General features: G+C 40.3%; 1 long non-coding RNA gene across 1 annotated transcript; it reads left to right on the forward strand.

Annotated features, from left to right (window-relative positions):
- The first annotated feature begins 1,704 nt into the window (after positions 1 to 1,704).
- On the forward strand, positions 1,705 to 54,458 carry LOC143609034 (uncharacterized). Its single transcript, XR_013149409.1, has 2 exons — positions 1,705 to 1,755; positions 50,791 to 54,458. It is a non-coding gene; the product is annotated as an uncharacterized LOC143609034 (long non-coding RNA).
- Positions 54,459 to 72,089: the final 17,631 nt, after the last annotated feature.

Consider the following 72,089-nt stretch of genomic DNA (forward strand, 5'->3'; position numbering starts at 1 on the left):
ATTGCTGGCGAGAGAATGTGAATTATTGGGATTTTCAAATCTTCAGGAATCTTCAGAGATGAGGCTAAGTTCGCTAAGGCGACTGCCCCAGCGTTTCTTCCCTCGGTACCTGTGTAATACTAAATATTTCGGAGGATTTCGATAATTCCTTCACAACGTCTAAATATTTCATTAGTTTCTCACCTTTAACAACATACGAGCCGTTAAAGAGGTTAGTTATCAATAAAGAATCTACATAAACTTGAAGATACCTGATCCTCATGCTTTTGGCTAATTGCAAACCTACGATTAAAGCCTCGTACTCTCCTTCGTTGTTTGTTGCCTGGAACTCACAAGCTATGGACTGGGGTAATATGTCCAGTAGGATCCCCAATCTTGTTCCTCTTACGTTGGATGCTACATCTATGAAGAGTATCCAAGGATCCTTGGTCTTTTCCAGTTGTTGGACTTCCAAGTCAGTTTCTTTTTGTAGATCACTAGTGAAGTCAGCCACAATGTCCGCTAGCGCTTAAGACTTGATTGCTGTTCTCGGCTCGTATTGGATATCATATGCACTTAACTTTACAGCTCACTTAGCCATTCTACCTGACAATTATGGTTTCTAAGAACATTCTTTACAGGATAGTTAGTTCTCAAAATAATACGGTGAGTTTCAAAATAATGTCTCAGTTTAGTAGAAGTCATAATAAGTGCAAGAATTAGCTTTTCTAAATGAGAATACCTGGACTACGCATCTAGAAGACTTTTACTTATATAGTATACAGGATGTTGTTCACCTTCATGATCTTTTACCAAGACTGCACTAACTGCATTTCCTGAGACAGAAAGATATAGATACAAGAATTCTCCATCCATAGGCTTCATCAGAGCTGGAGCTGAGGACAAGTAATCCTTCAGGGCTCTAAGCGCAACTTCATGCTTTTTAGTCCACTCAAACTTCTTGTTCTTTCTAAGGATATCATAGAAGTCTTTGCACTTCTCAGAGGATCTTGAGATGAATCTATTCAGGGCCGCTATTCTTTCGGTGAGTCTCTGGACGTCTTTGGCATTTGCAGGAGACTTGAGATTGACAATGGCTTCGATCTGCTCCGGGCTTGCTTCAATTCCTCTCTTTGTGACCATATATCCAAGAAACTTTCCAGCCTTAACACCGACGTGGCATTTGGATGGATTTAGTTTCATGTTATAATGGTCAAGGATATTGAATGCTTCCTCAAGATCTCTGAGGTGATCCTCTGCTTTCTTTGATTTTACTACTATATCGTCTATGTATACCTCCATAGTCTTGCCCAATTGGTCCTTGAACATTATGTTGACTATTCTTTGGTACGTCGCTCCTGCATTTCTTAGTCCAAACGGCATAGCAGTATAACAATATATGCCGGTTGGAGTCATGAATGCTGTATCCTCTTGATCAGATGGTTCCATCTGAATATGTTGGAATCCAGGGGAAGCATCCATAAAGGTGAGCATTTCATGTCCATCCGTTGCATCCACCATGGCATCTATATGTGGCAATGGGAAAGGATCCTTGGGGCATGCCTTGTTTAAATCCGTGAAATCGACACACACCCTCCACTTTCCATTCTTTTTTGAAACAACGACCACATTAGCTAGCCATCGAGGATATTGAACCTCTCTGATCAAACCTGCCTTAAGAAGTTTTTCAACTTCTTCTTGTATGATCTTGTTTCTTCTCAGAAGCGAATTTTCTTCGCTTCTGATGGACGAGTTTAACAGATAAATCAAGGCCGAGTTTCTGAGTGATTACCTCTTTTGAAATACCTGTCATACCTGAGTGCTTGAAGGCAAAAGTAGATCTTCTTCGCGCTAAGAAGGATATTATATCCTCTTCGATTTTACTGGGAATACTGGATCCTAGGAACACCTTTATTTCTGGATCTTCGGGGTCCAATGATACTTCTTTGAGGTCTTTCTCCCAAGCTTTCAGCACGTCCCTAGGATGTGACTGTAGTTGTTATGCTATAGTTTGCTTGGCTGTTGGCTTCATTGATGAAGGGTAATAGTTCCTCGCCTCCGATTGGTCACCCATTATATTCACAACTCCCCAAGGAGTAGGTAGCTTGATGCATTGGTGATAAGTTGAAGCTACAGCCTTCATTCCATGGAGCCAAGGCCTACCTGTTTTGGACAAAAATCAACTAAGGATCAAGTATCCAAATTCGTAAATTTAAGGTAAGGTGCTAACACTATAACGACTAATGTATGAGCGTGATATCAGTGAACAAAATGATTTGATCACGAGGGAAAAAGCCCTTAACCAAGATAGTCTTACTTCGGTCAAAACTTATCGAGGAAATCGTTGGTAAAATAGCTCCGGTCAAGGATTAATAGTATAATCTTTGGTCGAAGTATCTTAGTCAATGATCAACAAGATAACCTTTGGTCGATTAGTATATGGTTATCGTGGTCTCCGGCATAAAAAAACCCTAGACGGTGAAAACTATCACCGTCAAGTTTATTAATGAAAAAAGGATGTTACAAACGTTTTTGGAGTATATGATCGAGGTTACAATGCAAGCTAGTGTATAGAGAGAATTGTTGAATCTGCTCTAGTGTGTGTGAGAATACAAGTGTGTTTCCTATTCGACCATTACTCGTTTAAATAACTTAAACAAAAATAACAACATTTCCTAATTAGACGGAAGTCTTCCACTAGCCGCTCCATGACTTTGACCACGTGCGTATAGTCGTTCAGCAGCGAGATAATCGGAAGAACAAGTCACACGGCCGTTGGTAATATTTAAACTTCAATCTTCTAGATAGTTCGTCCATCATCAGTTGTGTTGAATTAGGATCCTATATCCATGTTCCAGCCATAGGGTGTTCCGTGAGGATAATTGATTCTAATGCGTCTCAAAGTTGATATACCTGTCTAACACATCACCATACTAAATACAATTGTTAGAAAATAAACAATACCAAGGAACGTCGATCCTTTATATCCTGATATGTATTTCAAGGATAATCTATCTATAAGACAGTTAAGAATAAAGGATCCTCAGTATAAAAATCGTGGCCTAACAATTGCCCCCAAAATGGCGGATAACAGTGGAACACAACTGTCATTTTGAAATTTGAAAACACTGTGAAAACTGCACGATGGGACGGTTTTGCTAGAAATTTTACCATTTAGCCCCCAAGGTTAATTATAACCGTCTATAGATTCCGCCCTATATCTTTGGTTATAAACACCTTCATCCGACAATCAGGTATTCTCCTAACCCTTGTTTCTTATTTTCTTTATTCATGTCTACCGCTTCTTCTTCTTCTCCGGCCCCTTCTAAACCTTCCGAACAGTCATCCGGTGGTTCCGAACTGGTTGAAATGGAACAACAAGGCCTGCTTTCCAACCCATCCTCTGAAATCTGTAAGCTCACGGATCCTGAGGTCGATAGTTTTCACACATTATTTCCTCCAGAAACACTGTTCCGACCTTACGAATCCAACATTAGATGCGACACTTTTTCCAAAGTCTGGGTCTGTTTCCCAGCAAATCCCTTCCTCATCGGCTACAAATACCCCTTTCCGCCTTTTACCCAAATTTTTTTCGATTCGACCGGCATATCTTACATACAAGCCATGCCTCTCAGCACCATCGAAAGGATCATTCAGGAGGAAAAATTGGATTTTGGCCTTCCAGAGTTATCTTACCTGTATACCCTTACTACCTTTGGTTCTGCCCGTTTCTAATTTAAGTCCAAGCCCCGACAGCCCCACGCGATCTCAAAGCCATGTTAAACGATTCTGTGTGGAAGAATCAATTTTTCTTTGTTAAACGCGACTCGATACCAGGGGGACGATCTTCCTTCCACGTGGGTCACTAAGGGTAGGATCCTGGATCCTCAAGGAATAGCATGATCCTTTATTCTTCAACTTTAATCCTTACTGTTTCTTGTTATCTGCAGTTGAGAACTTCGCTTCACTGCGCAAGTTACCTAGAGTAGAAGAAAAAGCATAACGGTTCCTAGAGCTGGATACCGCGGTTAGGACCTTTCAAGCTCGTTTCGTTGAAGGTTAGGACCTTTCAAGTTCTCTCTTGACAACATCGATTGCATGGTTACTTCTCCTGCTGTCAAGAAGAAGACTCCAAAGGCTGGCACCAGCTCTGAGCCCAAGACCGCCACTACCAGGGCCAAATCTGCCGCTTCCAAGAGAAAGAAATCCTCTGATCCAGAAACTCACTGTGACATTGTAGGTTCCTAGCCGGATCTACACAGGAGTATCTCGTAATACGTATGTGCGGAATCCCTATGTAACACGATACGAGCGTAAGATGTGTAATACGTTAAAACGAACACGAACATACGTTACAATACTGATAAGACACGTTGTATTGAAACACTTCAACACCTGATATCAAATCACAATTACACGTTCTGGAATCGTTTTTAAAAACAAGCCGTAACCTAACCTTATAAAGGCTTCGACAACTTCGCCTAACAGACTAGGCGAAGTTGTCTTTAACTTCGCTTCTCCACAAGTTCGCTTACATTAGGCGAACTTGTGAGATTACATATCTAAAACCAAAACAAACAATCTAACACGATTACAGACACATACAAATCACTAGATACTGAACTACTGACATTATGCATCAACAGACTCCCCCTTGGCAGTAGCTTCATATCTCTATCTTCAATCTCGTGTCTTGTAATCCCAAAAATCTCGTGTCACACGTCTTCAAGCATGAACGCCTTCTCTGACACAAACAGAGACAACTCTCTGATATTTCTTGGCTTCATCTTTCCATGCAGGAATATAGAATATCTTTTTCTCGTTTAGCACCTGCAAGTAAGCTTGAGACAAATTTACCAAGTGCATGGGATCATACACTCTCAGAACTTCTTGTTCATCTTCATCCTCCATAATCGCTTCAGCTGTTTGACTATCAACATACCACCATTTAAGATTCATTAAGACATCCTTGGGCATTGGTTTCATCGGCATTTCTTTCAAACACCGGATCGGCTTATACTTCATTACAATCCAAGGTTTGCCATCAGCACGCATTCCTCTGTCTTTATCTTCAACAAGCTTCCCTTTCTGCGGCTTTAATAACTCGAACTTTTTCTCTTTTATACTTTCTTTCCACACCATCTTCCCAATGATTCTGGCCATATTATCATCACTTCTATTAATCAACCCCAACTTAGCCAAATCCTTCACCTCACATTCAGGCAAGGTATGCAAAGATCTCAACAACCTCTTAAAGTACTAAATCCCATCAAAACGTTTAATCACAAATAGTCTCAACTGCTCATCATACAACCAGCATATAATACCCTTTTTCGAGTCATCATACCCTTTGATATTGTAACTTTTCTTGAACATAGTCGGAACCGCTGGCTTTTTTGTCTTTACGAACCACTGAGCGTAGCCTTCTTTCCATCTCGGCTGCTCTTCCCATTCAGACTGATCAATTTCCATATCTTGACCCACATTTGCCTTATCAACTTCTGGGATATCATGTTCTACATTGTCCTCCACAATCTCTCCCTCTTCAATCTCACTATCAATCACAATCTCAGCTCCTATCTTCTCAATCTCATCAACCAGTAACACATCTTCATCACCCAGAATATCATCCAACATCTCCTCCTCATCTACAACCACAACATCGTCACCACCTGATCCACCTGTTGTACCAGTTGACTACCCCTGAGATGTGGAAGTTCCAAGAGTTTGGTCAGTTCTTGGCAACTCACCACCTGCACCTTTCGATGCATTGGGATCATCGTCTCTGTCATGACTTTTCTTAGTCCTCAACTCATCGCCCTTGCAGCTCGTCTCCCCCTGAGATGCTAAGAACTGTTTTAAAGCATCAAAAAGTTTACCGTGCTCAACCAGGAGGGACGATTGGATCTGATTTTCGGCAACAAGGCGTTGAATAGCTTGAGTCTAGATAAGATTGATTCTTGATTGTTCAGCCACCACCCTTTCAAGAGCCGCTATCCTTTCAGAATCAGATAAGGTAGCATCAAAATCAAACCGCATATGAGAAACGTCTTGCGCATACGGTGGAGGAATTCCCAGACTCGCTGGAATATCCGAAGCATGCAGAAAAGTAACCGCGGATTGTATTGCCACAGATAACCCTGCAGTAGCCACTAATGTCGACTCAACAAATCTTGCAATGACCTCCGATGGAGTAAGAATAGAAAGTGGCAAAGAAACTATCTCAGGAGCCGAAAATTGAAACGTGGTAGGTGGAGTGCAAAATGATGATGATGTAGTTATCACGGGAGCACTTGAGATGATTGTTCCTGTCACAGTCATCGATACAGGAACCATGGTCATACCAAATAACGCGGGTGGAGAGAAACGAACCACCCTTGAGCTTTCACCAGCTCCCGATCCCTCATCAGTTCTGACTCTTTTCGATCGACGTATCAACCGATCTAACTCCTCCTCAAAGTCAGATTCACTGTCATCCGAATCTTTCTTTCTTTTTCCATGAATTCTTTCTTGGGTGACCAGAATCTGTCGTGCTTCAGCAACATCATCAGCTGAGTAGTCAGAATCGGTTCTCTCAGAATCAGCTACAGACGTAGCTACTATCGACACATTTACACCAGAAACCTCTGCTACTGATACCTGAATCTCTTCAGCAGGATCAACTCGCTCCATATCAAAGAATCCTTGGCCACCAAAGGCAGCTTTAAGATCTATCTGTTCTTCCGGTGCCACAACAGGAGCAGCAGGAAAAGCTTGCCGTACCACAGGTGGTGGTTGAGAAACATCAGCTTGTTGCGTTGCCGGATCCCGAAGTTCATCTCCACGAGGAGCAACATACGCAGGGTTTATCAAATAACCAAATAGAGGAGTATGCCGTGGACGAAGCTCTGGTTTACTACGAGCACTCGACGACCTGCATTGCGCGAATATCCTCTTGCTTACACTCTCTACATATCGAATGGGACGGCGTTGAGGTAGCGTAGGAGCTACATGATTCAAGATCATCTGTAAGAATCTGGGATACATCAAAAACCTTTCACGAGCAACCGCGCGTCTCTAACGATCTATCTCATAAAACACCATCTGACTGAAGCTGTAGGGCTTGTTGTATGTCAGTGCTGTCATAGCTGATTGCATCGTTGCACCCATACCGTCAGTACCAGCTTTACGGCCCGGCATGCACACGATCATCACGTGCATCAGAAAACGCCATTGATCCAATAAAAATCCCTTTCGTCTCTGAGTGTCACCCAATGGACCTGAATAGCCCATTCGTAAAAATGCACCATCTCTGAATGGAGCCGAAAAGTCGGTTGGGTCATCTCTAGTTTCAGTCCCGAACTGCAATGCGACCCTGATCTGATCTGATGAGAACTGGACCTCCTGATTGTTTACTGTGGCGCGCATGACTGGAGGCTCAACTCTACAGTCATATTCTACCGTTCGCCAGAAATCTTCAATGTTCGGTAGAGATATGGGTAGAGTGGTAGTAATAGCGTGGAAAATACGCGAGCGAACAAAGAAGGAGATGATCTCGCGAAAATCATCGATACCATTGGCATCCGGATCCAATGTGATGTACATGTTGTGACCCGGAAAGAATTGCCTGTTGTTATCACCACCTTCGTCACCACCAACACCCCCAGATCCCGCTACAGAGCCGTATCTGCACAACAAACGGTCTAAGTTAGATCATCGACAAAGCAGATCATAACTTCGCCTGTTACCATGAGCGAAGTTATGATAACTTTTAAAATGCAGGCGAAGTTAGATAAATGGCGAAGTTGAGTACAACTTCGCCTAAAGATAACTACGCCCCTCAACAACTTAGCCCCTGATTAATTAAATAATTAAAGGAGCAGGCGAGGTTATGCCTAAGGCGAAGTTGAGAACAACTTTGCCTAAAGATAACTTCGCCTGAATATGAAACGGCATATACAGAAGTTGGATCTTGATTTGTTTAGTGAATTTGGTGATTGATGACAAAAACGGATGTTACATTATAGATCTAGACGATCAAATAAGTTACGAACACATTAGAAAGAATTTGGTTAGCGAGTGTTTAAGGTTTGCATGAACGATGTCACAAATCAAACCAAAACGACATGTGATTAACACCATTGACAAGAATTATAAGTTATACCGACCTTACACACCTTTAACACGGAACAAAATCAAATAATAACAAGGTATGATTCGAGAAGCAAGTTCGCTGAGGGTTAGGATATAAGGTACAAGTTCCCCGGGTTTGTGTGAATAAGCAAAGTGTTTGACCATATTGACCCTTATATATGTTTGTAAATGCTCAGGCAATGTTAAAGATAACTTTGCTTATCCATAACTTCGCCCCCAGACAACTTCGCTTGTGAATCTTCCCAGTAACTTCTTCTAATTTAATTTACAAAACAGTCTCTTATAATTTGATCGAAATGCAACAGTATTTTAAAATTCACCGACAAAGAGTTAAACGATATAATCACAGAACCAAGTAACCAAGCTTTGAATCATAAAAAGAAAGATGCAACGAAAACTTTAGAAATTAAATAAACGAGATCAAATTTCAGTCTTGACGGGGACCAACATGTTTTAGAAAAGATCCGAACAGGAATCATACTGATTAAGTGGCTGTCACATAGATCCATGTTCAGCGGTATTATAACATAAAGAAACAGGTTGTAAGCAGGTATACAACTTAGTATGGTTTTCATCGCTTCTGTGATACGGATTAGGTTCAATTAAGCTCAAAATTTAGATGGACATCACATCAGAGACTGTGATGCCTCCTATCTATTCTCCAAGCGTATTTGGCTTTCCCAAATCACCCCGAGTTGACCTCGACCCGTAGTGTCTGATTAAACAGTAGGTACATATCGATCATTAGAGTCTTCATCCCGTTCTCTTTCTTGCCTCTTGATTGATAAGTGTAACATTATAAGTTTAACACAGCACACATTTTTTTTTTTGATAAGTTTAACACAGCTTCAAACAGTAGACGACTGCAACTCCCGAATCTGGATCACTGCAGGTGCTTGACACACTATCTTCTCGGGAATCAGAACACTCACGGGCTCGTGTATGACTGGGTAATGACTTTTCTGCCTATCATTCGGAAAGATGTATATGGAGACATGCACAGCTTCTAAATGATTCTCCACTTTAAATCGAGAAGATTTAGTTAGTATCACTTTTACTTTTACGCACCATACAAAGCTACCATAACATACAATGGCTGTTCTAGAGTCTTTTGGGCTTAATAACTTCACCAGATAGGCACACAGAAATAGAATTTCTATCATTTTCCAAGGTTGGATCAATTTTCTTTTAAACATTGTATTGAAACTTCCTACGAAGTTATAGACTTGAAAAATTATATCATCTCCCCTAAAAAAAATTTTAAATTCTATCGCCCCGATCAAGTCGAAGTCTTCAGGTAAACGGCTATCCTGAAGATCCAATGGATCAGCTGGACCGACCACAAACGAGTATGTGTCCTAACTAAGTATGAACGACTATTTTTCAGCGAAAGAATAAAAACACATCTTAAACCGCCCCGGTCACTTTCAGTCATCTGGTTAATGGCTATCCTCATAATCTACTAATAGAAGTAAGGACCAAACGTATCCGAAGATATGTCCTTCAAACTGAAGCAACCGACATAATTCTAAGCGATAAAGATGTTTTTTTTTTTTAAAAAAAAAAAAGAACGAAAAACCAGGTTACTCGGGATTGATCATCCCATTAAGTTCAACAAGATTTTGAAAACGTTTTCGGTCAAACGCTTTAGTAAAAAGATCGGCGAAATTATCCAACGAATCAACCTTTCCTAGCACTATTAATTTCTTCTCAGCACAATCCCGTATAAAATGATGACGAATGTCAATGTGTTTAGTTTTGCTGTGTTTGACGGGATTGTTAGTTACTGAGATTGCAACAGTGTTATCAATACAAATAGGAGTTAGAGTGAAATTCAGACCGTAATTGCGCAATTGCTGTTGAATCCAAAGAACCTGGGAGCAGCAGTTTGATGCTGCCATGTACTCTGCTTCACAGGTGGAAATGGCTACTGAGGTCTGCTTCTGGCACTGCCATGACACCAATCTTCCTCCCAGAAACTGACATCCACCGGTTGTCGACTTCCTGTTCTGATTGCAACCTCCATGGTCAGAATCCATGTAGGCTACCAAATCCAGTTCTCCCCCTTTCGTGTACCATAACCCCAACTTAGGCTTGCCATTGAGATACCTCAGTATTCTCTTCACTCCCTTCATGTGGGATTCCTTTGGGCTTGCCTGAAAACGAGCACAAAGACAAACTGCAAACATAATATCAGGTCTAAATGCAGTTAAATACATTAAAGAACCTATGATTGCTCGATATTGGGTGGGGTCCACGTCTTCATCACAGTCCGAATCAGCACCCAGTTTGTGGTTGACGCAAACTGGAGTATCAAATGGAGTGCTGTCCTCCATCTTGAAGCGTTTGAGTACGTCTTGGACATATTTTGTTTGATGGATGATCATCCCATCTTTCTTCTGATCAACCTGCAATCCTAAAAAGAAAGTTAATTCGCCCATGGCACTCATTTCAAACCTCTTTTTCATGACTGCTTCAAAATCCTGACACATGGCGACTTTGGATGCAGCAAAAATGATGTCGTCCACATAGACTTGCACTAGTAGAAATTTTCCTCCTTTTCTCTTGACGAACAACGTGCTATCGATCTTTCCTCTTTCGAACCCATTCTCAAGCAAATAATCGGACAGAGTTGCATACCAGGCACGAGGTGCCTGATGTAGCCCATATAAAGCTTTACTCAGTTTGTACAAATGATCAGGGAAGTCTGGGTCAGGGAAACCTGGAGGTTGTTCAACGTACACCGCCTCATCGACTTTACCATTAAGAAAGGCACTTTTCACATCTAACTGGAACACCTTCATCTCATTGTGTGCAGCAAATGCCAAAAATAGTCGAATTGCCTCCAATCTTGCCACAGGAGCAAACACTTCATTGTAGTCAATTCCTTCTTGCTGATTAAACCCTTTTACTACTAGCCTCGCCTGGTTTCTTATGATTATCCCTTTCTCATCTCTCTTACATTTAAAAACCCACTTTGTTCCAAGCATGTACATTCTTTGGTTTTGCAACTAATTTCCACACTTCCATCTTCTCGAACTGTGCTAACTCTTCTTGCATGGCTTCGACCCACGAGCTATCCTTTAGAGCCATTTGATAATTCTTTGGTTCAATCTGGCTGATGAAGCATGTGTATAAACATTCATTTATGATACCCGTTTCTTTAATGCTTGCGTAACACACGTGTGTTCATTCAGACTTCTTCTTGTTTGAACACCGTCAGACAGATCCCCTATCACGTTCTCCAACGGGTGATTTTTGTGAATTCCGGTAGTCGGAACTGTACTGACCTCCAGATTGTTTTCTAAGTTCGAAGAGAATTCATCTATGGGAGATTGATGTTGAGAGCGAAATGGATTGTAGAATTCTTCTTCAGTTGAAGCAGCAAAAGTATCAACGACACTTGACGAAGAAGGTTGACTTTCATCGCATCGCGGATGTTGCACAATATTTTCCTCCTCGTCATACAGAATCTGTGAAGCAATTTTCTCATCACCTTCTGCAAAATCCAAGTAAGGCAAATTAAAAGATTTAAAAAGTTTATCATTGTCGAAAGCTTCAGCCGGTCCCGTGCTAGGCTTTGGTGATTTGTAACTTGTAATGTCCGTGTTACATACCACCTCAACCTTGTTGTTCGATAAATTAAAGACTCTTCTGTTGGGTGTACCAACAACATATCAGACTAAAATACCTTCGTTGGCTATCTCACCAAATTTTGAGTTTGTCTTTAATATCATACATGGGGACCCGAAAGGTTCGGGACCATTCAAGTTTGGCTTTCTACCATGCATGAGTTCATAACAAGTTTTATTTAATCTTTTAACAGTTAAAACACGATTAAGGATATAACAGGCTGTGGCAACAGCTTCAGCCCAGAACACCACGGGAAGTTTAGCATTAGCCAGCATGGTTCTGGCTCCTTCAATTAGCGTTCTATTCTTCCTCTCAGCCACCCCATTTTGTTGCGGAGTATACGGGGCGCTGTACTGATGGTCTATCCCTTTCTGTAAGCAGAACATCTCCATCTGGTAGTTCTTGAACTCTGTTCCATTATCACTCCTGATGTACTTAACCTTTCTCCCAAAAAAATTTTCAACCTTGGTAATCAAGTTAATTACCAACTGAAACGTCTCATCTTTTGCCTTCGGTTACTACTAAGCAGTATGACGTTCCACCTAGACTCTTTACATTCACGGTACCGAAGAGATCCATGTGAAGTAGGTCTAGGGTACTGACAATCGAGTTAACCTTCTTGGAGTGATGAGGTTTCTTGTGTTGCTTTCCCTTCTTGCACGACAAGCATTGATCTTCAAAGTTAAAATTCTTCAAGGGAACTCCAAGAACTAGCCCATTCTTGACAATGTAATTCATTTTACGAAGATGTATATGTCCCATTCTTCGATGCCATAACTCGGACTCGGACTCAGTTGCCTTTGACAAAAGACATGACTCTTCTGTTGTCATTTCAGTTGACCTCATATCCATTACATACGTGTTCTTTTCTCTTGGAGCTTTCTTCACCACGCATTCCTCTGGAATCTTGAAACCCGGATAAAGAACGATTGCTTCATTTTTAGTAGAGTGCACTGTGTACTCTTTGTCACAAATCTGAGACACACTCAACAAATTATGCTTCAGCTCTTCAACAAAATTCACCTTCTCTAACTTCATTTTTCCATTTATCACAGTTCCAATACCAGTGATTCTACAACCACTCTCTCTAGCGAAACTAACTCTTCCTCCTTGAACAAGTTTCCATTCATGTAACAAATTCTTGTTACCAGTCATGTGCCGGGAACAGCCACTGTCAACAACCCACAGATTGTTTACAGTCCTGTTCAACTGTTCCTGCACAATTAAAGCAAAAGTTTAAAATCTTGGGACCCAAGACCTACTGGTCTTGGGTCGATTAAATCTGTTAAACAGCATCCCATACTTTGGTTGCCCAAAGTCAGTTTGAGGATGATTTCTGTGAGTTCTGAAAGGAAACCTTCTTGAGGATTGACTATGAGGCCATCCAAACCTTAGTGAATTAACTGAATTATAATTGTAAGTTTGGTTGTTAACTGGGAAAAACTGAGATCGATTTCTTTGAAATCTTGGATTTGTCCAATGTCTGAAGTTTGGTGGGTTCGCATTCTTACCAGTATAATAATTACCATACTTTTTATACTCAGTTTTCGGAGGCCTCATTCCTCTAAATTTTCTCTGGTTTAGAGGTCAATCAGCAATAAGGTGTCCTACTTGATTGCATCTAAAACAACTCCTGTGTTCAACTTTCGTCTCAACAGTTGTTTCGGATGTTGAGGTTACATTACTACCCGTTTGTCTCACATACGGTGGGACGAACGGGTTTAGGGAAGAACTCTTTTCATCAGGCTTTTATTCCTCCCCCCGTTTTAGTAATGTTACCTCTTCCTTTATCTCACCCGATTCGGATGACTTGTCCGAATTTGATGAGACAGAACTAGGAACAGAAATCTTAACATTTGGAATTGGCTTACTCGTTTCGCTTTTACTAACTTCAGGTTCTTTAGTCGAAATTTTGACTGGAACTGTCTGAATAATCTCAACATTAGCAGATTTCTGATTACTAGGATTATAAGTATAGTTATGGTTATACTGTGGTGGAACTTCAGAAAATCCAATTCCCCCTTTGTTAACTGGGGAACGTTGAACACTTACAATGTGATCAAGCATTGCCGAGGAATTTGTAATTTGTTCAATTTTTCTGTTTAGTTCCACCACTTTTACCTGGTAATCAGCAATCTGTTTATCTCTTTCAGCAATTAGTTTGGTTTTCTCTTCTAACACTTCATAACTAAGATCAATTACTTGTATTTTATCAGCTAGACTTGCTTTAAGACTTCTGATATCCTTTTCACTAGCTTTTATTTTTACCGAGTAACTGTTTTCTCTAGTTTTAGTATAGTGATGATCTTCTTTTAACGTTTTAAATTATGCGTCCAAACTAACAAACTGATCAGTTATTGTTTTCAATTGTTCAGCCAGATTTTCACATTGCATGCAATGAAGTTCAGAACTTACCTCAGAGAGCTGATCGTTGACTTCTGCCATATAGGCTTGATTTTCTCCCGTCTCCCTCCTACTTCCTTCAGTCTCTATGTTTACCAAATTGGCCTGTTCGAACACTTCCTCAACTTGCAGGTTCCAGTTGTATCCACCATTCTGTCTAGATACCATAGCCCTGTTCTCGCTACCTCCCCCATCCTGTTGTGCAGGTCTGTTCTGACTACGTTCGACTCTCTCATTTGTACATTCCTTGGCAAAGTGACCATTTTGTTGACAGTTGTAACATCTAACTTTTGATTTGTCAAACCCTGGTCTTTCTCCAACAAACTTTCTACCTGTTTTCTTCATGACTCTTTTAACCCTTCTTACAATCATAGCCATCTGCCACTGCAGATCCATCTCTTCTAAATCATCAGCATCGATCTGATCGTAGTTTTCATCCAAAGTTGCAGGGTCGACTATTTTACCTTTGATGTAGTTTTCATACGATGCAATGAAGGATACATAGAGAGCAAACTGCTGTTCAGCTGATTTAACACTCATGGGCATCTGTGAGTAATTGTAGCTCGGAACGTTTGAGGATACATTACCAGTTGTTGCGTGAGGTTTTGAAGAACTACTACCTCCAGCTACGAAACATACGTCGCCGTTCATATTGAGAATCACATGACCATCTCGAGTTGAGTTGGAGTTTGATTCTCCCTTTGAGTAGTAGGTAGACGATTCTGATTTTGAAATTGAACTTGGAGAGACTTTTGCACAATACATTTCCGGATCCTGAACCTGATCAGTTGGTGTCTCCTTTCGAACCATGTTGATCTCAAAATTTCGTAACTTATTGACTACTGTTTCAAGATCAATATTGGCAAATTCTGTATCCTCTCTCATTAAAACCGTATACATTTCCCATTTTGGTGGAAGATCATCAAGAAGTTTCTCTACTATCTCATCTTCTTTGTATACAATGGAGTAATTGCTGAGCTCGGTCATCAAATGGTAATATCTGGTGATGATATCGTCAAGGGATTCATTTTTCAGATACTTGAATACAGAGAATTGGGTTTTTAGTAGCTTGGTTTTGGAAGCACGGATCCCCACATTACCTTCAAATCGATTTTCAAGTGCTTCCCATAGCTCTCTAGCAGTTTTGTACTTCTTGAATGTATGAAGAATCTCTTGAGGAAGAGCCATCGTTATTGCAGCATAAGCTTTACTTTCTGCTTCATACATCTTCTTTTCCTCCTCTTCCATCTTATTGTACTTCTTAATCTGTTCACGACCCTCAAACAAGGCCGTTGGTGGAATGTATCCATCCTGTATGCACACCCACATCTTAGCATCTTGGTAGTTCACATACTGTTTAAACCGGTCGTTCTAAGCAACGAAATCGGTACCCTTAAGCATTTTTGGAGCCTTAGTTGCTGAACCGGCTTCAACCTCCATTTTCACCAGTTCCTTAATGTTTATTGAAGTCATCGTTGAAAGAAACACGACTCGAAAACACAACAAAAGTATAAATTTTTTTTTTACTGATAAGTGATCACAACAAAAGTTATGCTTAACTTCGCTTAAGCTTAACTTCGCTTGTTTCTTCAACTTTCCTTAAATATATAACTTCGCTTAAATCTATAACTTCGCTTAACTTCAACATCGCTTAACAAACAACTTCGCTTAATTGATAACTTCGCTTAACCTTAACTTCGCTTGATTGATAACTTCGCTTAACCTTATAACTTCGCTTAAACCCTACGAACAGTGACGACAACTTCGCCTGATGAACACAAGGTTTTTGCAGGTTTTAATTTGACATATTGCGAGGTATGCGAAGGTGTAATTGGTTATATTTGATGGTGGGAGATGGGTAAAACACAGAAACTATGTATTTCAACGTAAGCTCGTTCCGCGAATAGTCGAACGGAACGATCTTCACACTCGTGTGATAATCCCGAACCACACAATCACGAGCAAATGGCTCTGATACCAATTGTGGGTTCCCAACCGGATCTACACAGAAGTATCTCGTAATACGTAGGTGCAGAATCCCTACGTAACACGATACGAGCGTAAGATGTGTAATACGTTAAAACGAACACGAACACACGTTACAATACTGATAAGACACGTTGTATTGCAACACTTCAACACGTGATATCAAATCACAATTACACGTTCTGGAATCGTTTTTAAAACAAGCCGTAACCTAAGCTTATAAAGGCTTCGACAACTTTGCCTAACAGACTAGGCGAAGTTGTCTTTAACTTCGCTTCTCCACATGTTCGCTTACATTAGGCGAACTTGTGAGATTACATATCTAAAACCAAAATAAACAATCTAACACGATTACAAACACATACAAATCACTAGATACTGAACTACTGAAATCATGCACCAACAAACATTGTCTGCTCTGTATGTACCCCGTATTTTTTCCTTTATGAACTTAGGATCCAGTATTGTCCCGATTTTGACACGAAATTTGTTGGTAGGCTGTGATTGCTATTAGGGACCATTATGAGAAGATCATTCACCAGATGAGTGAGAAAATATTAGGGTTAGGAAAAGCTGTGGTTGTTAAGGACAAAACAATGATCCAGCTCTGCAAGGAGAAGAAACAATTGGAGGATCGGCTATCCTTAGCCGAAGCCCAGCGTCATGAGGCAGTGGAGCAGGCAACTGATGAAGCCAAGGTGTGGGCTGCTAGGCCAATCTTCTATGCGCGGATCAAGATGGCGACAAAGGCCGGTGATCCCGCTTTTGACAAGTCGTCCTGGGATGTGGAGAAATGGAAGGCTGCTCTTGATGACCTTGGTGGTGATGACGACGAGGATATGGTTGAGAACACCAAGGCTGGGCCCAGTGGCGTTAAGGAGGCGGTCGAAGCCGGCAAGAGAGAAGATGATGCTGCGGTTGAAGATGCAGCTTAAGTGGGCGATGAAGGATATTATTAAAGACAAGGCCCGAGCCCACTTTTTATTTGGTATTGATGTTTTTAAGAACAATTTCTATGGTCTGTAATAAACAATAGATATTTAGGGTAAAGAATCCATGATCCTTAAGACAGTCGGCGGGGGTGACAAAGGTGGAGGGATCTTCTGTTTGTGGGGATGAGCATTTGTTGCCCCTGTTTTTTAATTTCCTGCACTTTATGAACTATTAGTAACTTCCGCTTAACCCGGATGGATGGTCCATCTTTTCGTATGGTGAAATCCGGGTTAAGAAATTTTGGATAAGTCCTTGTGGCTTATTTAGTTTAATTAATATAAATCTTTTAAGTATTTGCTTGTTATTTATTTCCAAAAATTTGTTGCATATAAGTTTAGCATTGACGATAGCTTGATAAATAATCTTTAAGTAATAGATTTTCAGGATAAAGGATCTTTTAAAAATCATTTAGAATAGAATATCCTTAATTAATCAATAAAATTCAGATAAGGAAATTTTTTTAGAGTAAAGTATCCGTAAATTAGCCAAAAATTTCAGTAATTAAATAACTATTCTCAAAAGATTAGCCCTTTTAACCGGAATATCCAAAGCTATAATAAATATCAAACATAAGTAAATCAATAAAGATCATACCAGAAGGTCTAAATAGACCTAGGTTACCCGAATTAGTGAACCCCTATCATTCCTTACGGGTGTAGCTTTAGGATCTGGGATGTCACACCCTCAAAATCCACTAACGGAGTTTTACCGTCAGAGGGTGTGAACTAACAGGATCGGAATCATTAGTTATAATCAAACCATAAAACAAAGTTTCAAAACCATGAAAAACGTTTACGAGTAATTTAATGCGGAAGCGTAAAAACATAGAAACCAATGTTGCGTCACGCAGGACGACTTAAAACCCAAAGATAACAGTTTAAAATAAGTTTGCAAAATTAAAAATGTTTCAAGCAATGCATGTTCCTAAACCGCGCGCCCGCCTCGGCTACCTGAGAATAACATACTAAAAGTGTCAACACAAGGTTGGTGAGTTCACAAGTTTAAATAAAAATAAAGCGTTTAGCGTTTGCGTTCAGCGTTTTGCGTTACAGCGTTTTACGTTACAGCGTTTTGCGTTACCAGATAGTGTTATGTCAATTATATATCTATAGGTAGCTAGCCTATAAAACAAATATCACTAAGTGTTCGACACCGAAGCTGACTGTTTATTCATTTGCCTTGCCACCAGGTCATCCAGACCATGGTACGTATTTAGCCAAGATTACACCCACTCGACATCCAGTCGAGTTTAGCGTTGGGTGGGGTTTGTCAAACCCAGTAGTACTACTCAACAGTGACTCGCTATTATCCAAATATTAACCGGTTCGATGTTATGAAGGACTTTAGTTATTGCGTTTGCCACTTAGTCTTTACAAGTGATATATAATCTATATTAACAAAATCTTAAATGCGTTTCGGAGTATGTTATCTCCCCCAAGTGAAAAGCGTTTAAAAAGTTTAAAAGGGGAAAGTGAAACTCACTATTTGCGAAGAAATTCCCAAATTAAATCACCAAGATGCGCGTCACAGAAAAACTCTCTCTAGCGTTCTAAAACAACAAAGAGATTTCTCTAAGTGTCGGAATATTTATCGAGTCTCTAGACCCGGCACATAATACCTATGCACATAACATGTTTCGTGTTTCATTTGTGGATCGTGTGTGACTTTAACAAGTGTAGTTGTGATACATTACATGTGTAAGCAAGTATTTTCGTGTCATGTATTCATAAAGTACATCACTAGCAATTACTCCCCGTAAGGGCAATTTGGTCAACACATAACAATTAACTAGTCATTATTCCCCACGAGGGTAATTTGGTCAAATCATGACAATCAATTAGCAATTATTCCTGCAAGGGCAATTTGGTCAAAACATAACAATTATATAGCAAGTATCATGTTTCATGCATTTTCACCAAATTCAGCAGCTAGTTTCACCGAGACAGAAATTCTACTTGAAAGATTGTACTATCTCACCGATCATGGCATCACAATTAATTTACCAAATATCATCACAAAAGCATATATGTCTTAGGTTTCCAGAACATATTTTATTATATTTTTATTCCACAGAGGTTTCTCACAATCATCAAATCATTACAGCAAACTCATAACAGTCAAATTCATGCGCAATAGAATGTTATTTGAAATTCCCGTTAAACAAAATATCCAATAAATGCAAGACCACTTGAGTTAGGTTTCTAACTCAATAATTCAACTTACAGAAGTGGAACCAACCCAATTGGTCTCGTAGTTCATCAGATATAACATTTACAAAACAACCTAACAGCAGGTCTAACAGCTCAGCTTTGCACAACGTTTTTGTAAAATCATAAAAGTTAACTTCTACACGTCCAAAAATTGCAAATTTATATTATATAGAAATTAGACTCAACCTAGTTTACTGTAGTATCAATAATCTCAACCAATTTTCACATTTACACTTCGTTACAGTCAATTAAACATCAATAACACAATCGGTCCAGAAACTGTTTGCATCCAAACTCAACATATTAACTATCTATGGACCATCATGCATTCATATAACACTCTAGACTCCATAAACACTATCCATGCACATCAATTACACATTACATACATGATTAGGGTTTTTGTTTGAACTCAATTCAAAGACACAACAATTAACATGTAACAATATCCAATCTAGTTATCAAATCATCATCAAATCAACAACAATCATATTAGTTACATACACACATGAAATCGGCCATCTAGGGTTTTCAATTAACCCATTAAACATCAAAATCAAGTATAAAGGATGCATAGGATAGTAGTTTATACCTTCCTAGCACCTTAATCTTCGATCAAAAGTTGAAATTGATGGTTGTATGTGTGTGTATAGGTGACGGCAGCCAAGGAGCCAAGGGTCTGGGGTTCCGATCGGGATGTGTGGGAAAAGAAAAGAATAGTTAGGGTTTATTATTATTATTATTTATAATAATACTATGTTACACTTTGGCCCCTCCACTTCTAAGTATTACTTTTCCTAGCTTAAACTAACTTGTTTACATCTTGAGTTAACGTTTATAACCATGTTATTACATAACACATAAGTTTAACACATAATTATCACATAATTACTGTTTTGACGTTTTTCGTTTATTCACCAATCGTTCGCGTTAACTCGTTTGCGTTTCGGTGCAAATCCCGAAAAACTACACATGTAGTAAGTGTTAAGCGTCATTTAAACCCTAGTTTAAATGTAATGAGGTGTGCGTTATAGATTTAGTGATCTTAAGTTTGAATTGACGGAGTTGAGTTAACGGAGTTAACCTGAAATTGACGATTGTCACATCATTCCCATGTTAAAGAATTTTCGTCCCGAAAATTTGAGTCAAGTCGTGATGAGTGTCTGAAAAAGTAAGAAAAATTTTCAGTTTGTCATATCATCCCCTAGTAGAAAGAAATTTCGTCCCGAATTTAATTCATACCTTCGGTGATTTCTGACGGTTTGCCGGGTTTCGCGGTTTTCTGTGTTTGGTCAGCCCTTCAAAAAGGTGAGGATACTTCTTCATCATTTGATCCTCGCGTTCCCACGTGAACTCCGGTCCACGTCTCGAGTTCCAACGAACCCTAACGATTGGAATTTTGCTGTGCTTGAGCGTTTTGGTTTCCCAATCCAAAACTTCGACTGGTTCTTCAATGAAACGTAACTGTTCGTCAACTTGCAGTTCCTCTAAAGGGACTACTTGGGTTTCATCAGATAGGCATTTCTTAAAATTGGACACGTGGAATACATTGTGTACGCCACTGAGTTCCGTTGGTAGTTCCAGTCGGTACGCCACCGGACCAATGCGCTCAGTTATCCGGTAAGGACCAACATATCGTGGGTTGAGTTTGTTTCGCTTACCAAAGCGGACCACACCTTTCCAAGGTGAGACTTTGAGTAACACTCGATCGTTCACTTGAAAATCGAGAGGTTTTCGGCGCTTGTCGGCGTAACTCTTTTGGCGATCTCGTGCTGCTGCCATGCGATTTCGGATTTGAACAATCTTTTCCGAAGTTTCGAGTACAGTTCTGGACCAGTGATTTGGCTGTCACCCACCTCTGCCCAGCAGAGTGGTGATCGACACTTCCGTCCATACAACGCTTCAAACGGCGCTGCTTTAATACTTGCGTGGTAGCTGTTATTATACGAAAACTCTACCAAAGGTAAGTGAGGTTCCCAACTTTTTCCGAAATCCAATACGCATGAACGCAACATATCCTCCAGGGTCTGAATACTTCGTTCACTTTGCCCATCCGTCTAAGGATGGTATGCTGTGCTCATATCAAGACGGGTGCCTAGTGCGCTTTGCAGCGACATCCAAAAGTGCGAAGTGAAACGAGAATCTCGATCTGAAATGATTGAGACAGGCACTCCGTGCCTAGACACCACTTCTTTCATGTAGACGCGAGTCAGTCTCTCCATTTTGTCCGATTCCTTAATCGCTAAGAAGTGTGCAGACTTAGTCAACCGGTCAACGATCACCCAGATGGTATCGCATCTCGTCGGTGTCTTAGGTAAACCCGTGATAAAATCCATTGAGATGTGTTCCCATTTCCACATTGGGAGTTCCGGTTGTTGCAGTAGACCAGATGGTTTCTGGTATTCTATCTTGACTCTGGCACAAGTCAAGCATTTGCTCACGTAGGTGGCAATGTCGGCTTTCATGTTCGGTCACCAGTAAAGTGCCTTTAAATCATGATACATTTTATCTGAGCCAGGGTGGATAGAATATCTGGACTTGTGTGCTTCGTCCATCACCAGATTTCTCAACTCTCCAAACCGTGGAACCCAAATCCGGTTCTCAAAATATCGGACCCCGTCCGATCTGGTTTCAAGTTGCTTGTTCATGCCCCACATGAGTTCCGATGGAAGGTTATCATCTTTTAAAGCTTCGAGTTGGGCATCGCGAATCTGGTCGGGTAAGTTGGCATGAATCGTGAGTTGCAATGCTCGCACTCGTCTGGGTTTATCTGTTCCTTTTCTGCTGAGAGCGTCGACCACTACATTAGCCTTGCCAGGGTGGTACTTGATGGCACAATCATAATCCTTGAGTAGCTCGACCCAACGACGTTGTCGCATGTTCAGCTCCTTCTGATCGTAGATATGCTGGAGACTCTTGTGGTCGGTGTAAATGGTAAACTTGGTACCGTACAAGTAATGCCTCCATATCTTAAGGGCAAACACCACAGCTCCGAGTTCCAAATCATGGGTCGTGTTGTTCTTCTCGTGAACCCGTAGTTGTCGAGAGGCGTAAGCTATAACCTTCTCGAGTTGCATCAGCACACAACCGAGACCTTGTATCGATGCGTCACAGTGTACCTCGAAATTTTCCGTTCCCTTGGGGAGGGCTAGAATAGGGGCGCTACAGAGTTTGGTTTTCAATAGTTGAAAAGCGGATTCTTGCGCGTCACCCCAATTGTACTTAGTGCCTTTGTGAGTCAAAGCGGTGAGGGGTTGAGCAATCTTTGAAAATCCCTCGATGAAACGCCGGTAGTAGCCGGCCAGTCCTAGGAATTGCCGCACCTCAGTCGGAGTCTTAGGTGCTTCCCAGTTTTTGATGGCCTCTACCTTACCGGGATCGACATGGATACCATTCTCGTTGATCACATGTCCTAAAAATTGAACCTCGCGAAGCCAAAACTCACATTTCGAGAGTTTAGCATACAGTTGTTCCTTCTTCAATAATTCCAGAATTACCCTTAAGTGTTCTTCATGGTCAGCTTCGTTCTTGGAGTAGACGAGAATATCATCAATGAAAACAATCACAAACTTGTCGTGGTACGCCTTGCATACTCGATTCATGAGATCCATGAATACGGCTGGTGCGTTGGTTAGTCCAAAAGGCATAACCGAAAACTCGTAGTGACCATACCGTGTTCTGAAAGCCGTCTTTGAGATATCTTCTTCGCGCACTCTTAGTTGGTGATAACCAGATCGCAGATCGATCTTGGAGTAGTAACTCGATCCTTGAAGCTGGTCAAACAAATCATCAATTCGGGGTAAAGGATAACGGTTCTTGACCGTCACCTTGTTCAACTCCCGATAGTCGATACACATGCGGAAAGTCCCGTCCTTCTTTCGGACAAACAAGACAGGGGCTCCCCATGGCGATGAGCTAGGTCGGATAAAACCCTTATCCAACAAATCTTGCAACTGAGTGGACAACTCCTGAAGCTCCGCCGGTGCGAGCCGATACGGGGCTCGTGCTATGGGTGCTGCACCGGGTGTCAACTCGATTTGGAATTCGACTTGTCGTATAGGAGGGAGTCCAGGCAAATCATCCGGGAAAACTTCCAGAAAATCTCGCACAACAGGTATATCTTCAATTCTCTTCTCCTCCGCGGGTTTCTCAACAATCTGCGCCAAAATTGCCGGATGACCCTTTCGCAGGTACTTCTGCGCCTTCATGAGGGTAATGACGCTGGTGGTCATGCCGCTTCTCTCACCTCGGACCGAAATGATCTCGCCGGAAGGGGAAGTAATGTGAACTATCTTGCCGTGACATATAATCTCCGCTCGGTTCTCGGATAACCAGTCCATTGCGACCACGACAACGAAACTACTAAGCGTAAAAGGAATAAGGTCGATATCAAAGACATGACCTGACAGTTTTAACTTACATCCCGCAATTACATGAGTCGTTACTATAGTCTTACCGTCAGCTAACTCAACAGGAAACTTAGCGTCTAACAGAGTTGGAGTTAAGTCTAAGAGTTGGCTAAAGGCTTTCGACAAAAAACTCCTATCAGCTCCAGTGTCAAACAATACAGAAGCAAAACAATCGTTCACAGGGAACTTACCAGTCACCACGTACGGATCATTGCGGGCTTGACCCGACCCAATTACTAAAGCTTTTCCTTTGCCATTGCTTCCACCACTACTGCCACTTCCATTACCTCCATTGTTGTCGTTTTGTTTCAGCTTGGGACAATCTTTCCTGAAATGACCTTCCTGCCCACATTCGAAACATCCATTCGTCGTCATAGGTGGCTTAGGAGCACCCTTTGCCGCAAGGTCTCCTCTACATTCCTTCGCCTGGTGACCCATCTTTCCGCATCTCTGACACTTGACACGGTCACATGGGCCAACATGATGATAGTTGCACCTATTGCACTTCGGATATTTCCCAGCATATCCGCTCGAACCCTGCCCGCTACCGTTGTTATTGTTGTTGTGACTCTGATTGTTAAATCTCCGAATGAATTCAGGCTTACGGAAGTGTTGTTGCGGTGGGAGGTTCGAGGACAAGGATCTGGTGTTGTCAAACTTCCTCTTTCCGCTGCTCGGGTTGCTGTTGCTGTTGTTGTCATTACTCCGGTTGTCACGGGCTTTAGTGGTTGAACCCCTAGGTGGTAACGCACCTTAGGTCACAGCCTGATCCGTCAGTTTGTGAGCTAAACGGATCGCTTGTTGAATCGTGGCTGGTCTGGAAGACGTCACCATGCCCTGAATCTGCAGTGCTAACCCATCAATATACATTTCAATCCTCTTACTCGGCGGATCTACCATCCGCGGACACATCACCGCTAACTCGTGAGAACGGGTAGTGTAGGCTTCGATTTCTGAGCCCACCATCTTCAGCGACCAAAATTCTGACTCTAACTTTGAAATCTCTTCTCACGGACAGTACTCCTCTCGCATCATGTTCTTGAACTCCTCCCAGTTCATAGCGTTAGCCAGTTCCAATCCAAGGATCTGCACATTCGAATTCCACCAAGTGAGGGCAGAATCCTCAAGTGTTCCAGCAGCGAATTTGACCCTACTGGCAAGGGGACAATTACACATCTCAAATGCCGACTCGGCTTTCTCAGCCCAACGCAGGAAGCCTATAGCTCCCTCAGTGCTCTTAAACGAACTGGGCTTGCAGTCAAGGTAATTCTTGAAAGTACACGATCCAGTTGGACCTCTAGCTTGATTCTGAACGTGTGCGGCTAGAGCGGCCGCCGCATGGTCGTTCAGCAGAGTTTGGAGTTCAGCTGCAGTCAAGTTGATGTTACCACGTCCTTGTCCAGCGTTTCTTCCAGCCATTTCCTAGAATCACAGTATAAAATGTTAAACATGAATTTTTCTTTCATATACAACACACCATACATGTAATAAAAAGATAGGTAAGAAAGACATAAGAAACAACATCACATCACAACCATATATTAATCTAATTAATAATTCATGATTAAAACCATTGTATTCGCTACAAAGTATTTCCAATCAATCCTTAAAATCATAGAAAATAATAGTTCGGATGGAGACAACCCCTCCATCTAGGTGTCATTATCACTAGATATCATCATCTGAGGACACCTCTGAGTGTGCCTTCTCCTCAGCCAGTTCTTCCTCCGGTTCTTCTTCAGGTTCCTCCTCGGGATCCTCCTCGGGCTCCTCTTTGGGATCTTCTTCAGGATCCTCTTCAGGCTCTGCCTCGGGCTCGGCCTCAGGCTCTGCCTCAGGTTCTGCTGCGTTCTGAGCAAGTTGCATTTGTAAGACATCGCAACGCTCTAGAGCTATTTCGGTTCGGGTCCTTGCTACTTGGATTTGCTCTTGCAAATCTATCATCTCGGCTTGCATCTTTCTCATAATCTTCATCTGTTGATCACTAGCCTCTTGCATTTCCTTCATTGCCGCTGCCATGCGGGCAATCTCCTCCTTAGTCTCGGTTTCGTCTTTTAACAGTCCGGAAACGTTCGCTCTCGTATAGCGCATGTAACCCACATCACGCTCCAAACATGAAACAACAGCTGCGAGAACTCGCTCTACAGTTTCGGTTATGGGTGGTAGGGTGTTGGGGTAAGCAGGGTGGTTCGGGTGAGGTAACGGGGGAACTTGTTCGCGATAGACCATACGTCTGATCATGTTAGGGTACCAATCCCAGCTAACTTCGTTTTCGTACATGCCTCCGGATAAGCGGTACCTCTTCGGTGCAGGAGCTTCGAGTTCCGGGACTACACGGGGTGGCAATGCGGTAGGTAACTGCGGTTCCTTCCCGTGAGCATGAGTCGTCGGATCAGATGAGGATGAGGGTGGCGGCGTCGACATTCCTACAGGTAAGCCGTGTATGCGCGCGCGTATGAGTGAAAGAGGTAAAGAGATAAGATAACAAAGACTACACAAATCTATGCAGTGCGTATCATTATAACTAATGGGTCGTCGCGGTTATAGTCTAGTATGCATGCAGCTTCTAGTTCGCTATAACCAATGGCTCTGATACCAATCTGTCACACCCTCAAATTCCACTAACGGAGTTTTACCATCAGAGGGTGTGAACTAACAGGATCGGAATCATTAGTTATAATCAAACCATAAAACAAAGTTTCAAAACCATGAAAAACGTTTACGAGTAATTTAATGCGGAAGCGTAAAACCATAAAAACCAATGTTGCGTCACGCAGGACGACTTAAAATCCAAAGATAACAGTTTAAAATAAGTTTGCATAATTAAAAATGTTTCAAGCAATGCATGTTCCTAAACCGCGCGCCCGCCTCGGCTACCTGAGAATAACATACTAAAAGTGTCAACACAAGGTTGGTGAGTTCACAAGTTTAAATAAAAATAAAGCGTTTAGCGTTTGCGTTCAGCGTTTTGCGTTACAGCGTTTTGCGTTACCAGATAGTGTTATGTCAATTATATATATACAGGTAGCTAGCCTATAAAACAAGTATCACTAAGTGTTCGACACCGAAGCTGACTGTTTATTCATTTGCCTTGCCACCAGGTCATCCAGACCATAGTATGTGTTTAGCCAAGATTACACCCACTCGACATCCAGTCGAGTTTAGCGTTGGGTGGGGTTTGACAAACCCAGTAGTACTACTCAACAGTGACTCGCTATTATCCAAATATTAACCGGTTCGATGTTATGAAGGACTTTAGTTATTGCGTTTGCCACTTAGTCTTTATAAGTGATATATAATCTATATTAACAAAATCTTAAATGCGTTTCGGAGTATGTTATCTCCCCCAAGTGAAAAGCGTTTAAAAAGTTTAAAAGGGGAAAGTGAAACTCACTGTTTGCGAAGAAATTCCCAAATTAAATCACCAAGATGCGCATCACAGAAAAACTCTCTCTAGCGTTCTAAAACAACAAAGAGATTTCTCTAAGTGTCGGAATATTTATCGAGTCTCTAGACCCGGCACATAATACCTATGCACATAACATGTTTCGTGTTTCGTTTGTGGATAGTGTGTGACTTTAACAAGTGTAGTTGTGATACATTACATGTGTAAGCAAGTATTTTCGTGTCATGTATTCATAAAGTACATAACTAACAATTACTCCCCGTAAGGGCAATTTGGTCAACACATAACAATTAACTAGTCATTATTCCCCACGAGGGTAATTTGGTCAAATCATGACAATCAATTACCAATTATTCCCGCAAGGGCAATTTGGTCAAAACATAACAATTATATAGCAAGTATCATGTTTCATGCATTTTCACCAAATTCAGCAGCTAGTTTCACCGTGATAGAAATTCTACTTGAAAGATTGTACTATCTCACCGATCATGGCATCACAATTAATTTACCAAAAATCATCACAAAAGCATATATGTCTTATATTTCTAGAACATATTTTATTATATTTTTATTCCACATAGGTTTCTCACAATCATCAAATCATTACAGCAAACTCATAACAGTCAAATTCATGCGCAACAGAATTTTATTTGAAATTCCCGTTAAACGAAAAATCCAATAAATGCAAGACCACTTGGGTTAGGTTCCTAACTCAATAAGTCAACTTCCAGAAGTGGAACCAACCCAATTGGTCTCGTAGTTCATGAGATATAACATTTACAAAACAACCTAACAGCAGGTCTAACAGGTCAGCTTTGTACAACGTTTTTGTAAAATCATAAAATTTAACTTCTACATGTCCAAAAATTGCAAATTTATATTCTTTAGAAACTAGACTCAACATAGTTTACTGTAGAATCAATAATATCAACCAATTTTTACATTTACACTTTGTTACAGTCAATTAAACATCAATAACACAATCTGTCCAGAAACTGTTTGCATCCAAACTCAACATATTAACTATCTATGGACCATCATGCATTCATATAACACTCTAGACTCCATAAACACTATCCATGCACATCAATTACACATTACATACATGATTAGGGTTTTTGTTTGAACTCAATTCAAAGACACAACAATTAACATGTAATAATATCCAATCTAGTTATCAAATCATCATCAAATCAACAACAATCATATTAGTTACATACACACATGAAATCGGCCATCTAGGGTTTTCAATTAACCCATTAAACATCAAAATCAAGTATAAAGGATGCATAGGATAGTCGTTTATACCTTCCTAGCACCTTAATCTTCGATCAAAAGTTGAAATTGATGGTTGTATGTGTGTGTATAGGTGACGGCAGCCAAGGAGCCAAGGGTTTGGGGTTCCGATCGGGATGTGTGGGAAAAGAAAAGAATAGTTAGGGTTTATTATTATTATTATTTATAATAATACTATGTTACACTTTGGCCCCTCCACTTCTAAGTATTACTTTTCCTAGCTTAAACTAACTTGTTTACAACTTGAGTTAACGTTTATAACTATGTTATCACATAACACATAAGTCTAACACATAATTATCACATAATTACTGTTTTGACGTTTTTCATTTATTCACCAATCGTTTGCGTTAACTCGTTTGGGTTTCGGTGCAAATCCCGAAAGACTACACATGTAGTAAGTGTTAAGCGTCATTTAAACCCTAGTTTAAATGTAATGAGGTGTGCGTTATAGATTTAGTTATCTTAAGTTTGAATTGACGGAGTTGAGTTAACGGAGTTAACCTGAAATTGACGATTGTCACATGGGATCCTTAGTTTCTTGATCTTCAATAAGGACTTAGAAAATTCGCTGCAAATAGTTCATATTATTAACTGGGATCAAACCCATTAAACTGGGGACAAGCCCAAAAAATATTCTGGAGACAAGCCCTTGCAACTGGGGACAAGCCCGTGTAATATAGGGACTAGCCCGTGTAACTGGGGACAAGCCCGTGTAATCTGAGGACTAGCCCGTGTAACTAGGGACAAGCCCAATAAACTGGTGTTAAACTGGCGACATGGCCCTTGAGAAGAGGTGAAAACCCCTTAAACCTTAGGATTAAACTGGCGACAAGGCCCTTAAGAAGAGGTGAAAACCCCTTAAACCTTAGTAAATGGTACGTCTACCATATATCGTAGGATCCTCCATATAGTCGGAAACAATGAAATTGTCAGCCACTAAGCGTGTACTGGTCCCGGTGCCCCGAACTATACGATGGATAGCGTGCGCAACTGGCGATCGTGAGAAAGGAAAAACCTTTAAACCTTAGGGGATATGACCATCGGGGATCATATCCAAACGTGGGCAAGGCCAAGGGATATAGTAAATACCTTATATGTGAAGGAGAGGTGGCCAACCCCTTAGATATTTAACTTCTTATTGAAAACTGCCTTGTTACTTAAGAACTTGGAAAAAATAAATGTTAAGAATATATTATTCTTAGAATAACAAGAATAAAAAATAAATAAGTTATTAGTTAGATATTACCGATTTTAGGATCCTTGATCCTTTAAGGATAATATATCTTTCTGGATACTGGATCCTGATTAGAAAAAATACTTCTTGAGGTGAATGGCATTACATGCTCTTGGTTATTTGTTTCCTTCCATGGTGAGCAAATGATATGCCCCCTTTTCTGCTTCAGACTCAATCTGATAACGTCCTTCCCATTTGGGTGCTAATTTCCCATCAGCCGGATTTGTGGTGTTCTGGAAGGCTTTCCTTAGTACTAGATCTCCTTCTTGAAATCTTCTGATTCTGATACTTTTGGTATATGCCCCAGCTAACCTTTGTTAATACGCAGCCATTCTGATTTTTGCTAGATCTCTGAGTTCTTCTATGGTATCTAAGTCTTCAAGGAGAATTTCTTTACTAGCTTCAGGATCACGGATGCTGGTTCTAGCAGTAGGGACCACCATTTCTGTGGGAATAACTGCTTCTGATCCAAACACCAAAGAGAAAGGTGTCTGGCCAGTTGCATTTTTGGGTGTAGTTCTGTCTGCCCAAAGAACATAAGGAAGTTCTTCGGCCCATTTTCCCTTCTTGGATCCTAGCTTTTTCTTTAGATTGTTGATGATGATCTTGTTGGTAGACTCTGCTTGGCCATTGGCTTGAGGGTGAATAGGAGTCGAAGTAATCATTTTGATGCCACAACTGTCACAAAAGTTAGTAGTTCTTTTCCCAATAAACTGGGAACCATTGTCACAAACAATTTCAGCGGGAATACCAAATCTAGTTTTAATATTTCGTTTAATAAAAGATATTACTTCCCTTTCACGGACTTGTACAAATGCCTCTGCCTCAATCCATTTGGAGAAGTAGTCTGTCATGGCGAGCATAAAGACTTTTCCACCTGGTGCTTTTGGTAGCTTGCCCACAATATCCATACCCCATTTCATAAAAGGCCATGAGGTGGATATAGGATATAGAGGCTCCGCTGATTGATGAAGGATATTTGCGTGTTTTTGGCAAGCATCACACTTTTTTGAATACTCCACTGCATCTTTTTTCATTGTCGGCCAGAAGTATCCGGTTCTGAGTATCCTGGAAAATAACGCTCTTCCACCTGTGTGATTGCCACAGTCTCCTTCGTGAAAATTCTTACGTACTTCTTGGATCTCGGGATCCTAGATGCTTCTTAGATACGGACCTGCAAGATATTTTCTATATATCATATTATCTAATAAAATATATTGGGATACCTTGAGCTTGAAGGACTTGGGATTTTCTGTGGCTAGAATTTCTCCAGTCTGAATATAGTTCTTGATAGGATGGATCCATGATCCTTTATCATTTGAGGATAAAGGATCCCATAGCACGATTTCTTTATCTTTTGTTATCTCCCAAATTTCCTGTTCTCCTATTGCTGGCGTGAGAATGTGGATTATTGGGATTTTCAAATCTTCAGGAATCTTCAGAGATGAGGCTAGGTTTCCTAAGACATCTGCCCCGGCGTTTTCTTCCCTTGGTACCTGTGTAATACTAAATATTTCGAAGGATTTCGACAATTCTTTCACAACATCTAAATATTTCATTAGTTTCTCACCTTTAACAGCGTAAGAGCCATTAAAGTGGTTAGTTATTAATAAAGAATCTGCATAAACTTGAAGATACCTGATCCTCATGTTTTTGGCTAGTTGCAAACCTGCGATTAAAGCTTCGTACTCTGCTTCGTTGTTTGTTGCCTGGAACTCACAAGCTATAGACTGGGGTAATATGTCCCCCTGTGGCGATTTCAGTAGGATCCCTAATCATGTTCCTCTTACATTAGATGCTCCATCAGTGAAGAGTATCCAAGGATCCTTGGTCTTTTCAAGTTGTTGTACTTCCAAGTCAGCTTCTTTTTGTAGATCGCTAGTGAAATCAGCCACAAAGTCTGCTAGTGCTTGAGACTTGATTGCTGTTCTCGGCTCGTATTGGATATCATATGCACTTAACTTTACAGCCCACTTAGCCATTCTACCTGACAACTCTGGTTTTCTAAGAACATTCTTTACGGGATAGTTAGTTCTCAAAGTTATAGGGTGGGTCTCAAAATAATGTCTCAGCTTAGTAGAAGCCATAATAAGTGCAAGAATTAGTTTTTCTAAATGAGAATACCTGGACTCCGCATCTAAAAGACGTTTACTTACATAGTATACGGGATGTTGTTCACCTTCATGATCCTTTACCAAGACTGCACTTACTTTATTTCCTGAAACAGCAAGATATAGATACAAGGATTCTCCATCCACAGGCTTCATCAGAGACGGAGCTGAGGATAAGTAATCCTTCAGGGCTTTGAGAGCAGCTTCAAGTTTTTCAGTCCATTCAAACTTCTTGTTCTTTCTCAGGATATCATAGAAGTCTTTACACTTCTCGGAGGATTTTGAGATAAACCTATTCAAGGCTACTATTCTCCCGGTAAGTCTCTGGACGTCTTTTGCATTTGCAAGAGATTTGAGATTGACAATAGCTTCGATCTGCTCCGGGCTTGCTTCAATTCCTCTTTTTGTGACCATATATCCAAGAAACTTTCCGGCCTTATCACCGAAGTGGCATTTGGACGGATTTAGTTTCATGTTATATTGGTCTAGGATATTGAATGCTTCCTCGAGGTCTCTGAGGTGATCCTCTGCCTTCTTCGACTTTACCACCATATCATCTATGTAGACCTCCATAGTTTTACCCAATTGGTCCTTGAACATCATGTCGAATAATCTTTGGTATGTTGCCCCTGCATTTCTTAGTCCAAACAGCATAGCAGTATAACAATATATGCCGGTTGGAGTCATGAATGTTGTATCTTCTTGATCAGATAGTTCCATCTGAATTTATTGGAATCCAGAGGAAGCATCCATAAAGGTAAGCATTTCATGTCCAGCCGTTGCATCCTTGGGGCATGCCTTGTTTAAATCGGTAAAATCGACAAACACCCTCCACTTTCCATACTTTTTTCAAACAACGACCACATTAGCTAGCCATCGAGGGTATTGAACCTCTCTGATCATACAGGACTTAAGAAGTTTCTCAACTTCTTCTTGTATGATCTTGTTCCTCTCAGGATTGAATTTTCTTCGCTTCTGATGGAAAAGTTTAACAGATAAATCAAGGACGAGTTTATGAGTGATTACCTCTTTCGAGATACCTGTCATATATGAGTGTTTGAAGGCAAAAGTTGATCATCTTCGTCCTAGGAAGGATATTATATCCTCCTCTATTTTGTTGGGATACTGGATCCTAGGAGCACTTTATTTCTGGATCATTGGGGTCCGATGATACTTCTTTGAGGTCCTTCTCCCGAGCTTCCAATACATTCCTAGGATTTTGCTGTAATTGCTATGCTATAGTTTGCTTGGCTGCTGGCTTCATTGATGACGAATAGTAGTTCTTAGCCTCTGCTTGGTCACCTACTATATTTACAACTCCCCAAGGAGTTGGTAATTTTATGCATTGGTGATAAGTTGAAGCTACGGCCTTCATTCCATGGAGCCAGGGCCTGCCTAAAATAACATTGCAACAAGAAAGGTTATCTATAACACAAAATTTTTTGTACAAATTTAACCCTTCGATATAGATTGGGAGGTTGATGTCCCCCAATGTCTTCTTGGTTTCACCACTGAAACCGACTAGCACCGATGTTCTGGGAATGATTTCTGAATCCGGGATGTTCATCTTTTTGAGGACGTCATGATGGATAATGTTGACTGAGCTACCCCCGTCTACTAGGATCCTGCGTACATAATGGGTAGAGATAAATAAAGTAATGATCAAACCATCATGATGAGGATCCTGAATGTTTAGCTTGTCTTCCTCGTCGAAGAATATTCTTTTGTATGTTGTTAATGTGGTTGACACTATAGGATGATCGTCGTTATCCATCTTGATTTCCTTGGCGAATCCTTTTGCTGCATAGAAAGAAGTTCTGCATATGTCTGAACCTCCCGAGATGAAATTAATTGCTCGAACATGCGGCTTGTCTTGTTGAGGATCCTGGATTCTTGACTTGGAAAAGATTCTTTGGTCAGTCATTCGAGTGGTGGGGATGAGTGGTCTTCTTTCATCATCCAACTCGAATTCTTCCGAGGGACTTTCTTCTACGGTACAGGAATCTCGAAATAATTCGTAGTCCCTGGAAACAAAGTTGATCACATGTGCATCTGGCGGTGGTGGCGTTGCTTTTTGTGGAAGGTCTTCAGGATCCTGGATCTTGGATTTCTTCTTTCCCAAGAGTTCTTTAAAGTGACCCTTGCTTAGGAGGTACCCAATTTCTTTCCTTAACCCGATGTATTCGTCCGTCGCGTGGCCAAAGTCTTCGTGGAATGCACACCACTTAGACTTGTCCTTGAAGCTGACGACCTTCTCATTCTTTCGGGGCCACCTTGCCTTTTCTCCCAGATCCTTCATGGCACAAATCAAGCCGTGAGTATCTACAGAGAAACAGTAGTCGGAGATGCAAAGGTAATCTTCATCGTCATCTCCTTCTTCAACTGCCCGCACGTTCTAATTGTTGAACTTCGCGTATGGCTTTGGGGCAATTGTTTAGCCACGATTTTTATACTGAGGATCCTTTATTCTTAACTGTCTTATAGATAGATTATCCTTGAAATAAATATCAGGATATAAAAATCGTGGCCCTTGAGAAGAGGTGAAAACCCCTTAAACCTTAGGAAGTGATACGTCTACCATATATCGTAGGATCCTCCATATAGCCTGAAACAACCAAATTGTCAGCCACTAAGCGTGTATTGGTCCCGCTGCCCCGAACTATACGATGGATAGCTTGCGCAACTAGCGATCGTGAGAAAGGAGAAAACCTTTAAACCTTAAGGGATATGACCATTGGGGATCATATCCAAACGTGGGCAAGGCCAAGGGATATAGTAAAGTACCTTATATATGAAGGAGAGGTGGCCAACCCCTTATATATTGAACTTCTTATTGAAACCTGCCTTGTTACTTAAGAACTTGGAAAAAATAAATGTTAAGAATATATTATTCTTAGAATAAAAAGAATAAAAAATAAATACGTAATCAGATAGATATTACCAATTTTAGGATCCTTGATCCTTTAAGGATATTATATATTTCTGGATACTGGATCCTGTTTAAAAAAAAACTTCTTGAGGTGAATGGCATTCCATGCTCTTGGTAATCTGTTGCCTTCATAGTTATCAAATGATATCCCCCTTTCCTGCTTCAGACTCAATCTGATAAGGTCCTTCCCATTTGGGTGCTAATTTCCCATCAGCCGGATTTGTGGTGTTCTGGAAGGCTTTCCTTAGTACTAGATCTCCTTCTTGAAATCTTCTGATTCTGATACTTTTGGTATATGCCCCAGCTAACCTTTGTTGATACGCAGCCATTCTGATTTTTGCTAGATCTCTGAGTTCTTCTATGGTATCTAAGTCTTCAAGGAGAATTTCTTTACTAGCTTCAGAATCACGGATGCTGGTTCTAGCAGTAGGGACCACCATTTCTGTGGGAATAAATGCTTCTTATCCAAACACCAAAGAGAAAGGTGTCTGGCCAGTTGCATTTTTGGGTGTAGTTTTGTCTGCCCAAAAAACTTAAGGAAGTTCTTCGGCCCATTTTCCCTTTTTGGATCCTAGCTTTTTCTTTAGATTGTTGATGATGATCTTGTTGCTAGACTCTGCTTGGCCATTGTCTTGAGGGTGAACAGGAGTCGAAGTAATCATTTTGATGCCACAACTGTCACAAAAGTTAGTAGCTCTTTTCCTAATAAACTGGGAACCATTGTCACAAACAATTTCAGCGGGAATACCAAATCTAGTTATAATATTTCGTTTAATAAAAGATATTACTTCCCTTTCACGGACTTTTACAAATGCCACTGCCTCAATCCATTTGGAGAAGTAGTCATGGCGAGCATAAAGACTTTTCCACCTGGTGCTTTTGGTAGCTTGCCCACAATATCCATACCCCATTTAACAGATAAACCAAGGCCGAGTTTATGAGTGATTACGTATTTCGAGATACTTGTCATATCTGAGTGTTTGAGGCAAAAGTTGATCTTCTTCGTCCTAGGAAGGATATTATATCCTCCTCTATTTTGCTAGGGATACTGGATCCTAGGAGCACTTTTATTTCTGGATCTTCGGGGTCCAATGATACTTTTTGAGGTCCTTCTCTCGAGCTTCCAATACATTCCTAGGATGTTGTTGTAATTGCTATGCTATAGTTTGCTTGGCTGCTGGCTTCATTGATGACGAATAGTAGTTCTTAGCCTCTGCTTTGTCACCTACTATCTTTACAACTCCCCAAGGAGTTGGTAATTTTATGCATTGGTGATAAGTTGAAGCTACGGCCTTCATTCCACGGAGCCAGGGCCTGCCTAAAATAACATTGCAACAAGAAAGGTTATCTATAACACAAAATTTTTGGTACGAATTTAACCCTTCGATATAGATTGGGAGGTTGATGCCCCCCAATGTCTTCTTGGTTTCACCACTGAAACCGACGAGCACCGATGTTCTGGGAATGATTTCTAAATCCGGGATGTTCATCTTTTTGAGGACGTCATGTTGGATAATATTGACTGAGCTACCCTCGTCTACTAGGATCCTGCGTATATATTGGTTAGAGATAAATAAAGTAATTATCAAACCGTCATGATGAGGATCCTGAATGTTTAGCTTGTCTTCCTCGTCGAAGAATATTCTTTTGTCTGTTGTTAATGTGGTTGACACTATCGGATGGTCGCCGTTATCCATCTTGATTTCCTTGGCGAATCTTTTTGTTGCAGAGAAAGAAGTTCCGCATATGTCTGAACCTCTCGAGATGAAATTAATTGCTCGAACATGTGGCTTGTCTTGTTGAGGATCCTGGATCCTTGACTTCGAAAAGATTCCTTGGTCAGTCATTCGAGTGGTGGGGATGAATGGTCTTCTTTCATCATCCAACTCGAATTCTTCCAAGGTACTTTCTTCTACGGTACAGAAATCTCGAAATAATTCGAAGTCCCTGGAAACAAAGTTGATCACATGTGCATCTGGCGGTGGTGGCATTGCTTTCTGTGGAAGGTCTTCAGGATCCTGGATCCTGGATCTTGGATTTCTTCCTTCCCAAGAGTTCTTTAAAGTGACCCTTTCTTAGGAGGTACCCAATTTCATTCCTTAACCCGATGCATTCGTCCGTCGTGTGGCCAAAGTCTTCGTGGAATGCACACCACTTAGACTTTTACTTGAAGCCGACGACTTTCTCATTCTTTCGGGGCCACCTTGCCTTTTTTCCCAGATCTTTCATGGCAAAAATCAAGCCGTGAGTATCTACAAAGAAACAGTAGTCAGAGATGCAAGGGTAATCTTCATCGTCATCTCCTTCTTCAACTGCCCGCACGTTCTGATTGTTGAACTTCGCGTATGTCTTTGCGTTGTTGTTCCTATTCTAGGATCCTTTATTCTTCTCGGGTGTTTCTTGTTTTGTTTGTCCCCCGAGATGATCCTGGATTTTTTTATCTTCTTCCAAGCGGATGTACCTTAATGCCCTGCTTCTGACTTCATCTAATGTCCTGCGTGGAGTCATCACTAAATCATCATAAAAAGGGGAGCTCTTTTGAATTCCCATCTTGAATGGTTCAACAACAGTAGTCATATCAAGGTTTAGGATATCTAGAGCTTCCTTTCCGAACTTGGTAACGAAATCCCTAAGGGATTCATCACTATTTTGGAAAATACGATATAAATCACTGGTCAACCTCTCAAATTTCCGTCTACAGGAAAATTGTGTGTTAAACAAATTAACTAAATGAGAGAAAGATGTAACCGAGAAAGGTTGGAGACTTAGTAGCCATTTTAGTGCAGCTCCTGTTAGAATGGCTCCAAATCTTTACAAAGGCAAGCCTCCTTGAGTCTTTAGGAACAGGATTAATCTTCATCCTTTCCCTATATTGAGCAACATGTTCCTTAGGATCGGTGCTCTCGTCATATGTCTTCATGTTGGGGGTTTGGAACCGCTTCGGGATTTCAGAATCACATATGGGCGGAGCAAATCTGGATAGTTTGTGACTTCCCTCTGGTACCTCAGGAATTGGACGTATGACCCTCGGGACACTGGATATCATATCCTTTTGCTTTTGTAATTCCCTGGCCATGGCCTGATTGATACCTGAATCCTGCATGGAAACTCGGTTAGTATCTAAGGATGTAGCATCATACCAGTTACCTCTCTGTTGGGAGGAATTTGATATTCCAGACGAGTATCTGGGATAAGAGGAGTCAGCAATCAGAGTGGGTCCTCCAGAAGCTATGGTCTGCATTGGGGATTATATCCCCTTCGTGGACATCAGAGGATCGTTGATGTTGGACCCCTGAGGCTCCTTGATTTGGAAAGAAGGACCCGTGCTTGGGATATGTCCTAGTAGATCCTGACGGAAAGAAGGTGTCATCTTGTCGATAATATGAGGATCCTTGATTTTGTTGTCCCATGGATCCTTGATGGAAGTTGGAGGACATTGGCTGAACTAGCGAGAATCCTTGAGCCTGTTGACCCGTGGACCCTTGTTGAAGAATATGTGATCCTAACTAAAAGAGTGAGGATCCTTGAGCTTGCTGACCCATGGACCCTGGTTGCAGGATAGAAGATCCTGGCTGAAACATCGAGGATCCCTGAATCGGTTGACCCAAGGACCCTGGTTGCATGATAGAGGATCCTGGCTGAAACATCGAAGATCCCTGAGCCGGAGGGCCCATAGACCCTGGACTGGTGAAATCCAGCATCCTGGGCACCAGGGGAATGAGATCTTCTGCTAGCCTCTTGTTCTTCCTGAGATCTTCTATCTCACGAAGGAACCTTTGGTTGGTCTTGTTCTGCTGCTCCATGTATGCTTTAACCTGCGAAAACATAGATGAAACATCACTGTTAGTACTAACCACCGGGGTAGCAGCAGCGGTTTTTGAGCTCTGGAAGACTAGTAGTTGTTTCTTTCTCCCAGCAGCTGCAGTTCGTTGTGCTCCCGTGATTGGCGGAGGCATCGGTGGCAAGGTCCTTGATGAGAGAGAAACCGATGATGGTATGGTTGATAAAGCAGAGGTTGATTGAGAGGCCATTAGTAGTGATATGGGTATGGAAAAGTTGAAAATGATAAGAATAATATTGATTATAGCACCAATTGCCCCACGGTGGGCGCCAAATTGTTTTGGAAAAAAATCAACTAAGGATCAAGTATCCAGATTTGTAAATGTGAGGTAAGGGGCTAACACAATAACGGCCAATGTATGAGCGTGATATAAGTGAACAAAATGATTTGATCACGAGGGAAAAAGCCCTTAACCAAGATAGTCTTACTTCGGTCAAAACTTATCGAGGCAATCGTTGTTAAAATAGCTCCGGTCAAAGATTAATAGTATAATCATTGGTCGAAGTATCTTAGTCAATGATCAACGGGAAAACCTTTGGTCGTTAGTATATGGTTATCGTGGTCTCCGGCACAAAAAACCCCCGGACGGTGAAAACTATCACCGTCAAGTTTATTAATGAAAAAAGGATGTTACAAACGTTTGTGGAGTATATGATCGAGGTAACAATGCAAGCTAGTGTATAGAGAGAATTGTTGAATCTGCTCTAGTGTGTGTGAGAATACAAGTGTGTTTCCTATTCGACCATTACTCGTTTAAATAACTTAAACAAGAATAACAACATTTCCTAATTAGACGGAAGTCTTCCACTAGCCTCTCCATGACTTTGACCTCGTGCGTATAGTCGTTCAGCAGCGAGATAATCGGAAGCACAAGTCACACGGCCGTTGGTGATATTTAAACTTCAATCTTCTAGAGAGTTCGTCCATCATCAGTTGTGTTGAATTAGGATCCTATATCCATGTTCCAGCCATAGGGTGTTCCGTGAGGATAATTGATGCTAATGCGTCTCAAAGTTGATATACATGTCTAACACATCACAATACTAAATGCAATCGTTAGAAAATAAACAATACCGAGGATCGTCGATCCTTTATATCCTTATATGTATTTCAAGAATAATCTATCTATAAGACCGTTAAGAATAAAGGATCCTCAGTATAAAAATCGTGGCCTAACACTACCTAAAATAACATTGCAACAGGAAAGGTTATCTATAACACAAAATTTTTGGTATGAATTTAACCCTTCGATATAAATTGGGAGGTTGATGTCCCCCAATGTCTTCTTGGTTTCACCACTGAAACCGACTAGCACCGATGTTCTAGGGATGATTTATGAATCCGGTATGTTCATATTCTTGAGGACATCATGTTGGATAATGTTGACCGAGCTGCCACCGTCCACTAGGATCCTGCTTACATAACGGTTAGAGATAAATAAAGTAATAATCAAACCGTCATGATGAGGATCCTGAATGTTTAGCTTGTCTTCCTCATCGAAGAAGATTCTGTTGTGTGTTGTTAATGTGGTTGACACTATTGGATGACCCCGTTATCCATCTTGATCTCCTTGGAGAATCTTTTTGCTGCAGAGAAAGAAGTTCCACATATGTCTGAACCTCCCGAGATGAAATTAACTGCTCGCACATCTAGCTTGTCCTGTTGAGGATCCTGGATCCTTGAATTGAAAAAGATTCTCTTATCAGTCACTCGAGTAGTGGGGATGAGTGGTTTTCTCTCATTATCCAACTCGAATTCTTCTACGGGACTTTCTTCTATGGCACATGAATCTCTAAACACTTCGTAGTCTCTGGAGACAAAGTTGATCACATGGGCATCCGGCGGCGGTGGTATTGCTTTCTGTGAAAGATCTTTAGGATCCTGGATCTTGGATTTCTTCCTTCCCAAGAGTTCTTTAAAGTGACCCTTGCTCAAAAGGTATCCAATTTCTTTCCTTAAGCCGATGCACTCGTTTGTCGCGTGGCCAAAATCTTCGTGGAAGGTGCACCACTTAGACTTGTCCTTGAAGCCGACAACCTTCTCATTCTTTCGGGGCCACCTTGCTTTTTCTCCCAGATCCTTCATGGCACAAATCAAGCCATTAGTATCTACAGAGAAACAATAGTCGGAGATGCAACGATAGTCTTCATCGTCATCTCCTTCTTCAACTGCCCGTACGTTCTAATTGTTGAACTTGGCGTATGGCTTCGAATTGTTGTTCATATTCCAGGTTCCTTTATTCTTTTCAGGAGATTCTTGTTTCGTTTGTCCCCCGAGACGATCCTGGATCTTTTTTTCTTCCTCTAAGCGGATGTATCTTAATGCCCTGTTTCTGACTTCATCTAATGTCCTGCACGGAGTCATCACTAAATCATCATAAAACGGGGAGCTCCTTTGAATTCCCATCTTGAATGCTTCTACAGAAGTAGTCATATCAAGGTTTGGGATTTCTAGAGCTTCCTTGCCGAACATGGTAACGAAATTCCTAAGGGATTCATCACTAGGCTGGATAAGACAATATAAATCACTGGTTAACCTCTTAAATTTCCGACTACAGGAAAATTGAGTGTTAAACAAATTAACTAAATGAGAGAAAGATGTAAACGAGAAAAGGGGAGACTTAGTAGCCATTTTAGTGCAGCTCCCGTTAGTGTGGCTCCAAATACTTTGCAAAGGCAAGCCTCCTTGAGTCTTTCAGGAACAGGATTAATTTCCATCCTTTCCCTATATTGGGCAACATGCTCCTCAGGATCGGAGCTCCCATCATACGTCTTCATGTTGGGAGTTTGGAACCGCTTCGGGATTTCAGCATCACATATGGGTGGAGCGGATCTGGATAATTTGTGACTTCCCTCTCGTATCTCAGTAATTGGGCGTATCACTCTCGGGACACTAGATATCATATCCTTTAGCTTCTGTTACTCCTTGGCCATGGCCTGGTTGACACCTGAATCCTGCATGGGAACATGGTTAGTATCTAAAGATATAGGGTCGTACCAGTTACCTCTCTGCTGGGTGTAGTTCGGGATTCCAGACGAGTATCTGGGATAAGAGGAGTTAGCAATCAGAGTGGGCCCTCCGGAAGCTATGGTCTGCATGGGGATTATATCCCCATCACGGTCTTCGGACGATCGTATGTGCTGGATTCTTGAGGATCCTTGATCCTGAATAAAGGACCCTTGAGGTTGAGAATTATAGGACCCTTGAACATATAACCCAGAGGATCCCGGCGGAATGACTGAAGACCCCTGCTGAAATAGCGAGGATCCTTGAGCCTGTTGACCCATGGACCCCTGCTGAAGGATGGACGATCCTGGCTGAAAGAGTGAGGATCCTTGAGCCTGCTGACCCATGGATCCCTGTTGAAGGATGGATGATCCTGGCTGAAATAGTGAGGATCCTTGATCCTGCTGACCCATGGATCCCTGTTGAAGGATGGATGATCTTGGTTGAAAGAGTGAGGATCCTTGAGCCTGCTGACCCATGGATCCCTATTGAAGGATGGATGATCCTGGCTGAAACATTGAGGATCCTTGAGCCTGTTGACCCATGGACCCTGGTTGCAGGATATAGGATCTTGGCTGAAACAGTGAAGATCCTTGAGCCTGCTGACCCATGGATCCCTATTGAAGGATGGATGATCCTGGCTGAAACATTGAGGATCCTTAAGCCTGTTGACCCATGGACCCTGGTTGCAGGATGGACGATCCTGGCTGAAAGAGTGAGGACCCTTGAGCCTACTGACCCATGGATCCCTGTTGAAGGATGGATGATCCTGGCTGAAAGAGTGAGGATCCTTGAGCCTGCTTACCCATGGATCCCTGTTGAAGGATGGATGATCCTGGCTGAAAGAGTGACGATCCTTGAGCCTGCTGACCCATGGATCCCTATTGAAGGATGGATGATCCTGGCTGAAACATTGAGGATCCTTGAGCCTGTTGAACCATGGACCCTGGTTGCAGGATATAGGATCCTGGCTGAAACAGTGAAGATCCTTGCGAAAGCTGAGCCATGGATCCTGGACTGGTGAAATCCAGCATCCTGGGCACCAGGGGAGTGAGATCTTTTGCTGGCCTCTTATTCTTCCTGAGATCTTCTATCTCACGAAGGATCCTCTGGTTAGTCTTGTTCTGTTGCTCCATATATGTTTTAACCTGCGAAAACATAGATGAAACATCACTGTTAATATTAACCACTGGGGCAGCAGCAGCGGTATTCGAGCTCTGGAAGATTGGTAGTTGCGTTATGCTTCCAGTTGCAGCAGTTCGTTATGCTGCCATGATTGGCGGAAGCATCGGTTGCAAAGTCCTCGATGAGAGAGAAGCTGATGATGGCATAGTTGACGATGAAGAGGTGGATTGAGAGGCCATTGCGAGTGTATAGGGTATGTAAAAATGAAGGTTAATGAGAATAATATGGATTATAGCACCAATTGCTCCACGGTGGGCGCCAAATTGTTTTGGACAAAAATCTACGAAGGATAATGTATCCAAATCTGTTATGTGAGGTAAGGTTCTAGCTCGATAATGACAATTGTATAAGTGTAATATTGGTGATCAAAAAGGTTTGATTACGAGGGAAAAAGTCCTTAACCAGGATAGTCTTACTTCGGTCAAAACTTATCGACGTAATCTTTGAAGAAATGACGTGGGTCAAGGATTAATATGTTAATCTTTGGTAAAGTCACTTCAATCAAGGATCAACAAGGTAACCTTGGTCAATGAGTATATGATTATCGTGGTCTCCGGCACAAAAACCCCCGGACGGTGAAAACTATCACCGTCGATTATATTGATAAACAAAAAGTGGTTACAAATGCGGTGGAAAATATGATCGAGATTACAAAGTATGGTAGTGTAGAGAGAGTGTTTTCTTCTGCTCTAGTGTGTGTGTAAGTACATGTGTTTACCTACTCGATCATATCTCGATTAAATAAGATAATAACAATAACCATATTTCCTATTTATCTGGAAATCCTCCACTTAGCCGCTCCACGACCATTGACCACGTGCTATTAGCCATCCAGTAGCGAGATAAGTGGGAGAATGAGTCTTATAGCCGTTGTTGATATTTGCACGTTCATCTTCACACGAAATTGTCCATTAACAGCTACATTGAAGTAGGATCCTAGATCCATGTTCCAGCTATAGGATGTCCCGTGAGGATAACTCGTACAAGTACGTCTTAAAGTTGCTACACCTGTCTAACACATCACCATACTAAACGCAATCATTAGTAAACAAGTAATACCGAGGATCGTCAATCCTTTATATCCTGATGTATATTTCAAGGATAAACTATCCATAAGACAGTCAAGGATAAAGGATCCTCAGTATAAAAATCATGGCCTAACAATAACAAGATCATCATAGAAAGAGGAGTCTTCTCTTACCCCAACTTAAGAGCTTCCATTGCCGAAGCAGGATTTAGATTTGGAATCTCTAGCGACTCCTTGCTAAACCTGGTAATAAAATCTCTCAAGGATTCCCCAGGATTCTGGGTAACCCTATAAAGATCACCTGTCATATTCTCAAATGTTCTACTGCAAGAAAACTGGTTATTGAAATAGTTAACAAAATGAGAAAAGTAGGTGATGGTGTTAAGAGGAATACTCAGTGGCCATTTCATGGCTGCTCCAGTCAAGGTAGACCCAAATCCCTTGCATAGACATGCTTCCTTGATTTCTATAGGGATTGGGTTGATCGCCATACGCTCCCTATACTGTGCAACATGTTCCTCGGGATTCGTTGAACCATCATAAAGTTTCATATTTGGGGATTGAAACCGTTTTGGGATCTGCACGTCACTAATTGATGGCACAAATCGGGATATTCTGTGACTATCACTGGGAACTTCGGCTATGGTATGGATTACACCAGGAACATTTGAGATCATGTCCTTAAGCTTCTGTAATTCCCCGGCTAAACATGAACTTATGCCTGCATCCTGCAAAATCCTTGATTAGCATTAAAGGGAATTGTATTGAAAGTGTTACCCTGATTAATATTCTGAGGAACAGTCTGGGTGTTGTAGCTTGCATTCCCAAACATAGTATTTCCTAGAGTAGCAAATGGAGTGGTCGTAGTGTTAGCCTGCAATGAGATAAAGTCCCCCTGGTGCATCTCAGAGGATCCTGCAAACGGTTGAGTCTGAACAAATGGTTTCTAAGGAGTAGAGAATCCTGATGAAGGCACTCCTGAGGATCCTGCCTGTTGCTGAAATCCTGAGGATATCGCCTACTGTTAAGGACCCGAGGATCGCGCCTGATGGAACAATCCTGAGGATCCGGACTGTTGAAACAATCCTGAGGATCCTCCCTGTTGCGACAATCCTGAGGATCCTGCATGTTGAAACGGCCCAGCAGAAGATGCATGCAAGTACCTTTGGGATCCAGATGAGTGCAATGCTGCTGACCCTGAGTGCTGGAAAAATGAGGATTCAGAGTTGTATGCCATGGTCGACTCCGGACGCACCAATCCTGTGGATCCTAGAGGAGTGAAATCCAGAGATCTCGGGACTAGTGGTGTGAATTCTTCCACCGGCCTCTTGGCTTTCCTGATATCTTCCAGTTCCTTCACGAGCATCTGGTTGGTCTTGTTCGGGCGATCCATCTGTTCCTGTAACTGTCTATACATAGACAGAAGGTCGTTGTTGGATACCCTGATGGGATCCTAGGGAGACGGTCTCCATCCTAAGAACACGGGAGTAGCAGGTTTATTCTGAGTGTTGTCAGGTTTCTTCGGGATACCACCCGCAGGAGGAGGAGGCATAGAAAGCCTCACAGAGGAATCTAAAGCTACGGCAGAAGAGGAAACATTATTCGGTTTGGAAGACATGTTGTGGATGTTTAAAGTAGGGTTTAATTTGAGGGTTAATAATGATCAAAGCACCGTCTGCCCCAGGGTGGGCGCCAAATTGTTTCGGTCAAAAATTAACAAAGTAATTTTGTGATCAAATTCGTATGTGAGGTAGAGTGCTTGATCAAAAATATGGTGAACACAATGATTTAATTTCGTGGGAAAAATCCCTTGATCTTGAGGATCGCCGGAACAAAAAACCCCTGGACGGTGAAAACTATCACCGTATATTTATTAATAATAAAACAGGTTGATTACAAGTGTTAAAGCTGATAATAGATCAATTGCTAAGTGTTACAATAAGTTTCAGTAGCTATGAGTGCGAGGTGTGTGTTCTAAATGACCAATTCAGCTCGTTTAAATAAATAAAAGACTACAACTAAAATTCCGAGAAATCCGGGATAAACCCTAGACTAAGTCTTCCACTATCCCTTGCTTCACACATTCGAATTGATTGAGCTTCATAAATAACCGTTGCAAACCTACGTCTTTAGTAGCACATTAAACACATGGCTATGTTTGCAAAAAAAAACAAAACAATAAAGGATAGTTGGATTAGCAAAATATAATCCTCACAATACTTGTATCGGCAGGATAGGCTGAAATCCCTAAAACGTGAACAATCCTGAGGATAAAAATCTACTCCCAAATATATATATATATATAGGATTGATTTATTTTGAGAACCACTTTGAGTTTTAAGAACTCGAAAGAACTCAACGTAAAAAAAATTTTTCGAATTTTTTTTACACATGTGTAATACGTAAGTGTAAGTGATGTACAAAAAATTACAGTATTTTTGTACACACCGAATCGACTTTTTACACATGTGTAACTAACGTTTAAACTTGTGTAGTTATCAAAAATACTTATTTTCTCTTCTGCTTCATTTTATAATCAAATTTAATCTCAGCCATATATTTCATATCATTTAATTAAATGTGTGGTTTAAAATTTAGTTCTTAAAATTCTTAAAACTCACAATGGTTCTCAAAATAACCCTCCTATATATATATATATATATATATATATATATATATATATATATATAATGCTATTATTTTACAAGAAAACTAGATCTCTCACTTAAAGGGTGAAGTTATCCTTATAAACTTGGTCTCTCCTATTGCAGTATCACTTTTTAGAGCTATGTTTTACATCAATCGACCTGTATCCTCCTTCCGATCAAAAGCCCTAAAAATTAGTTCGAAATTCCGAAAAAAAAGTATAACGTCGTTAAGTCCTTTTTAATAGGGGACCACTAGGCCAACTTTTTAAAATTTAGGACCACAAGTAGCGATAAAATAAATACGGATTATTATCGGTCAAATATCAATCAATTGGAATTATTAAAATCCAATAAACCAAAATTTTTAATATTTTTTGAAATTGGTTATGAGTTGAGAAAATACAAAAGATAATGATAAATTTATAAAAAAAGTATTAATTAATTGAAAATAAGATAGAAAAGTTAGTGATTTCTATCCACGTAGCTAAGTTACCCGAAATATTGAACATTTATGCTTCATCGGGGAATAGCTTTAGGATCCTGGATCCTCAATCTCTCGATCTTTAGTAAAAGCTTAGAAAATTCGCTGCAAATAGTTTACGTTAATAATTGGGGTTAAACCCGTTAAACTGGGGACAAGCCCAAAAATAAACTGGGGACAAGCCCAACAAACTGGGGACTAGCCCGTGCAACTGGGGACAAGCCCGTGTAATCTGGGGACAAGCCCGTGTAAACTGGTGTTAAACTGGCGACATGGCCCTTAAGAAGAGGTGAAAACCCCTTAAACCTTAAGATTAAACTGGCGACAAGGCCCTTGAGAAGAGGTGAAAACCCCTTAAACCTTAGGATATGGTACGTCTACCATAAATCGTAGAATCCTCCATATAGCCGGAGACAACGAAATTGTCAGCCACTGAAAGTGTACTGGTCCCGCCGCCCCGAACTATACATTGGATAACGTGCGCAACTGGCGATCGTGAGAAAGGTGAAAACCTTTAAACCTTTGGGAATATTACCGTCGGGGATCATATTCAAACGTGGGCAAGGCCAAGGGAAATAGTAAAGTACCTTAATTGCAACGGAGAGGTGGCCAACCCCTTGAACATCAAGTGACTCGTAATAATCCTGCATGGTTACTTAAACCTTGGAAAAAAAGAAAAGTTAAGAAGTAATAATAAATTAAATAGCATAATAGATCAGAAAGATGTTACCACTTTAAGGATCCTTGATCCTATTTCTGGATGTTATATCCTCTCTAGATAGTGGATCCTGATTAGAAAAAATATTTCTTGAGGTGAATGGCGTTCCAAGCTCTTGGTAACCTGTTGCCTTCCATTGTGAGCAAATGGTATGCTTCTTTTCCTGCTTCAGACTCAATCTGATAAGGTCCTTCCCATTTGGTGCTAATTTTCCATCAGCCGGATTTGTGGTGTTTTGGAAGGCTTTCCTTAGCACTAGATCTCCTTCTTGAAATCTTCTGATTATGATGTTTTTGTTATATGCCCTAGCTACCCTTTGTTGATACGATGCCATTTTGATTTTTGCTAGGTCTCTGAGTTCTTCTATAGTATCCAAATCTTCAAGGAGAACTTCACTGTTAGTTTCTGGATTACGGATGCTGGTTCTGGCAGTGGGAACCACCATTTCTGTTGGGATTACTACTTCTGATCCAAAAACCAAGGAGAAGGGTGTCTGGCCTGTTGCATTTTTGGGTGTAGTTCTATCTGCCCAAAGAACATAAGGAAGTTCTTCAGCCCATTTCCCCTTCTTGGATCCTAGCTTCTTTTCTAGATTATTGATAATAATCTTGTTGCTAGATTCTGCTTGGCCATTGGCTTGAGGGTGAACTGGAGTCGAAGTAATCATTTTGATGCCCCAACTGTCACAAAAGTTTGTAGTTCTTTTTCAAATAAACTGGGAACCGTTATCACAAACAATTTCAGCGGGAATACCAAATCTAGTTATAATATTTCGTTTAATAAAAGAAATTACTTCCCTTTCACGGACTTGTACAAATGCTTCTGCCTCAATCCATTTGGAGAAGTAGTCAGTCATAGCAAGCATAAAAACCTTTCCACCGGGTGCTTTGGGTAGCTTGCCCACAATATCCATACCCCATTTCATGAAAGGCCATGAGGAGGATATAGGATATAGAGGCTCCGCTGATTGATGAAGGATATTCGCGTGTCTCTGGCAAGCGTCACACTTTTTAGAGTATTCCACTGCGTCTCTTTTCATCGTTGGCCAGAAATACCCGGTTCTGAGAATCCTGGAAAACAACGCTCTTCCACCAGTGTGATTGCCGCAATCTCTTTCGTGAAAATCCTTAAGTACCTCTTGTATCTCGGGATCCTCGATGTATCTTAGATATGGACCTGCAAGAGATTTTCTATACACCATATTATCTAACAAAATATACTGGGATACCTTGAGCTTGAAGTTCTTGGGATTTTTTGTGGCTGGAATTTCTCCAGTTTGAATATAGGTTTTGGTAGGATGGATCCATGATCCTTTATTGTCTTAGGATATAGGATCCCAGAGCACGATTTCTTTATCTTTTGTTATCTCTCCAATTTCTTGTTCTCCTATTGCTGGCGTAAGAATGTGGATTATTGGGATTTTCAAATCCTCAGGAATCTTCAAAGATGAGGCCAAGTTTGCTAAGGCATCTGCCCCAGCATTTTCTTCTCTTGGTACCTGTGTAATATTAAATATTTCGAAGGATTTTGACAGCTCCTTCACAACATCTAAATATTTCATTAGTTTCTCACCTTTAACAGCGTAGGAGCCGTTAAAGTGGTTAGCTATCAATAGAGAATCTACATAAACTTGAAGATACCCGATCCTCATGCTTTTGGCTAATTGCAAACCTGTGATTAAAGCTTCGTATTCTGCTTCATTATTTGTTGCCTGGAACTCACAACCTATGGACTGGGGTAATATGTCCCCCTGTGGCGATTTCAGTAGGATCCCTAGTCCTGTTCCTCTCACGTTGGATGCTCCATCTGTGAAGAGTATCCAAGAATCCTTCGTCTCGTCCAATTTTTGTACTTCCAAGTCAGCTTCTTTTTGTAGGTCACTAGTGAAATCAGCCACAAAGTCCGCTAAAGCTTGAGACTTGATTGCTGTCCTTGGCTCGTATTGGATGTCGTATGCACTCAACTTTACAGCCCACTTAGCCATTCTACCTGACAACTCTGGTTTTCTAAGCACATTCTTTATAGGATAGTTATTTGTCAAAATAATAGGGTGAGTTTCAAAATAATGCCTTAGTTTAGTAGAGGCCATAATAAGTGCAAGGATTAATATCTCTAAATGAGAATACCTGGATTCCGCATCTACAAGGCTTTTACTTACATAGTATACTGGATGTTGTTCACCTTCATGATCCTTTACCAAGACTGCACCCACTGCATTTCCTGACACGACGAGATAAAGATACAAGGATTCTCCATCCACAGGCTTCATTAGGGCCGGGGCTGAGGATAGGTAATCCTTTAGCGCCTTGAGAGTGGCTTCATGTTTTTCAGTCCACTCGAATTTCTTGTTCTTTCTCAGGATATCATATAAGTCTTTACACTTCTCAGAGTACCTCGAGATGAATCTATTCAAAGCTGCTATTCTTCCCGTTAATCTTTGGACGTCTTTTGCATTTGCAGGAGATTTGTGGTTGACAATAGCTTCGATCTGTTCTGGGCTCGCTTCAATTCCTCTTTTTGTGACCATATACCCTAGATACTTTCCAGCCTTGACACCGAAGTGGCATCTGGATGGATTTTGTTTCATATTGTACTGATCAGGGATATTGAATGCTTCCTCGAGATCTCTGAGGTGATCATCTGCCTTCTTGGACTTTACCACCATATCATCTATATACACTTCCATAGTCTTGCCCAATTGGTCTTTGAACATCATATTGACCAACCTTTGATATGTTGCTCCTGCATTTCTTAGTCCGAAAGGCATAGCAGTATAACAATATATACCTGTTGGAGTCATGAATGCCGTGTCCTCTTGATCAGATGGTTCCATCTGAATTTGTTGGAATCCAGAGGAAGCATCCATAAAAGTGAGCATATCATATCCAGCCGTCGCGTCCACCATGGCATCTATATGTGGTAACGGAAAAGGATCCTTGGGACATGCTTTATTTAAATCTGTGAAATCAACACATACCCTCCACTTTCCATTCTTTTTTAAAACTACGACCACATTAGCTAGCCATCGAGGATACTGAACCTCTCTGATCATACCGGCCTTAGGAAGTTTCTCAACTTCTTCTTGTATGATCTTGTTCCTTTCAGGAGATAATTTTTTTGCTTCTGATGGACGGGTTTAATAGATAAATCAAGGCCGAGTTTATGAGTAATTACCTCTTTTGAAATACCTGTCATATCTGAGTGGTTGAAGGCAAAGGTAGATCACCTTCGCCCTAAGAAGGATACTATATCCTCCTCGGTCTTGCTGGGGATCTTGGATCCTAGGAACACATTTATTTCTGGATCTTCTGGGTCCAATGATACTTCTTTAAGGTCTTTCTCCCTAGCTTCCAGCACGTTCCTAGGATGTTGCTGTAGTTGCTATGCTACAGTTGGTTTGGCTGTTGGCTTCATTGATGAAGAGTAATAGTTTTTAGCCTCCGCCTGATCACCTACTATCTTCACTACTCCCCAAGGGGTTGGTAACTTGATCCATTGGTGATAAGTCGAAGCTACGGCCTTCATTCCATGGAGCCAAGGTCTACCTAGAATAACATTACAACAAGAAAGGCTATCTATAACACAGAATTTTTGGTAAGAATTTAACCCTACGATATAGATTGGAAGGTTGATGTCCCCCAATATCTTCTTGGTTTCACCACTGAAACCGACTAGCACCGATGTTCTGGGAATAATTTCTGTGTCCGGGATGTTCATCTTTTTGAGGACCTCATGTTGGATAATGTTAACCGAGCTGCCCCCGTCCACTAGGATCCTGCGTACATAATGGTTAGAAATAAATAATGTAACAATCAAACCGTCGTGGTGAGGATCTTGGATGTTCAGCTTGTCTTCTTCGTCAAAGAAGATTCTCCTATCTGTAGTTAATGTGGTGGAGACTTTTGGGTGGTCTCCGTTGTTCTTCTTGACTTCTTTTGCTAATCATTTTGCTGCAGAGAATGAAATTCCACATATGTCCGAACCCCCCGATATAAAGTTAACCCCTGACGCATCGGACTTTTTCAGATGAGGATCCTGGATCCTTGAGGTGAAAAAGACTCTTTGATCGGTCATTTGAGTAGTGGGGATGAGCGGTCATTTCTCATCGTCCAGTTCGAATTCTTCTATGGGATTGTCTTCTATGGTACAGGAACCTCGAAATAATTCATAGTCTCTGGAGACAAAATTGATCACATGTGCATCCGGAGGCGGTGGCGTTGCTTTCTGTGGAAGATCTTCAAGATCCTTGGTTTTGGATTTCTTTCTTCCCAAGAGTTCTTTAAAGTGACCCTTGCTCAGGAGATACCCGATTTCTTTTCTTAAACCAATGCACTCGTCTGTCGCATGGCCAAAGTGTTCATGGAAAGCGCACCATTTAGACTTGTCTTTAAAGCCGACGACCTTCTCATTCTTTCGGGGCCACCTTGCATTTTCTCCTAGATCCTTCATAGCAAAAATCAAGCCATGAGTATCTACGGAGAAACAATAGTCGGAGATGCAAGGGTAATCTTCATCTTCATCCCCTTCTTCTACTGCTCGCACGTTCTGATTGTTGAACTTGGCGTAAGGCTTTGCATTGTTGTTCCTGTTCCAGGATCCTTTATTCTTCTCGGTTGTTTGTCCCCCAAGAAGATCCTAGATCTTTTTATCTTCTTCCAAGCGGATGTATCTTAATGCTCTGCTTCTGACTTCATCTAAAGTCCTGCATGGAGTCATCACTAAATCATCATAAAACGAGGAGCTCTTTTGAATTCCCATCTTGAATGCTTCAACAGCAGTAGTCATATCAAGATTTGGGATTTCCAGAGCTTCCTTTCCAAACCTTGTAACGAAATCCCTAAGAGATTAATCACTAGGTTGGATAATACGATATAAATCACTAGTTAACCTCTCAAACTTCCGACTACAAGAAAATTGAGTGTTAAATAAATTGACTAAATGAGAGAAAGATGTGACCTAGAAAGGCGGGAGACTTAGCAGCCATTTTAGTGCAGCTCCCGTCAATGTGGCTCCAAATCCTTTACAAAGACAGGCTTCCTTGAGTCTTTCCGGGATTGGATTAATTTCCATTCTTTCTCTATATTGAGCAACATGTTCCTCTGGATCAGTGTTCCCGTCATACGTCTTCATATTGGGAGTTTGGAATCGCTTCGGAATCTCAGCATCACATATGGGCGGAGCGGATCTGGATAGCTTATGGCTCCCTTCTGGTATCTCAGGAATTGGACGTATCACTCCCGGGACACTGGATATCATATCCTTCAGCTTTTGCAACTCCCTAGCCATGGCCTGGTTGATGCATGGATCCTGCATGGGAACATGGTTAGTATCTAAAGATATAGGATCATACCAGTTACCTCTTTGCTGTGTGGCGTTTGGTACTCCTGATGAGTATCTGGGAAAAGATGAGTCGGCAATAGGCGTGGGTCCTCCCGAAGCTATGGTTTGCATGGGGATTATATCTCCAAAATGAACTTCAGAAGACTGTATATGTTGCATCCTGGAAGATCCTTGATCCAGAGCAAAGGATGCTTGAGGTTGATAAGCATGGGGACCTGGAGCATACCACCCAGCCAAACCCGGTGGTACCATTGATGAGCCCTATTGGGGTTGTGAGGATCCTGGAGCTTTCAGACCCACGGACCCTTGTTGAAGGATATGTGATCCTGGCTGAAAGAGTGAGGATCATTGAACCTGTTGGCTTGTCATGTTTGGTTGCAGGATAGAGGATCCTGGCTGAAACATTGAGGATCCCTGAATTAACTGTCCCACGGACCCCGGTTGCAGGAGAGAGGATCCTGGCTGAAAGATTGAGGATCCCTGAACTGACTGTCCCACGGACCCCGGTTGCAGGATAGAGGATCCTGGATGAAAGATTGAGGGTCCCTGAGTTGGTTGAGCTAGGGATCCTGGACTAGTGAAATCCAACATCGTGGGCACTAGGGGAGTGACATCTTCCGCTGGCCTCTTATTCTTCCTGAGATCTTCTATCTCACAAAGGATCCTCTGTTTAGTCTTGTTCTGTTGCTCCATATATGCTTTAACCTGCGAAAACATAGATGAAACATCATTGTTAGTGTTAACCGCCGGGGTAGCAGCTGTGGTTCTTGAGCTCTGGAAGACTGGAGTTTGCGTCTTGTTTCCTGAAGTAGCAGTCCTCTGTGCTCCCGTGATTGGCGGAGGTAGTGGTGGCATGGTCCTCGATGAGAAAGGAATTGATGAGGGCATGGTTGACGAAGTAGAGGTTGATTGAGAGGACATTGATAGTGATATGGGTATGAAAGGTTGAAAATTGATAGAAGATAATTCGGATTATAGCACCAATTGCCCCACGGTGGGCGCCAAATTGTTTTGAACAAAAATCTGCTAAGGATCAAGTATCCAAATTTTTAAATGTGAGGTAAGGTGCTAACGTGACAATGAGGAGTGTGTAATCGTAGTCTGAATGAACGCAATGATTTAGTAACGAGGGAAAAAACCCTTAACCAAGATAGTCTCACTTTTGGTCAAAACTTATCGAGGCAATCGTTGGTAAAATGACTCCGGTCAAGGATTAACGATATAATCTTTGGTCGAAGTATCTTAGTCAATGATCAACGGGATAACCTTTGGTCGTCAAGTGTATGGTTATCTTAATCTCCGGCAAAAAAAACCCCCGGACGGTGAAAACTATCACCGTCAAAGTTTATTGATATCGAAAAAGAGGTTACAATTGGTGGTGAGTATACGATCGAGATTACAATAGTAGCTAGTGAGTAGAGAGAATAATAGTATATGCTCTTAAGTGTGTGTGAATACATGTGTCTTTCTAGCTCGATCATATCTCATTTAAATAATAAAAATAAATAACAATAAGTCCTAACTATGCGGAAGTCTTCCACTTAGCCGCTCCATGACCTTGACCACGTGCGTATAGTTGTTCAGCAGCGCAATAACCGGAAGAACAAGTCATACGGCCGTTGATATAATTTGAACTTCAATCTTCTAAATAGTTCGTCCATAACCAGCCATACTTTGTTAGGATCCTTTATCCATATTCTTGCTGCAAGAAGTTCCACAAGGATAATTGATGCTAATATGTCTTGAAATTGATGTACCGGTCTAACATATCACCATATTTAAATGCAATTATTAGTAAACATAAAATACCAAGGATCGTTAATCCTTTATATACTGTCATATATTTCCATGATATATTATCCATAAGACAGTCAAGGATATAAGATATTCAGTAAAAATATGTGGCCTAACAGGTAACACAATACCCCGAAACATTTCATATGCTTCTTAGCAAACACACCTCAATCCAATCAATTATAAGTGCTGCATATATCCAATACAATAGACTGCAAATGTATGTAATAGATAACTACTGCATATATGTAATACAACATATTGCATATGTGCGTACCAGAAAAATGCTGCATATATGTAATACAATAGACTTCATATGCATCTAATATATAAGTATTGAATATATGTAATACAACATACTATATATGTAGGTAATAGATTAGTGTTGCATATATGTAATATAACATACTATATATTAGGTCTAGATCGGGTGAAAGATATAGGGAACGATGGAGTGAGAAAAGAAATAATGACAGGTTTAAATTTAAGTCAATTCCAATTTTACCCCCTCATTAAAAACACAGCTTTATTTTTTTATTTTATTTTCCCCTTCCTTTATCATCAACCATTGATAATGTAAAATCAATGGTTTTAATAGAGTTATCTAGTTATCTCTATAAGATGAGTTCTCTCTTGATCCCACCCCTATATATATCCTATATATATAGGTAAGGATCTTAAGAGAAGAATTTGAAAATTGAGAACGTTGAGAACCATTCTAGACCAATAAAAAAACCTTTCAAAAAATTATAAAACAAATTTTTTCATGCTTCTCAATTGAGAACATTGAGAGCCATTTCTCATTCTTCTGAATTTTCAAATGGTTCTCACATATCCTGATTATATATATATATATATATATATATATATATATATATATATATATATATATATATATAATCAGGATATGTGAGAACTATTTGAAAATTCAGAAGAATGAGAAATGGCTCTCAATGTTCTCAATTGAGAACTCCTCTTAAAAATAGAGAACTAGTAAATAATTATTTTTAACTATTTCAAAAAAACTTATTTCGTGCTTTTTTTTTCTTTCCTCCTTCTAATAAGATGATATTGATAATAAAAAAAAACCTTATCGGTGTAGTACTGTAGTGCATATGTGCACTAATGCTATTGCATATATACAATAGTGTTTTATTGCTTACAATACAACACAATTGCGTTATCCAATACACACTATTGAATATATGCAAATACGACACTAATAATTATATGCAAAACACATTATCGCATATGTTTAATACAACACTAATGCACATATGCACTATATCGATTTTTTAAAATTTTGTATATAATATAACACTATTACAAATAAACAATACAAACAACTATATATATATGCTATTCAACACTATTTCAAATATCAAAATGCACACTATTGCACATATGCATTATAAAAAAAGACGTTGTATTGCATATATGCATTACTCGTAAATTTTTTTTATTATTTATTATTTATATATTTTTTTGTGGTGAAGAATAACAACATATAAGAATGATGAAAGAAAAAAAATTTTAAAAATATTTTTTTAATAAAATTAAAAATATTTTATTATTAGTTATATAGTTCTCTCCGTAAAATAAAGTTCTCTCATGATCCTCTCCCTATATATATATATATATATATATATATATATATATATATATATATATAGGGGAGAGTTATACTAAAAAGAAGTAGTTTCCTAAGAAGACTAAGAATAAATAATAACCATCGAATCATGTTAATCAATGGTTAAGATTTAAATTTACTAATAGCCGACATAGTTTCCTAAAATTACTCTTTTATCATTATAACGGACATAGTTTCCTAATATTGTTTTTTCACCATTATTTTTAATGCCAGGTGTCAAAAATTTGTTGGTTCTTACCATTCTTATAAAACTCATTATTCTTATTTGAACCATTTTCTATATTATATATATATATATATATATATATATATATATATATATATATATAGGGGTGGGATCTAGAGAAAACTAGAGAACTAGTAAAGAATTATTTTTAACTATTTTTTAAAAATGATTTTGTGATTTTTTTTTCTTTACTCCTTCTAATAAGATGATATTGTTCCTAAAAGAAATAAAAAATTAAAAAAAATAAAAAATAATAAAAAAAAACCGTCGATGTAATGCGTATGTGCATTAATGTGTATTTTATATATAAAATAGTGTTTTATTGCATATAGTACAACATAAATACATTATCTAATACACAATATTGAATATATGGAAATACAACACTAATAATTGTATGCAAAATACATTATTGCATATATGTAATACAACATTAATGCACATATGCACTATATCGATTTTTTTTTTATTTTTGTATATAATATAACACTATTGCAAATATACAATACAAACACCTATATATATGCTATTCAACACTATTTCAAATATCAAAATGCACACTATTGCACATATGCATTATAAAAATGTCGGTGCATTGCATATATGCATTACTCGTTAATTTTTTTATTATTATATTTTTTTTGTGGTGAAGAATAACAACATATAAGAAGGATGAAAGAAAAAAAATTTGAAAAATATTTTTTTTAATTAAATTAAAAATACTTCACTATTAGTTCTCTAGTTCTCTCCATAAAATGGAGTTCTCTGATGATCCTCGCCATATATATATATATATATATATATATGTAAATTGATTCCTTTCATATAAAGATTCACACAACACTCAACAATTTATATGATCAATTAAGCTAATAGTATAATGATATTTGCCATTCAAAACAAAAAAAGTATAATGATCCACATCACTTTGACTCATTACTAAGTCAATTTACCTCAAGTTTCCAACCATAGTCACCAAATACGTACATTAATTAATTTTCATATTTTTATGACATCTTGAGACGCACATCCTATTGTCATAATTCATGTTCTTGGCAAATGTCAAGACTTTAATTAAACCACATTGCACACGATTTCAATCTAAGGCGTTTATTTAACTTGTAACTTGTAAGGCTCTAGACCTCTTTTAAATCAAGCTTCATCGTCAAAAGTCACTATCTATTTAATCCTTCTTCGGCCATCGTTCCCACTTCATAGTTTAGAATTTAAATAAAAAATTTTCTCACCTACGGATGATTAATACACACTAACATTTTCATTGTGTTTAGTGAACCCAAAACAAACTCCTTTGTTTATTCTGGTATGAAATTTAGTATTTAATTGAATCATTTCTCATTGGCAATTACCTTTAAAGATGATAACACCTTCCTCATATTTGATAATTTCATACCGCATGTTGGAGTGTCACTAAACGGCTCACGTGACTGTGATCTAGATGCTCGCAACTCACGAGATCAGCGCTAACATGGTCATGCTTGAAGGCCAACATGATCATGTATTAATTTATGGCTCGTGTTCACAACTTGTTTCTCGCAGATTGTACCAACTGGGCTCGTAGGGGTTGTATTGGTTTTTAATTTAAATATATCTTTATCTTTATATTTTATTACTCCCTCCGTCCCATTATAATTGTCCTGATTTGATTTTTCAAGTCTCTCTTGTATAACTTTGACCGAAAATATTTTTGTTTGTGTTATATAGTACTTGATGTAAAATATTTGAATGAATTGTAGTTTTAAATGTAGTTTACACTGATATAATTTTCATCAAGTATTATATGACACGAACAAAAATATTAATGGTCAAAGTTGCAAAATAAAGACTTGAAAAGTCAAAAGACACTTATAATGGGACGGAGGGAGTACTATTTTCTATTTAGAAGATAAGGATAAGTGCATGACGTATTTGATTAGGATTCTAGTTTTGGCTCCTATATATATTGGTCATCGATGTAAGTCAAAGTATAATTCAATAATAAAAACTTCCTTCTGATATTATAATTTTTATATGGTATCAAAGCGGGTTTAACACAATGAAGAATCATGGCCAGAGATGAAGATCGTCCTACCGGAAACAAGAACGACGAGAAAACCATTGATCCAAGTTCACCATACTACATCCATGCTTCCGACTACCTAGACAGATGCAGGTCGATGATCCCCTTAACGATTCTAATTACAGCGATTGATGTCAAGAGATGACGAATTTTTTTTTTGCCAAAAATAAAATGGGTTTAGTCGATGGTTCCATACCGAAGCCGGATCAAAGTAAGGATATGTGTATGCCTTGGCTACGATGTGACGCGATGATCAAAGGATGGTTAACCACCGCCATGGAAAAGGAAATTCGAGGGAGTGTGAAATACGCTAACACATCTCTCGAAATATGGTTTGATCTGTGACACTCGTCAATTTCAGGTTAACTCCGTTAATCCGAACTCCATTAATTCAAACTTAAGATCACACGAACTGTAACGCATATCTCATTACATTTAAACTAGGGTTTAGATGACGCATGACAATCACTACACAAGTAGTCTTTCAGAATTCCATCGAGACACACACGAGTCACTCAAACCGTTGGTGAACAAACAATATATAATACAAACAAGTGCTCTGTATAAATATGTGTTATGTTGACATATGATTGTGTGCTTGCATAGTATAACCTCTTATTATGGATATTATAAACTAGTTATGCTAGAATTAAGTTCACTTGAAGTTTAGGGAGCGATTTGTAACATGTATTATATTTAATAAATATATAAAAAACATAATCACCCAACCCTAATTCCACTCTCTCCCTCTCCCCTACACGACGGAATCAGCCCCTCCCCCCTTCACCATTCTCGGCCGATTACCACACACACATACACATACAAGTTGTTTACAAGGTTGTTGAAGGATCCAAGGTGATAACTAGGTAAATAAGCTTCATATCTAATTTATTCTATCATTTAGTTGTATGATTAAACCTGTAAACATAAACCCTAAGTGTTAAATATGTTGTTTGTTGATGCTTTAGGGTTACATGTATGATTGTTAGTTCATAGGTTAATTGTTTATTGAGTTTTGATGAAAACTGATGCTGGACAGATTATTGAATTCGTGTTTGGACGACTGTAACTCGATGTTAATTTTATGTTTTGATGCTATTGTTGATTCTACAGTATACTAGGTCGAGTCTAGTTTCTGAAAAGTCCGAGTTTGTAAATTTTGGACGTATAAAATCTGTTTTTATTATTTTATAAAACTGTTATGCAAGGCTGATTTGGGAGACCTGCTGTTAGGCTGTTTTGAGACTAAGATATCTCATAAACTACAAGACCAAATGGGTTGGTTCTACTTCTGGAAGAAAATACATTGAGTTAGGAACCTAACCCAATTGGTCTTGCATTAATTGGATTTGTCATTTAACAGGAATAACAAATAACATTCTATTGCGCATGATAATGATTTCTGTGTGTTTGTAGTGATGTTTTGATCTTTGTAATAAAACCATATATGATAAAAATATAATAAAAATAGTTTTAGAAACCTAACTCACGTATGCTTATGTGATGATTTTTGGTGATTTATTTGACTTGATAGAATTTATTAATAAGAGAAATCTTGTCGAGTGAAAATCTGCATGGATAATTTAGCTGCTGTATTATTTAAATTGTCATGAAAAGTGCATAACCGATCGATGTTTGCTATGTTTTGACCAAATTGCCCTTTTGGGGGATAATTGCTAGTAATGTACAATGTTAATACTTGACGCTTAAGTAGTTGTTCACACATGTAACGTATCACCAACGTGTTTGTCGAGTCACACTTATTTCACAAACGAAACACGAAACGCATCTCATGCATAAGTTGTATGTGTCGAGTCTAGGGACTCACTAGTAGTTTAAATACTTAGAAAATCTCGTTTTTGTTTTTAGAACACTAGTGAGGATTTTCTGTGATGCACACCTTTTTCTCGGATCTTTTTGGTTATCTTCGCAAACAGTGAGTTTCACGTCCCCTTTTTACTCTTTTTAAACGCTTTTATTTGGGGGAGATAACATACTCCAACGCTGTAGATTTTGTTTAGTTTTTATATATCACTTGTAAGGCTAAGTGGAAAACAAACCAAACAAAGTTCTTCATAACATCGAACCGGTTAATATTGGATAATAGCGAGTCACTGTTGAGTAGTACTAATGGGTTTGACAAACCCCACCCAACTCTAAACTCGACTGTAGGTCGAGTGGGTGTAATCTTGGCTAACACATTACCATGGTCGTGGTTGACATGGTGGCAAGGCAATTGATAAACAGTCAGCTTCGGTGTCGAACACTTAGTAATACTTGTTGATAGGTTAGCTACCTATTGATATATAATTGACTTAACACTATCTGGTAATGCAAAACGCAAACGCAAAAGCAAAACGTAAACGCAAACGCGAACACTTTATTTATATAAACCTGTGAACTCACCAACCCTGTGTTAACACTTTTAGTATGTTATTCTCAGGTAGCCGAGGCGGGAGCGCGGTATAGGAACATGCATTCGCTAAACACCATCGCTTTGAAACTTCTTTTAATTTTTATCTTAATAACTTGGGTTTTTAAGTCGTCCTGTGTGGTGCAAACTTTTTGGTTAACAATTTACGCTTCCGTATTTTTATATAAGACTTAATGTCTTGTTGGGTTGAAAACTTTAAACATGGTGTTTGATTATAACTAATGATTCCGATCCTGTTAGTTCACACCCTCTGACGGTAAAACTCCGTTAGCGGATTTTGAGGGTGTGACAGATTGGTATCAGAGCCATTGGTTATAGCGAACTAGAATTGCATGCATACTAGACTATAACCGCAACGACTCATTAATTATGATCTTACGCACCTCATATAAGTATATAGATATGATATATATTTAGTTACTCATTTTCTTTATCTCTTAACCTCATTCACTCGTACGCGCGTAACCCATACACGACTTATCCTGTAAGGATGTCGATGCCATCGTCATTATCATCCGACCCGATGTCTCACGCCCCTGGAAATGAACTGCATCTTCCCACTCATCACCACCTCGAGTAGTCCCGGCACTAGCAGCCCCCACACCGAAGAGGTATCGCCCATCTGGAGACGTGTACGAGGAAAATGGTCACTAGAGTTGGTACCTCGAGTCTAGTCGAGCGGATCGTTTACTGTGTGCAAGTTCCACCGCTACCTTTCCCAGGTTGTCCTATATCCTTCAAAACGCTACCACCCCAGACACTCTCGATGGAGCGCGCTTTCGCAGTCCTCGTTTCTTGTTTAGAGCGTGAGGTTGACATTATGCACTCGACTAGAGCAAACGTGAGAGAATTGAAAGTGAATGGAATCGATGTTCGAGAGAGAATTTCCTTCCTGACTGAATCCATGAAGGAAGTTCAGGATGCTCATGTTCAGCAAATGGAGATAATGAACAAAATGAAAGCAGAGATGATAGATTTGCGTGACCAAATTTTTAGTGCAAGAGCCCTTGCAGCGATAGCTCTAGCCCGCTGCGACACACTAGGGGCGCAGATTGCCCCGGATGCAGAAGAACGTGAGGAAGAACCCGAGGAAGATACTGAAGAGGATGCACACTCGGACGTGTCCTCAGGCGACGACACCTCAGGATGATAACACCTAGATGTCTGGAAGAAACGCTGGTCATGGTCGCGGTAACATTAACCTAACCTCAGCAGAACTCCTAACCCTACTAAATGACCATGCGACGGCAGCTCTAGCTGCGCACGTTTAGAATCAAGCCAGAGGTTAAGCCGGAGTCTGTACTTTCAAGAACTACCTAGACTGCAAGCCTAATTCATTTGACGGAACTGAGGGAGCCACAGGTTTCCTGCGTTGGACCGAGAAGACAGAGTCAGCTTTCGAGATGTGTAACGTCTACCAGCCAGCAGGGTCAAGTTTGCTGCTGGTACATTGCAAGATTCCGCCCTCACCTGGTGGAACTCTAATGTGCAAATTCTTGGGTTGGAATTGGCAAATGCTATGAACTGGGAAGAATTCAAGAACATGATGCGAGAAGAGTATTGTCCTAGAGAGGAAATCTCGAAGCCGTAATCGGAATCTTGGGCGTTAAAGATGGTAGGTTCTGAGATTGAAGCCTACACCACCCGTTTCCACGAACTGGAGGTGATGTGTCCGCGGATGGTTGACCCACCGAGTAAGAGAATCGAGATGTATATCGATGGTTTGGTACCCCAGATTCAGGGTATGATGACGTCTTCCAACCGGCTAAAATTTAGCAAGCGATCCGAATAGCCCACAAACTAACGGACCAAGCAGTGGCACAAGGTGCGTTATCACCTAGAGGTTCCACCTCTAAAACCCGTGACAACTCAAGCACTAACAACAAAAACAACACCACCGTAAACCCGAACTCACTCGGAACTTCAATAATCAGGGTTCCAACAAAAACAACAACGGTGGCGGACAGGGTTCGAGTTGCTATGCTGGAAAGTACCCGAAGTGCAACAAGTGCAACTATCACCATGCTGGACCATGCGACCGTATCAAGTCTTTGCGATGTGGTAAATTGGGTCATCAGGCCAAGGACTGTAGGGGAGACCTAGCGGCTAAGGGTGCTCCTAAACAGCCTACAACGACGAAAGGGTGCTTTGAGTGTGGTCAAGAGGGTCACTTTAGGAAGGATTGTCCCAAACTGAAGCACAACGAGAACAATTAAGGCAATAACAGTGGCGGGAGAAGTGGTAAAGGTAGAGCTTTCGTCATTGGGCCGGGCCGGGCCCGCAGCGATCCGAATATGGTTACCGATAAGTTCCCTGTGAACGACTGTTCTACTTCTATATTGTTTGACACTGGAGCTGATAGGAGTTTTGTATCAAAAGCATTTAGTAAACTCTTAGACTTAACTCCAACCCCGTTAGATGCTAAGTTTCCTATTGAATAAGCTGACGGTAAGTCTATAGAAACAACTCATGTACTAGCGGGATGTAAGTTGAAACTGTCAGGTCATACCTTCGATATCGACCTTATACCCTTTACGCTTGGTAGTTTCGATTTCGTTGTCGGCATAGACTGGCAATCCGAGAATAGAGCTAAGATTATATGTCACGACAAGATAGTCCATATCACTACCTCTTCCGGCGAAATCATCTCGATACAGGGTGAGAAGAGCGGCTTGACTACAAGCGTCATCACCCTCATGAAGGCGCAGAAATATTTGCGAAAGGGCCATCCAGCGATTTTAGCTCATATTGTTGAGAAACCCGCGGAGGAGAAGAGAATCGAAGACATACCGATTGTGCGAGATTTTCCGGAAGTCTTCCCGGAGGATTTGCCTGGACTCCCACCTATTCGACAAGTCGAATTCCAAATCGAATTGCCCCCCGGTGCAGCACCCATAGCCCGAGCCCCGTATCGGCTCTAACCGGCAGAGCTTCAGGAGTTGTCCACTCAATTGCAAGACTTGTTGGATAAAGGCTTTATCCGAGCTAGCTCATCACCATGGGGAGCCCCTGTCTTATTTGTTCGAAAGAAGGACGGGACTTTCCGCATGTGCATCGACTACCGAGAGCTGAACAAGGTGACGATCAAGAACCGTTATCCCCTTCCCCGAATTGATGATTTGTTCGACCAGCTTCAAGGATCGAGTTACTACTCGAAGATCGATCTGAGATTTGGTTACCATCAATTAAGAGTGCACGAAGAAGACATTTCAAGGACGGCAATCAGAACTCGGTACGGTCACTACGAGTTTTCGGTTATGCCTTTTGGCTTAACCAACGCACCAGCCGTATTTATGGATCTCATGAACTGAGTATTCAAGGCGTACCTCGACAAGTTTGTGATTGTTTTCATTGATGATATCCTCGTCTACTCCAAGAACAAGACCGACCATGAAGAACACCTGAGGTTAATCCTGGAATTGCTAAAGAAGGAACAACTGTACGCTAAACTCTCGAAATGCGAATTTTGGCTTCGCGAGGTTCACTTCTTAGGACATGTGATCAATGAGAATGGTATCCATGTTGATCCCGGCAAGGTAGAGGCCATCAAAAACTGGGAAGCACCTAAGACTCCGACTGAGGTGCGACAATTCCTAGGACTGGCTGGCTACTACCGACGTTTCATCGAGGGATTTTCAAAGATTGCTCAACCTCTCACCGCATTGACACACAAGGGTACTAAGTATAATTGGGGTGACGCGCAGGAATCTGCCTTCCAACTGTTGAAAACCAAACTCTGTAGCGCACCTATCCTAGCCCTCCCCGAGGGAACGGAAAACTTTGAAGTGCACTGTGATGCATCGATACAGGGTCTCGGTTGCGTGTTAATGCAACTCGAGAAGGTTATAGCCTATGCCTCTCGACAACTACGGATCCATGAGAAGAACGATACGACCCATGACTTGGAACTCGGAGCCGTGGTGTTTGATCTTAAGATATGGAGGCATTACTTGTACGGTACCAAGTTTACCATTTATTCCGACCACAAGAGCCTCCAACATATCTATGATCAAAAGGAGTTGAACATGAGACAGCGTCGTTGGGTCGAGCTACTTAAGGATTATGACTATGCCATCAAGTACCACCCTGGCAAGGCCAATGTAGTGGCCGATGTGCTCAGCAGAAAAGAAACCGATAAACCTAGACGAGTGCTAGCATTACAACTCACGATTCACGCCAACTTACCTGATCAGATTCGTGATGCTCAACTCGAAGCCTTAAAAGACGATAATCTCCCATCCGAACTCATGCGGGGCATGAACAAGCAACTTGAAACCAAATCGGACGGGGTACGATATTTCGAAAACCGGATTTGGGTCCCTCGATACGGAGAGTTGAGAACTCTAGTGATTGACGAAGCACACAAGTCCTGATATTCCATTCACCCTGGCTCAGATAAAATGTACCATGACATAAAGGCACTTTACTGGTGGCCAAACATGAAAGCCGATATTGCCACCTACGTGAGCAAATGCTTGACTTGTGCAAGAGTCAAAGTGGAATATCAGAAACCATCTGGTCTGCTACAGCAACTGAAACTCCCAACATGGAAATGGGAACACATTTCCATGTATTTCATCACGGGATTACCCAAAACACCGACGGGATGCGATACCATATGGGTGATCGTTGACCGGTTGACTAAGTCTGCGCATTTCTTAGCGATCAAGGAATCGGACAAAATGGAAAGACTAACTCGCATCTATATGAAAGAAGTAGTGTCTAGACACGGAGTGCCTGTCTCAATCATATCTGATCGAGATTCCCATTTCACTTCGCACTTCTGGAAGTCACTACAGGGCGCACTAGGCACCCGCCTTGATATGAGCACAGCATACCATCCTCAAACGGATGGGCAAAGTGAGCGCACCATTCAGACCTTAGAAGACATGTTGCGTGCATGCGTGTTGGATTTCGGAAAAGGTTGGGAACCTCACTTGCCTTTGGTAGAGTTTTCGTATAATAACAGCTACCACGCAAGCATTAAAGCAGCTCCGTTTGAAGCGTTGTACGGACGAAAGTGTCGATCAACTCTCTGTTGGGCAGAGGTGGGTGATAGCCAAATCACTGGTCCAGAACTAGTACTTGAAACCTCTGAAAAGATTGTCCAAATCCGAAACCGCATGGCAGTAGCACGAGATCGCCAAAAGAGTTACGCCGACAAGCGCCGAAAACCTCTGGAATTCCAAGTGAACAACCAAGTTTTACTCAAAGTCTCACCTTTGAAAGGTGTAGTCCGCTTTGGAAAGCGAAACAAGCTCAACCCATGATACGTTGGCCCATACCGGATAACAAAACGCGTTGTTCCGGTAGCATACCGATTGGATTTACCAACAGAACTCAGTGTCGTACATAACGTTTTCCATGTATCCAAATTGAAGAAATGCCTTTCTGACGAAACCCAATCAGTTCCTTTGGGCGAGTTGCAAGTTTATGAGCAGCTACGATTCATCGAAGAACCAGTCGAAGTTTTAGATTGGGAAACCAAAACACTCAATCACAACAAAATTCCCATCGTCAAAGTCCGTTGGAACTCGAGACGTGGACCAGAGTTCACGTGGGAACGCGAGGATCAAATGATGAAAAAGTACCCTCACCTTTTTGAAGGGTTGACCAAACACCGAAAACCGCGAAAGCCGACAAACCGTCAGAAATCACCAGTGGTATGAATTAAATTTCGGGACGAAATTTCTTTCTACTAGGGGATGATATGACAAACTCACATTTTCGAAACGAAAATTCTTTCAACATGGGAATGATGTGACACTCGTCAATTTCAGGTTAACTCCGTTAATCCGAACTCCGTTAATTCAAACTTAAGATCACACGAACTGTAACGCATATCTCATTACATTTAAACTAGGGTTTAGATGACGCATGACAATCACTACACAAGTAGTCTTTCAGAATTCCATCGAGACACACACGAGACCACTCAAACCGTTGGTGAACAAACAATATATAATACAAACAAGTGCTCGGTATAAATATGTGTTATGTTGACAAATGATTGTGTGCTTGCATAGTTTAAATACTTAGAAAATCTCGTTTTTATTTTTAGAACACTAGTGAGGATTTTCTGTGACGCACACCTATTTCTCGGATCGTTTTGGTTATCTTTGCAAACAGTGAGTTTCACGTCCCCTTTTTACTCTTTTTAAACGCTTTTATTTGGGGGAGATAACATACTCCAACGCTGTAGATTTTGTTTAGTTTTTATATATCATTTGTAAGGCTAAGTGGCAAACAAACCAACCAAAGTCCTTCATAACATCGAACCGGTTAATATTTGGATAATAGCGAGTCACTGTTGAGTAGTACTACTGGGTTTGACAAACCCCACCCAACTCTAAACTCGACTGTAGGTCGAGTGGGTGTAATCTTGGCTAACACATTACCATGGTCGTGGTTGACATGGTGGCAAGGAAATTGATAAACAGTCAGCTTCAGTGTCGAACACTTAGTAATACTTGTTGATAGGTTAGCTACCTATTGATATATAATTGACTTAACACTATCTGGTAACGCAAAACGCAAACGCAAAACGTAAACGCAAACGCAAAACGTAAACGCAAACGCAAACACTTTATTTATATAAACCTGTGAACTCACCAACCCTGTGTTGACACTTTTAGTATGTTATTCTCATGTAGCCGAGGCGGGCGCGCGGTATAGGAACATGCATTCGCTAAACACCATCGCTTTGAAACTTCTTTTATCTTTTATCTTAATAACTTGGGTTTTTAAGTCGTCCTGTGTGGCGCAAACCTTTTGGTTTACAATTTACGCTTCCGCATTTTTATTTAAGACCTAATGTCTTGTTGGGTTGAAAACTTTAAACATGGTGTTTGATTATAACTAATGATTCCGATCCTGTTAGTTCACACCCTCTGACGGTAAAACTCCGTTAACGGATTTTGAGGGTGTGACATGATCTAAGGGAACGATTTGGTAAAGAAAGTGCGCCACGTGCATATGACTTGAAGCAGGCTCTCACGCTGATCCGACAAGATGGATCATCAGTTTCCACATATTACACGAAGTTGCGTTCTCTTTTGGATGAAATTCAAACTCTTACCTCCACCACGTTGCGATTGTGGTAACTGTTCTTGCAATACTGGAAGAAAGATGATGGAATTTAAGGAGAAGGAGCAACTGTTTGAGTTCCTAATGGGCTTGATACTGGCTTTTCCACAATAAGGACTCATCTTTTGTCCATGAAACCGGGTCTGACGCTTGGAGAGGCTTACCGTTTAGCCTCGGAAGATGAACAACAAAGGTGTATTTCTTCCGCCAAACGACCACAGAATGAGCCTGTTTCTTTTCAGATCGGATCACAGGGAAAAAGGGATAATTTTCTCAATCAACATAAGTACAAATGAGGTTTGAAAGATGCTAAACGCAATAGTGAAGAGGACTTTTGCACCCATTGTGGAAAAACCGGGCATAACAACGATGCCTGTTTCGAGAGGATTGGTTATCATGACTGGTGGCCAGGCAAAATGAAAAGAAAAAAAGGGAAACTGAAGGTCGGATGCGTTGATACATACCAAAGCACGACATTTGGAGGTCTAAATGAGAAACAATATCAAACTTTACTCAAACACTTCACAGATGCAAAGGAGACCCACAAGGCGATTATAAACCTAAGGTCAACATGGCTATGGCAGGTTAGTTGAAACATGATGAGTGGATTATAGACTCAGGATTAACGGAGCACATAGTCCACACGCCAAACCTACTTGAAAATCATATCGAATGTACGAATTAATCACCCGTCATGATTCCTAATGGGGAAAATATTTGTGTTAAGGCGACGGGTGAAATCATGTTGACTAATCAAACAAAAATTACAAGAGTTTCATACATACCCGATTTTAGTTGTAACTTACTTTCGGTTGGTAGATTAGCCACTAATCTTTAGTGTGTCGTGAGCTTTTTACTTATTTTTGTTGCATGCAGGCCTTACATTCGAAGAAGATGATTAGAGTGGGTAGACGTGTGAATGGTCTTTATCGCATGGGCTTGGTGGTTAGAGAAAGGAAGGCTATGATGTCAAAGACAGATGCAGAGATTTGGCACAAAAGATTGGGCAATGCTTCATACGATAAATTTTGTCGAATTGGTTTTTTTAAAAATAATTGTTTAAGTTATAAAAAGGATTCTTGTGACACTTGCAATAAAGCTAAGTTTACTCGTTTGAAATTCCCGAAAATCCATATTAAAAGTAATGCTTGCTTTGACTTAATTCATTGTGACACTTGGGAAAAATATCGTAAACCGTCTACTTCACATGCATGCTTCTTTTTAACCATTGTTAATGATTTTAGTAGAGCGGTATGGACATACCTCATTAAACACAAAAGTGACGCAAGTGAGTGTTTGATAAATTTCCAAAAAATGGTTCTTACACAATTTGGAAAAAGAATCAAAAGGATACGTTGTGATAATGGTGATGAATTCATCTCGAACCGAATGATGGATTTTTACTCCCAAGAAGGAACTTTATTGGAAACCACATGTCCGCACACACCCCAACAAAACGGAGTCGTCGAGCGGAAACATCGACATCTTCTTGAAACAGCCCGTTCGATTATGTTTCAAGGAAGTTTGCCAAGAAAATTTTGTGGTGAACGTCTACAAGATGCCACGTATATCATAAACCGGTTACCGACAAAGGCTGTCAAGAACAAAACGCCATATGAAGTGGTTTTTGGGAAACATGCCGATTTCAAAAATATGAAAGTTTTAGGGTGCTTGGTTTATTATCATTAATGTACTAAGCTTGTGGTTATTTCTCTCTTATTGTTGTTCAGGAATCTTTCTTATTGCAAAGTTGTTGATTCAAATTTCGTCTAAACATTTGTAGAATAACATAATTCATAGCTTGATAGGGTGCAAATAGATTGGTGAGTTAAAAATATTACCCCTAATTAGATTTGACTAACAACTTAGAATGTATATGCCACAGTCCATATTTAAACACATTAATATCATCTGTAGACTCTTATGAGTTTGGTAATCTTTCTTAAAATATATCTCGTGCATCGACTTGTTAAGTTTAATTCGCTTAATGGTATTAGTAAGTGTGCATTGACTTGCTACGTTTATGTATATATTTGTCTCTTTGTGTAGTATAAATTATATAGAATTATGTCTATGTAGTGTGATAGGATCCTGTATAAAATTTATACAATAATGTTAGTTTGTTAGTTTATTGATTGTGCTAATAGTATATTCATACTTTTTGGTGTTTCTATGATATTGTGTATGCTGGTTTAGGATACTCTACAGTGTACAGTTGGTCTAGGATAAGTTTCTTTAATATAATTTTTGTAAGGTATAGCTTCTAATAAACACATAAAACATGATAATTTAGTTAGACCGTATTGATTCTTAAAGGCGTCTATTATGTTTATATATTTTCAGCTCCAAGATGTTGGATGTTGGATGTATCTCATGCTGCAACTTTAGCAGCAACACATAATTTGAAAGGAACTGATTATGCAATGTTTAAATCTTTTATCTACTTATAGAAGCATATTAATGTCTTTTTTTGTACATTATAATTGTTAGTTTCATTTTGTTAACTAGATAGTATATGCTAGTGCCGTAACTTTGTACAACCATAAACAAACACAAGCCGTTTAACTCATGTATGCTTGTTCATTTACACTCGTGAACCGTTCGTTTATACTGATAACGAACATGAACACTACATTTTCTGATGGGACACACTAGCATATGTATTTATAGCTTCATTTTAATAATGCAATGCCATGTTTTGTTAGGTGGTTTCTACAGGGTCGGGTTGCAAGAATTAAGGCATCGGTTCAGGTTGCAAGAATGAGGACGTTGATGCGGGTTGCAAGAATGAAGACGTCAATTCGGGAAGTTATGTAACTTGCTTTTATTTTTAATCAAACTAGTAAGCGTACCGACGCGTTGCAGCGGGCGGAGTTGGTACCATGTTCTCTGTGTGTTGCACATATTATAAAATAATTTGCTTTGTAGAGCATTTACATTGATTAAGTTGGTTATTGCATACGTAATTTCACTGCAAAAGATGAGATTGGTTTTATCTACATTTGATGATGACAATACATGCTTTTTCATTCCATGGTTGAAAGGATGTTTCTTCATTACATCTTGAAGATGATGAAAACATATAGCATGTAGATATATGACTTTGATAGTAAAATGGTATGTTTACATGTTCATCTTGAGAGCCAAACGAAAGATATCGTGCATATGTGATGGCGGTTTCAATAGAAGCAAAACTTACATTAAAATAATAAACGCCTTAGTTCACAAATAGCATTTGTTGCTACAAAAATTACAAGACCAATGATAGTGAATAGACTGGTTAGGCTAACAGGCTTCAAGGGTTCAGGTTAACCTAACGCAGGTCGTGGTGTCCCTCTAAGTTTGCAAAACGTAGAGAGAGGTTCACTAGTTTGTTTTTACTTGTTATACTTCACCGGAGATCCAAGACCGAGGTGTTTGAGACCGGTTTTTGGATGAAGTTCTTGGTGAAGCTATGATGTTTGTGAAGTAAGAAAGAAACAAGCAAAGTGCTAGTTTCTCAAGGAAGAAGAGAAGATTAGAGAGTATGTGTTAGCTCTCCAATCTGGTGTGTTCTTGCTTATGGCTGGGTCATTTTTTTATAGTGTGTTCTTGTAAGCCTTTTAACCAGAGAGTTGACCTTTTATGGGCGGGAAGCTTTTGACCGTTGGTTAACGATTATAATAATAAAACTTATTCTGAGCATGTCCCTTGTTCAGAGGGAACAGTGATGTGAACAGTGATTTGACGTGGTACCGTTGCACGTGCTTACTGTTCACGTACTTGTTTACCAAAATTGGGCGGGAAACGAACCTTTTAACCTTCTAACCCTTTTAGTGCAAATGTGTGAAAGCCATTTTATCAATTCCTT

This window comes from Bidens hawaiensis, unplaced genomic scaffold (assembly GCF_021521415.1).
Source record: "Bidens hawaiensis isolate Kalapana, Puna unplaced genomic scaffold, B.hawaiensis_p1.1 tig00000001_1, whole genome shotgun sequence".
Lineage (NCBI taxonomy): Eukaryota > Viridiplantae > Streptophyta > Magnoliopsida > Asterales > Asteraceae > Bidens > Bidens hawaiensis.